Here is a 72089-nt window from a genome sequence, read left to right on the forward strand (position 1 = left end):
TGTGACCAGCTCAGTTGAAGAACCAAAGACCTTAGTCTTGCTACATCTGTTTTCACACCATAAAAAGCCAGTGAAGATAATTAATGAGGCTCCTTATCCATTTCAGCAGTGTTCCAAACCCAGGGCAAAGCAGAGGAATACTTTGAAAATGCTCTTTGCAGTGAAGTGGTTAAAACTGGCACTCTACAGACAAACATCTAAAACCACTAGCAGGAACAAACAATATTTATTTCAATTTTCATATATTATCATCATCTTGTGGTTATTTCTGCAGATCAGGCATCAATGTGTCCTCCTCCGCTGTTTTAGATCAGTAAAGTTTCATGGAAGCCTCAAACAAGCCTGACAGTTCTTCTGTGGAATGCGGTCGCGGTGACAGCTTGGTTACGCGCTCCTAAAACGGAAAGCAAAAGTGCAAGTTTGTAATTGCAAGATTTTGGTTCTACGTACAAAACATTTCAAAGGGATATTTTTCCTACAATATTTCTATTTTTTTTTTTTTTTTTTTTACAAATTGCCTTTATATTTCAGAGTTGTGTCAGAGAAAGGAAACAGCAGAAGGATATGTATCATGATAGATGCAATAACACAGAGGACGATACACTTATTCCATAAGACACCAGTCGGTGACGGAAGACATCTTACCGCCCATTTATTTGAATATGCCATAAAGTGTTTTCTGGCACCAGACCCCAGGTACCGAGTGTTTAGGGAAAAGCAAGAAACTACAAAGCAAAATAATGTTATAGCCATATTAGTTCAATCAAGTCTAAGGAAGGAAATGTATCAACACTTCTGTTTGCAAAAACCCTTTTAATGGACTAACAACATTTGATATTGACACGTTTTCGTGAGCTACCTGTCTCACTTGAGCAGGTCCAGATGAAGGGAGAAGTTTTGCTTCTGAAAGCCATGAAAAGGTATAGATAGAAGTGTTAATACCTACCCTTCTACATATTGTAATTATGAAAGTGTTAGTTACACTATATTGCTGGGATACATATTTTTTTTAACATATGTCATTATTTTAAGTTGGATAATAAATTAAGTTTTCGTAGTTAACAGCTCAGGAAACTTTCTCCCTTCAAAAACATCAGGTTTCTTTGGCCGCAGGAATGTAAACAGCTTGCCCGTCCAGCGCTGCAGACAAACAAGCAAAAGTCTACGGCGATGGGGACCGTACCTGCTGCGATTGCGCTGTGGTGGGGGGTGAGGGGTTCATGCTTCTCAATGGGACACCTGCAGCATTAATCTTTCGGTGTCGCGACCATCGCAGTCACATGACCGCGAGTGGCCACGGCACCGAAGACGTCAAGTCTTGGTACATCTGTAAACCGGTCCAGTATTTTCACCCTAGCAAATTGGCTACAGGGATGCAAAGAAAATGAATGTGCTAAAATAATCTCTCAGCATCCATTTCATGGCAATAGCTTCCATTTTGAGAGCTTGATATACAGTCCCTCAACTATATTACAGCAAACTTTAGCACGGAAATAACATTTACTTTTAAACAAGGCTTCTTGCATGTTTAACAACCGTAGATAGTCTATGACAAATAACCGCGACTGCTGCAAAAAAATGGCGAAATAGCCACGAATAATTTTTGGTGATATGCATATGTAACAGGTTTTCCCCCCCCACCCATTCGCATATAGTGTGTGTGTGCGGGGAACCTAATGTTACCTGGTGTGGTGCATTATACCTGTCAGGCTCACAGGAGGCCTGAGCCTCTGCTAGTGAGAGCCTGGGGTGAATCTCTGGAACGTTCTCTTCGGTCAGCGCCTCCACCTATGTAGGATTCTATAGGAATGTAGAATGGCCCTAGCATAGGAACACACCCAGAAACCACATAGACCAGGGTTATGGCTAAAAGGTTTACTGAACGAGCAAATAACACAATAACATCACATCATATTGTATAGCAACACAACACAGAGTATCATACTTTAACAGTGCAACATCATCAGTATGCACAACGATATATATGCCACCCTCTGCCACTAGCGAGCAGCTATAACCTTGCCCCTAACTGGGCTATAACCTCCTTACACAGTATTCCCAAAGTCCTTGTACCCAAAGTCCCACAACCCCACCCACGTGTGGGACAGCGCTGCCCACTAAGATGAAGTGTATAGGTGGTGCACTTGGTGACTTGGATAATACCTGCCCAGTGCTCCTGCTACCGGGTGCGCAGATGACCTTTACTTGGAATCCCTTGCTCCAGGAGATGATCCAAGATCCCTCCGTCTCAACGGTGGGTGGCTCCCGCATGGAGTGATCCACCTTTATAATGTCTCTTATCCTTGCTAACGCAGAGGATGTTATACCTTCACGCAATTCACCTTCACAGCAAATCACCTTCACAGCAATTGCCAGGATAGTCACGGTTCCTGGCTGGACCCTCACTTGTCTAGGTTCTACAGGACCCTGTCCCTAGTCTAAGGGGAGTCCCTGTAGAAACCACAAGCTGAGGTGAGTAGGGCCTAGCTGGGGGCTAAGGGGAGACTTCTGGCCTAGTGCAGGAGGCTACTTTCCTCCTTGCACAAACACACCCTCCCCTCTCTGTGTCCCAGCTCCTAACTGACAATCCCTGTCTTCACACAACATTGTTGCAACTTGGCAGCATGAGAATCTATCAGCCTTATTGGCTGTCAGGCTGCCTGTGACCAGGGTGAAAGTGCAGTTCCCAGAGGCTGCTGGGAACTGTAGTCCTTGATGGCTCTCTTTAACATTGGGGCCTCGTGCGCACTGTGTAATGGCCGCCACCGCTGCTAACTGCGCATGTGCGAACTGGGGGATGTCCCTGACTATGGAGCGCCTCTTCTCACTCCCTGTAATGGCTGCTGTATCGCATCTGGGGCTATACTGCGAGTGTGTGAGCTTCCGCGTATGCGCAAACGCACACAAGATGGCGGCACCCTGTAGCTGATGTCGCTGGAAGCCCCCGGTGACGCGATCACCCCTGCAACTGCCCTCACGCTGTCGCAGCTAAGAGAGAGAGAACCGAATGTCTGGGGAGCCAGAGGGGACCTGGCTACACATATACTATGTAATCAGGCACCAGCCCACTTTTCCTGCCACACAGCCGGCAACACAGTGCAGCCTAATCTGGCCACATAAAGATTGAGTGAAAGAAAGAAAAGAGTAATATATTTTCATATCTTACCTGAGGCAACGTTCCTTTCACCAAGGCAGGAATATCTGCTGTAGTATATCCAATAGCCGCCAAACCATCATCAACATTCAGGTCAAATAAGAATTTCCGTAATGTGTCTGCCAAGATAAGCCCAGCATCTTTGATTTTGGCAGGGCGGATGTCAGCTCCTAAATGAGCACATAAAGCTTTGATTGTAGGCTAGAGAGGTGAGGAGGAAGCCTGTTATGGATTTAATTTAGTCATAATACAGTCTGAATGCCTAACAGCGGCCTCTCTTTTGCTGAAAGGAAGTTTGAATCTTCTCTTTCCAGATTTAAAAAAAAATAAGGTATTATGATGAGTAAACGGTCATGAATATATCAGACAGAATTACGTTAAATAAAACACATGTAGAAGACTGCTTCCTTTTAGGAAACTGAGATGTATTACCTTTCAGAAGATGTATTTAGCATATTGTTGACAGACTCAATTCTTTAATGCTAAGAACACAAGAGGCTCTTATATGTCAGTGAATGCAAAAAGCTTACATAGACTTTAGCAGCAAAATTGAGTGTCTGCTGCTATCTAGTGGCAAAGCAATGCATAGGATGTCAGATAAAGGTGATTAAAGCAGGCGAAGGGAAGACCAAACTCTCTAGGATAGATAGTTCAAAGCAAACAAAATGGTGCTTTGGTGCCAATCTATATTTCTCTCTTGCATCATATGTACAGAAGGAGATTTGTGCCAGGAGTCACTCCATAGAAGGAGAGTAGGCAGAGAAAGACGTATGCTGCCAATGTTCGTCATCGACAAAATGAACTCTTATATAAATAAATAAAAGACTTGACTATTCCCGGATATGTTAAGGATAACTAACGTATGCTGTCAATGTATAATGCTAAGGATAATGGCTAGTAAGGAGTCACACAGGCAGGGGCAGTAAAATGTATGTATATGTATATCTTTATTTATATAGCACCATTAATGTGCATAGCGCTACACAACAGTAATACATGTGACCGTCATATAAATAACAAATAATACGAATAACACATTATGGGAAGAAGTGCTTTAAGACATAAAAGTGACATTTAGGAAAAGGAGCCCCTGTCCCGAAGAGCTCACAATCTAATTGTAAATGCGCATTACTGGGACCCCTGGAGCGCCACAACAAAAAATTACTGCGGTGGTTGCCCCTCTGTGATTATAGACGTACGTTTCTCCAATTTTTGTCCCATCTGCCCTAGTTTGCACCTTGGGGAGTGTGAGTAGGAGGAGCTGAGGTGTGAGTAGGAGGAGCTGGGGAGTGTCAGTAGGAGGAGCTGGGGTGTGTGAGTAGGAGGAGCTGGGGTGTGTGAGTAGGAGGAGCTGGGGAGTGTGAGTAGGAGGAGCTGGGGAGTGTGAGTAGGAGGAGCTGGGGAGTGTGAGTAGGAGGAGCTGGGGAGTGTGAGTAGGAGGAGTTGGGGAGTGTCAGTAGGAGGAGCTGGGGAGTGTCAGTAGGAGGAGCTGGGGGGTGTCAGTAGGAGGAGCTGGGGAGTGTCAGTAGGAGGAGTTGGAGTGTCAGTAGGAGGAGCTGGGGAGTGTCAGTAGGAGGAGTTGGCGAGTGTCAGTAGGGGGAGCTGGGGAGTATCAGTAGGAGGAGTTGGGGGTGTCAGTAGGAGGAGCTGGGGAGTATCAGTAGGAGGAGCGGGGAGTGTCAGTAGGAGGAGTTGGGGAGTATCAGTAGGAGGAGTTGGGGGTGTCAGTAGGAGGAGCTGGGGAGTGTCAGTAGGAGGAGCTGGGGAGTATCAGTAGGAGGAGTTGGGGAGTATCAGTAGGAGGAGTTGGGGGTGTCAGTAGGAGGAGCTGGGGAGTGTCAGTAGGAGGAGCTGGGGAGTATCAGTAGGAGGAGTTCGGGGTGTCAGTAGGAGGAGCTGGGGAGTATCAGTAGGAGGAGCGGGGAGTGTCAGTAGGAGGCGTTGGGGGTGTCAGTACGAGGAGCTGGGGAGTGTGAGTAGGAGGAGCTGGGGAGTATCAGTAGGAGTAGTTGCAGTTACATGGAGCACAGGTTATGATGAGATGTCATATTCTGCGTCTCACTGCACCATCCTATTTCCTTTTTATTTGCCCTCAAAATCCTCCATATGTGAAGTTGCACAAGTCTTAAATTCTGCATCAGATGTAAGAAACGATTCTTACATGCCGCAGCTCTGCTCTGAAAAGAGCAGCCGTGCGTCAACGCACATTTTTCTCTTCGTTGATACATAGACCCTATGTCGTCGCACAGGGAATACAGAACTATCGACCCTGAAATGTCTTTTCCCGGAGTCGATGTCATCAATTAGCAACATTTTTACTTACCACAGAAAGAACAAATCCAGTGTTTTGTATTTCTTTTTCGCAGTAAAGTAATTAGGGAATATAGCTTTACCGTAAATATTTGTATTGCTTAATCCTAAACGATCAAGTTTGGTCACTCGTGTAAATAAATGGTACTGCCCGGCAGACCATAAATAATAATGATCGTGAATATACATTGCAGTTCACACACATAGTTTAACTCCTTGAATGTGATTGTAGCCAGTAGTGTACAGGCATACCCCGGTTTAAGGACACTCACTTTAAGTACACTCGCGAGTAAGTACATCTCGCTCAATAGGCAAACAGCAGCTCACGCATGCGCCTGTCAGCACGTCCTGAACAGCAATACTGGCTCCCTACCTCTACCGAAGCTGTGCACAAGCGGGGAGGCTATAGAGCCTGTTACAAATGCGTTATTTACATCAGTTATGCACGTATATGATGATTGCAGTACAGTACATGCATCGATAAGTGGGGAAAAGGTAGTGCTTCACTTTAAGTACATTTTCACTTTACATACATGCTCCGGTCCCATTGCGTATGTTAAAGCGGGGTATGCCTGTAAGCAGAGTTAACATGGCAGTGTACATAGGCATATCTGCCAACTATCTACAGATCAACAGTGTGCACAATGTTCCAGTCCTGGGATTGTATTCCTTTCATTATCAGACCATTGACCTTGATTTACCATAGTTGGCTGGTATGACATTGGCTAGTGGTTCTCAAAGCCCTGAGCTAGACATGGTTTTTGTGTGAAACAACCAATGTCCGATTCACATACTGTACACATTAGAAAACCGGTCCGTGAGGTCCAAGAGCGGAGCACAGCTGCAGTGAAGAAAGGGGGGCTACAAACCAGCAGAAACCGCTAAAAAAGCCTTTATTTCATGGTAGTCAGGGGTCGGAAAATACTCTGACGCGTTTCGGGAAGAATCCCTTTGTCAAATACATTTTCCGACCCCTCACTACCATGAAATAAAGGCTTTTTTAACGGTTTCTGCTGGTTTGTAACCCCCCCCCCCCTTTCTTCACTGCAGCTGTGCTCCGCTCTTGGACCTCACGGACCGGTTTTCTTCTTGCTTCTGGCGTGATGCACGCATACAACGGGGGCTGAACTGCTACATTTGTGAGTACTCTGCCTGTTCATTATTCATGATTTTATAAGTTGCTTGTACAGTTTGTCTCATTGATTTAGTTGATCTGACCATTATGATATATACAGTATATAGGTCAGTCAGCTTCTCATAGAGACATTCATACTGTCCAATTTCATGTATACGGGCCCTATAGGAGACTCACGTAGCTTTCATTAACTGGTTATTCCCCAGTACCAGTGAATATTATGCTTTATTGTTTACAACAGTCCACTTGTTACTGAGCCCTGTTCATTGGGACCAGTGCCCTACGATTTTGCTTACTGTACAAATTAGATGCATTCGCCTCTGTGAAAAAGCATGGGTGATAACTAAAACCTGGTGTGGCTAATGGCCCTTGAGGAGAGATCTGAAAACCACTTGCACATGTAACGTGTTTTGTTTTATTGGATTTTGAAAATCTGTTTTTTCACAGTTCAATTTTACATTTCTTTTTGGGGGGGTTCACAGTCCATTCATTGCTGATGGATTTGGCAAAGCATTATGAAGCAAAGGGAAAGGAAAATGCCTGGTCCTTAAAAGAACAATAAAAATATAAAGCCACAGATCAATATACATCAATTAATCAAAGTGGGTGCACGGTTTGTGTAAGTGGTCCAAGGCTAAACCACATTCAAAACTGCAAATAAGAACGGCAGGAACTCTAAATCAGTGGTGCGCAAACAGGGGGGGGGGGGGCGTAAGATTGTTTAGGGGGGGAGCAAGCGGCGGGGGCGATTTTGCCAGAAGCAGAGAAAAGCAGTCGGTAGCTGCAATTTCTCCTTCAGTCATTAGGTGGTGCTGTGCTGCACAGCTCATGCAGCACAGGCTTTGCCTTGCTGAACGCAGCATGATAAGGTGTGTGTGAGAGTGTGTGTCATGGAGAGGGGGTCAAAGAGAGTCATGGAGAGGTGGGAGGGGGGTCAAAGAGAGTCATGGAGAGGTGGGAGGGGGTCAAAGAGAGACGGAGACGTGGGTCAAAGAGAGACCTGGAGAGGTGGGAGGGGGCTCAAAGAGAGACATGGAGAGGTGGGAGGGGGGTCAAAGAGAGACATGGAGAGGTGAGAGGGGGCTCAAAGGTAGAGGTGGGAGGGGGCTCAAAGGGAGAGGTGGGAGTGGGGTCAAAGGGAGAGGTGGGAGGGGGGTCAAAGAGAGAGATGGGGATGGGGTGGGGGATCAAAGAGGGACATGGGAAGGGGGGTGAAAGAGACATGGAGAGGTGGGAGGGGGTGAAAGAGAGACATGGAGAGGTGGGTGAAAGAGACATGGAGAGGTGGGAGGTGGGTGAAAGAGAGACATGGAGAAGTAGGAGGTGAGTGAAAGAGACATGGAGAGGTGGGAGGCGAGTGAAGGAGAGACATGGAGAGGTGGGAGGTGAGTGAACGAGAGACATGGAGAGGTGGGAGGTGAGTGAAAGAGAGACATGGAGAGGTGGGTGAAAGAGAGACATGGAGAGGTGGGAGGGGAGTGAAAGTGCGATATGGGGGTGAGACATATTGAGGGGAGGGGGAGAGAAAGGCACTGGGGGGAAGGTGAGACACCCTGGGGGAAGGTGAGAGAGACACTGGTGGGAGGAAGAGACACACAATGGCTGGAGGGAGAGAGAGACACTGGGGGAGGGAGGGAGAGAGACTGGGGGAGGGAGTGAGAGAGAGACACTAGGGGGATGGAGAAAGAGAGACACACTGGGAGAGGGAGAGTATGGGGGAGGGAGAGGCACTTGATGGTAGGGATAGAGAGACACTGGAGAGAGAGTGAGAAACACAGGGAGAAGGAAAGACTGCGGGGAGAGGAGAGTGAGACTGTGGAAGAGGGGAGAGAGGTCCTGATGTGGCGGGGAGAGAGAGAGATTAATAATGCAGCATAAATGAGGACGCTATTAGACAAATATCATAATATTTATTTTTAAGTGATGTAATTTGTGTTATACTGAGGATACTCTTTGAGGAAGCGCTATCTCAGCATGAAACATGTCGCGCCACCATGCTGTGCACCCCCAATAAATAATACTTTTAATTCATTCGCTTCGCCCCGGATTGTTTTCTTCTTGGACCGGCTCTGCTTCACTTTTTCCACGAGGATTCCGGTCTACTTTGTGTTATCAATACTTTTTATGTTGTGTCCCGGTTTTTACTTTTGAAAGTCTGGTCACCCTAGCTGGCGGCATCATGGTGCGCGCGGGGGCTGCGGAGGTACGGCGGCTGAAGAGAAATGGCTCCAAGGAAGCCAGGGGAGGAGCACGCCCCAGCGCAGTGACATCAAACGCGCTGCAGGTCTGTCCGGCACCGGCGAGTGATTGATGTTCCAGCTGCAGCTGCACGCTTTGCTGTGTCTGCTGCTGCTGGGGGAGAGGGGAGGGAAATTCTGGCGGGGGAGGAGGTGGTTCCCCTTTCAGACCAATGAGCTGCACACCCACTGGTATCAGGGCCTTCCAGCACCTGGAGGAGCCGGAGCAGGCCCCTGCCTCATGATCAACTATCCCCAGGGAGCTCTAGCAGGACCAGGAAGAGATCAACGGAGCGCCAAACCCCCCCTTACCTCCCCCCCCCAGCTAAACGGAGGGATGAAGGTCAGGCAGAATAGAGGGGCTTGGGAGGATGGTGAGTTTTGGGGGGCCACTTGGGAGTATTAATCAGCAGGGGAGATCCATCAGTACCCCCCTTGGTTATGGGGGTACCTGATCCCTGGGCAACATTTAAAAAGGGAATAAATAAATAATACATAATACTGGTAGGTAGGAGTGGATGACACTGCGGAAAGCAAATGTGAGAAGGAAAAAAGGGAGGGGAAGGGATAAAAGGGGGGGGGGGGGAGAGGGAAGGGAGGTAGCAAAGAGGTGGATGAATGCCCCCTCAAATGGATTGCCTTTGTGCACCAGAAAAAAACATATTACCAGATGCCAGCAAACAATAAAATAAACAGTGATCCAATAATACTATACTGCCTGCGCGCACGCCTGCAGCCCAAGCGATGTGTGAACTTGGCTGCAGGAGATTGTAGACGCGTCACAAAGCTGGTTTGCCTTCATTGGCTGAACCAACTCACGTGCGCTGACGTCATGTGATTTTGATTACATCAGGCAGGGGGGGCCCCCAAGAAATTTTATGGATGAAAAGGGGGACTCACCCCTGCTCTAGATGCAAAATGAGTATTAAACTTAAATATTGCGTTCTTTATTTTTTAATGTGGAGAGTTGTTGCCTTTATTTCTTAATTTTAAAACAGTATTGCATGATATGAACCGTCATTCATGTCAATTTTACCATGAGAAATAGTGGTACTAAACACGACAAATAACTGTGTATGTGCGCACACACACACTTGCTATGAAAGAGCAAAGAGGGAAAGAAAGAAAGGGAGAGAAGGGGAGAAAGGAATGAGAGAGAAAGGAATGAGAGAGAAAGGAAAGAGAGAAAGGAAAGAGAGAGAGAGAGAGAGGTGAGAAAGGGGTTGGGAGATAAAGAGATAGGACGGAAGAAGAAAGAAAGAGACGTCCTACCAAGAATCTCTGCCGCCTCCAGGTGTCGCTCTGGACACATCGATGCTGTGAAAGAGAACACTGCAGGGGAAGTGAGCACGACGGAAAGACCATGAGGCTGGAAGTAAAAACAAAACAACACATCACCATACTGCCTGTTAGTACAGAACTAGCATTTAGTATTAAGCAGAGATAACGTAGCCAAGAACATAAGGCCAGTGGTATCCATACCATACAGTTTAAACACATTCAGTTTTAAGAATAATATTACAGCTTTACAGAGTACACCTGCACGTTCCTGTATTTAACACTTTGGCTGCCAGAGGGCACTGCAGCGCATTGACCACATTTCACAGGGAAAGGGTTAATCGTTCTGGATGCAATTCAAAACATGTAACAGATTGTACACATAAAGAGAAAGGGTTACATGTCCGAATGCAGATTAAATAACCCACAGTCAGATTTATGAGCAGCCTCAGGTTGCACACGTAATAGAAATAAATAACTGACATTCATTCTATGTAGCTATATTATCATTAAGAGGTGTTCTAGAAAATAGCAATAGCAACGGGAATACATTAGTATAATATGAGCAAGGAAGTAAGAGGAGGGCACGACAGAGTTTCATTGCCAAAATCTGACTTTTCTGTTGATCCACGCAGCCTTTATCAAGGTGAGGAAATACAATAAGAAAAACAAACATATTTATGCAGCCCCCTTTCCCTATGTCTAAAGGGACTACGCGAGCTGCTGATACCTGTATGCTCACAGCAGGCCTGAACCTCCACTTCTGGGAGCCTGGGGTGAGCTCTATCTCTGTGCATGCAGCGCCTCCACCTATAAGGGATCCCAGCGTTGGCGGGATAACCCCTCACAGGAACCAGTACACACTAGTAAACAATAACACTACACAATGTATATTGCTGATCTTTACTGTACACAATATATATGGGTATAACACACACTACTATGAAAAAAACCATATAGTGCAGTGACCCCAAACACGGAGTGGTTTTTCCCCAATGTACTGAGGATGCCGGGGCACCAATAACCCCAGGTGTCCGGGCCTGCAATCCAACCCAAATGTGAGGTAGCGCTACCCCCGGTGTTATGTTGGTGCACGTTGGGTACCTGCCTGGGTACTCCAGTACCCAGGTGCTGCTTGCAGCCGCGTGCTGAATCGGTCCCACGCTGCGGGGCCTCCAACAATCCCCTCACGCCTTAGAGTCCAGTCCTCCACGTGGGGTGAGCTCAGCCGGAGTGTCTCATACAAATGTGTCTGAACCTGCAGTCTGGTTCCAGGCCGCAGGTCACCGGGTGGACGTCCATAAACTGCTCAGCCATACTACTATGCTCTAAGGGGAAGGGTCTCTATCTGGGGCCTTCCCTACAATACTCCTCTAGGTATGACTGTGGCTATCTGGGGCCTAAGGGGCAAGGTCTGGCCTAGCCAGGAAGCTGCTGCTCCCTGGACACTACCTTCCAGCTTGCTGCCTCTCTCAGCTCTGCCTCGCGGGCTCTCCGCTCACGGAGGATATCCTGCTCCTTCAGGCGGCATAAATCCCATTGGCTGGAACAGTCCTTGTGGTATTCCCCCCCTCCACCCCCCCCCCCACGAGGATTCTGGGACTCGTAGTTCTGTTACAGTCCATGCAGAGCCAATCCAACATGGCCACCAGGCTCTTTTTCCCGCAATACCTCATGGGGCTTGTAGTTCCTAAAGCCTTTTGCAGGCATTTAAAGATGGCCGCCACTCCTGCTGCAACTACGCATGCGGAACAAGTTTGCAGCAGCAGCCGCTACCTTCCTCACTCGCGCGGAGCTCCGGCGTATCACTGATCAGTCAGGCAGTTCCCCTCACCGGAGGTAATGAGGGGGACTCGGCTACATTTACATACCTTAGAAATGTCTCCCATGACCCCCCGTATACCTCCCAGCAACTTCCGCCCTACGCAATGCATTAGTATAAAGCAGATCTAATTTCCAGTTGCAAGCTGTTTTGCAATGCAACCACCCATTGCATTTCTCGATTGTAACTTATCATACGAAGAAACGCGAAGCTGTGAATGATCACATCAGGGAGATTTGAGAGGAAAACGGTAGGCCATTAGTTGGCCATAGGCATGAAGGAACTTTTATCAGGGAGAAAGTGGGATTTCCCCTCCTTTTTTTTTTATCCAATTTTCATGAAGTCTGCTAATTAAATGTATACTTGTTAGTGAGGCTGCTGTACTGACGACACTGGAACTACTTATAGAAACACTGAAATTATATGATCTCAATAAACCCACATTCTCTTATGTAGCAATCACAAAGGCCCTGAAGATATATCATGTTTTAGAAGTCTAAAATTCACTAAGTTTACAAGTGATTGGTACTAGGGTTACCAGGTGGCTTCTCCAAAAATACTGGACACAATGATGAAAGGTGCAACGCGCTCGAGACACGCACACATCTCAATGCTCCATGCTGTTTCCTCCTCTCCTTGGCCCCACCCTCTGGCTCCGGACACCTCCTCCTGATTGGCTGCATTACACAGCATCAGCAGCCAATCCGGATGGAGGAAGTTGCCTAGCCCCCTGGCAACATCCCTGCTCTGTCCCTGTTCGGGGAAATAAGCTCCCCCCCCTCCCCAACTGGTCGGGTCACTAGATACAGAGAGGTAATACCAGACACATACATGTCCAGTATTACCTCTCATTTATTACTGGACAGTGTGCCCAAATACAGGACAGTCCAGTTCAATACTGCACACCTGGCAATCTTATTTGGTACAGATATGGCAATATAGTAAACGGACCCAGAATTTCCCCCCTGTACCAATTATTTCATATGATCTTTTTTTTCCATGCAGGTAATTGAGATTTCGCTTTCAGTTACAGGATGTGTGTTGGAAATCACATGTCAAGATGTGCTCTTCATGCTTCTCAACAGTGAAAGCTTTCATGCTCAGCCTCTCTGCAACTACCTCGCTAATAGAGAGGTGTAAACTGTTCTCAGCACTACGCAATCTCTGCTAAATGTAAATTTTCTCTATGAAAAAAAGTTGTCGTTCACAAAGAAAAATGTGCTGGGTCATATCATCACAACACCTATGTGCAGGTCATTGGGCACACAAATTAGCTTTCTTAGGCGCCAATCCTAAGAAAAGACATTATGGAACTAGAGAGAGTGCAGAGAACAGCCACCAAATTAATAAAGGGTATGGACATTCTAACTTATGAGGAGAGGTAGCTAAATTAGATTTATTTACATTAGAAAAGAGGCGTCTAAGAGGGGATATGATAACTATATACAAATATATACGGAGACAATACAAGGAGCTTTCAAAAGAACTATTCATCCCACGGGCAGTACAAAGGACTCGGGGCCATCCCTTAAGGTTGGAGGAAAGGAAATTTCACCAGCAACAAAGGAAAGGGTTCTTTACAGTAAGGGCAGTTAAAATGTGCAATTCATTACCCATGGAGACTGTGATGGCAGATACAATAGATTTGTTCAAAAAAAGGTTGGACATCTTTTTAGATGGGAAAGTTATACAGGGATATACCAAATAAGTATACATGGGAAGGATGTTGATCCAGGGATTAATCCGATTGCCAATTCTTGGAGTCAGGAAGGAATTAATTTTTGCCCTTAATGGGGTTTTTTGTTTGCCTTCCTCTGGATCAATAAGTATAGATATAGGATAAAGTATCTGTTGTCTAAATTTAGCATATGTTGAACTTGATGGACGGAAGTCTTTTTTCAACCTCATCTACTATGTAATATAAAATCAAGGGGAAAAATGGTCAAATATCACAATGTTTGTCGAATTTGGAGAAAAAGTGACATTTTGCATCTCCTTTCATTAAAATTCCTCGGCAAAACTGTCATGAAATGATGAAATAGAAAAAAAAATGTTTATTATGCAGGAGAATAATTTCTTCCTATGAATAAAGAAGTGCTTCTTCTATATTCCTGCCTCAGACGCACAGTATGATAACAATAATATAAATACACAAGGCAGCAATAGTGCTGCCTGATACATTGGTGTTATTGCTATCTCTGTAGGATGTACAGCATTATACCTGCCCCATTGGGAGTTTGGACACTTCAGCCAAGACACTGATGTTCTTCAAAAGATGGAAGGAAGAGTGTCATACTATGATGCTAGTACAGTACCATCTCTGTTGAATATATATATTCACATCACCCACATCACCTTGAGAAAGGTCCCGCACGAGGACTGAAACGTTGGATAAGATGTCTTGTTAATACAAATTTCTTTTGACCACTTACCTGGAGTGCTGCCTCTGATATTCGTCTTCAAACGGTAACGTATTGCCTAATTATATATATATATATATATATATATATATATATATATATATATAATTAGGCAATACGTTACCGTTTGAAGACGAATATATATATATATCTCAAAGACCAACACAAAATTAAGTAGCGCTCAGGTGGATAATAGTAACAATATATATAGAATAATGATAATAAATTATATGAATCAATAAAATCCTAATAAAAATCAACACACTTTTAACTACATATAACTTCAAACTATAAAGTGATAGTGAAAAAAACAAAGTCAAAAATAACGAAGTTGCCTTTGTGTGACGTAACGCGTAGGGTTGGTGATGACATCGCGCTGTGGGTGTGTCTACACTGAGTCCTGGGCGTCCCTGAGATCTTACTAGCTGCAATTTGAAGCGCTGCCAATTATCCTATGCAGGAGCAGAGGACGTGGAGGCACTGATTGACTCAGTCTCCTGGCGCCAACTTGTGACAGGAGTTGGTGGTGGCTACAAGCTGTGCAGATGAACCTTACCTACCTGGGACCCTCTCACCCCCACAGATGACTACACACAGAGATTTCTCTCCCACGTATGGTTGCTTTTTTTAATCCTGTAAGTGCATTTCCTTTGGGCTGCAGTTTTTTAATAAATGTACTCTTTTGTTTAAACAGTTACATGCTATGGAGCTTGCGCTTCTGTTTGTTTTTTGTTCATATACATATGTAGCCCCCTGTAAACAGCACAGGCTATACCTATCTCCCTTCTACTGTGGTAAGTCCTGTTAAGATCAGGCACCAGTAATCATCATGGGTTTTCCCCCTTCATAGCCCTGCCCTGAGTGGTAGATGCAGGCCTGGACTCTGCTGCAGGCGTGAGCAAGAGGGGAGGTTCTGCTGACATCACGTGAGGTGGGGCTAGCTCTATATTTAGCAGCCAACTCCTGTGAGTTAGATAGTTGCCAGTAGTATGCAGAGAGTCTGCAGTGGGACATGTCTGAGTAGTGAGCCCTGCGGATCGGTGCAAGGAGATGGAGGAGACCGCGGTCTCACCTGCACAGCCGTGCAGGAGCAGAGAGAGGAGTGGAGAGACTCAGCCCCTTTAGTAGAGCTGATAGCGTTATAGACCTGGTGGACCAATGCCCCTCACCCCTCTGCCTGGGGTGATGGGGAGAATCCAAGCCCCACCGCGAGGATAATCTCGGGGGTGGGCCGCGGGGTATTGAAGCCTCAGCCCAGACCATCCTGTCGGAGGAGATATCTGTGTGTGAGGAGAGCGGAGTAATAAGTACAGCTTGGCTGTTGTTGCGGCTGCTGGACACCACTACCGTTGGGAGTTGCTGATCTCCCAATAAAAGAGACTATCCTTTGTTACCAAAGACTGTGTGTGAATTGGAAGCAATTACCCTGGGACCCAAGGGGTTCTTCTATACAGGTCATGTCCCATATTCCTGGGAGTATAGATGGAGGCTCTGCACCACTAAGAGATCATGGAGGCTACCACCCTAGAAGCCCGGTCCTGGCTCCCCAATAACATCGCGGGAAGCTCAGGCCCTCCTGTTCCTCACAGGTATGCACCACACCGCATGTAATCTGCCCTCATGCACCCTAGACACCACCGTAGAGTCTGGGGGAAGGGGGGAAGCAGGGTTACATTTGGAGGCGCTGCTGAGATATATGTCAGAACAGGACCGGCTTATAGCAGGCGGAACGGGCAGAGTGAGATGCACTCTCCGTGCAAGTGTTGGAGAAGGATGGGTGCAATTGCATATGCCGAGGGTAGTCAGGAGAGTGCAGACTCTCGCACAGTACGCCTTGGGCGCCCATAGGAGGTGGCGTAGGAAGGGTGAATAGTTAGAGCTGACCGAGTCCCTTGAGGCAGGTAGCGTGAGGCAACTGGGGGGGTCAGCCTGTTAACCAGTCCAGTGACCATGGCCCAGGGCACGCGCTATGAGTGGCCAAAAGTAGGAGACGCCCGTACCTAGAAAAGAGGTACCTTAGCTATCACCCACACACACGCACCACAGAACACTTGCATGGTAGACATCGAGTACAGTGCATGGAGGAGAGGAGTTCCGCTGAGCCTGGGGTAGAAGCCACCTCAAGTTAGTGAGAAACAGAATGCAGAGCACACAGTTGTCAGTCAGTCAGTGTTTAGGTACGAGATACCCGTTAGACACTGAGGATAGGGCACATGGGTGTTTGGAGGACTCATCCAAGATGGCGTCCATCCCTACATGTGCTCCGCGGAGCAAGAACAGTGATCTAAAATGGCGGTTCCCGCCAAGCCTGGAGCAAGCACGTGCGTCGTGCACAGAGACTATTAGGAGAATGTGGCGGGACATGTGTAATAATCTGGTGCCAAACCCGGATTCTTTGCAAGGGGAGCGAAAGCCCACCTGTGCCGTGAATGGTCAGAAAGCCAGGCCACGTCACGCTGAAGAAGAAAAGATCCGCCTCTGGATTCCACCAGAGGGAGGGGGCACAAGGAGAGCCAATCAGGAAAGTCCTCCCCAGCGAAGGGAGGGACCGGAAGCCTGAGCGAAGAGCTTCACTTTTGTCTGGCATTCGAGGAGTAAGGATCTGAAACACTGAGCTGTTCCAACCCTGAGCGAACCATGTCCGAGATGAGTACTTCCATCTACCAATTACCAGGAGGCCTACTGGTAGTGGAGGTAGCTGAGCACGAATACATTCAGTGTTTGTGCGTCCACTGCGGGATACCGGGCGCGGTACCAAGCACCAGGGCCCGATGCCCTCAATGTGGCGCGTTTTACCTTTGGCCGAATGAGCCGGGGCCTTTGTTTGGAACCCCGCGGGGTGCCTCTCCGGGAACATTGACGGAGGTGGCGGAAGGTAAAGAAAAGACTGCCCTGGTTCCCCGTTATACCAAATCGGGAGGAACCAAGGCTCAGCCCGCTATTGAACTGAGCGAGCTGGCAACAGAGAAGAGCGTGACCGCAGTGGAGGTACCAGAGCGAGACCACTTTGTACCTATACCCACTGGTTAGGAAAAAAGAGTATACCGGCGCCACAGATAATAAAGTGAAAAGTCCAAACCAAATAGTGTAAAGTCCAAATGGAGTCCTAATACAACTGGTGATGAAGGATTCTCACATCAACGAAGTGTAATATGTGGAAAAAGAAAAAGAAACAAATTATGGTGCAGTATGTGTTTCACTGAGGCTAATAATATGGACAGACTAACAACACAAGACAAACAGGACAAACAGACGAAAACACACTAGCAAGGCTTGATAATAATGAAACGTCTGCGGTGGGACTATTGTGTGGCGTGACGTCACATCCGCCCGGAAATCTCGTCATTCGTGTGACTCACCTTCCATCCCTGTCACGTGAGGACGTCAGTGAGAGTGCTCCGGTCGCCATCTTGGAAGCCCACCAGCATGATTCCAGCTTGTTGCCTGTATTTGTCTAGCGTCTTGTGAGTAGGGTTCCACTTTTACCCCTCCGGATGCGTGTTATTTTTAACCCTCCACACCCAGTAATAAATTAGCTTTGTTTCATTATTATCAAGCCTTGCTAGTGTGTTTTCGTCTGTTTGTCCTGTTTGTCTTGTGTTGTTAGTCTGTCCATATTTTTAGCCTCAGTGACTGACATACTGCACCATAATTTGTTTCTTTTTCCTTTTTCACATATTGCACTTCGTTGATGTGAGAATCCTTCATCACCAGTTGTATTAGGACTCCATTTGGACTTTACACTATTTGGTTTGGACTTTTCACTTTATTATCTGTGGCGCCGGTATACTCTTTTTTCCTATGCTGTCTGACTGACTGTACTGTCAGTTTTTACCTGGCTGCCAGTGTTGTTTTTTATTTTCACTATTTCAAGTGTATTATTTAGTATTTATAGCGCTGTTTCACACCGTCTTTTTTTGTAATATACCCACTGGTTGTATCGCCGAAGAACCAGGTGACTCCCCAGCGAAGGAACCGATTGTGATTTCCTCCGAAGATGAGATTGGCGTGACATCGGTGGCGATGCGCCTACCGGCGAACCACCCCAAAGGCATCAAGAGAGAGCAGACAAGTCCGGAAACCATCCGACGGCGAGCGCTGGTGCAGCCGGAGGCCCGTAAGAGTCCCACCGCAGTGGTGACTCCCAGTGCGGCGGAGACGGAGACCGAGACGATCCTAGAGGAGCCCGATGTCATCAAAAAGCAGCGGAGCGGTAAGGAGACTGCACCACCCACTTACTCCCGCCAGGCGCAGACCACAATCCCGGCGAACGAGAAAGAGAGGCTTGAGGCCTACTTGTTCGACCGTGTACCGGATGCTCCGCCATCGCCCCTGTAGGTCCTCGACGCACTTCCGGTGCATGACCACAGAGCGGGTGGAGATTCTGCAGGCGATCCTGATGACGTCGTTTCCGGTTCCACCGGAAAGAGAAGGCCTGGAGGAGTGTTCTCCTCTCGAAGCATAGACTCAGCCATTGCCCTGGCTACCCTACAGAGTCGAGGCCCCTCCCGAGAAGCCATAAGTATGGCGGGGAGTGCCTCTAAGAAAATGTTCATTGGGCGTGGTGTCACCCGCTTGCTGGACAATGCCCTGGACGTTCCCCCAGCCCCGGTCTATAGCTCCACTGCCCCGGCCACTGTCCCATCACGAGTGATGCCACCGGGACCTACCATGGATAAGTTATGTAAATACCCCAAATACTCGAAGGACTTGCGGGATTGGGAGTTGAGTGATGAAGGGTCTGATGGGGAGATACCGTATTCAAGTGTTGTACCTGTGCCTAACCCTGTGCCATTTTCTCCTGCAGCTAGAGGGAGGGCCCGTGGGTCTCGCACTCCAGTAGAGGCTGGGTCTACCAGCAAAGTGGTGCACAAAATGAACTCCACTACGTATTATAATGCCAAGGGAAGGAGAAATTGCTCGCGATCTACTGATGCGGGTACGTCCGGTGTATCATCACAGGTAGAGTCTGATGTAGAACGCACTAGTCATTCCGCAGAGTAAGAACACCGCGACAAATGGTGGGCGCCTTTGTTCACCGGATACCACGAGGGGATGGACCGTACACGGTTCGTATTAATTAAGAATGATGTAGTAGACCATTGGTGGGCGGCTGGTTCTTTCACTCCGCGGGAGGTGGAGGATGAGTTAGATCACCGGTTTAGGGAAATAGAACAGAAACTGATTGTACCTCGAGGCCCCAGTATCTTGTATGATGAGGTAGCTCCAGAGGAGCCTGTATTTTGGGTACTGCCGAGCAGGGCAGGGCACCGCAAACTCACCAAACTAAGTCGAGCTGACCGGGCCATAGTCGTTAGATACCAAACTAAATGCTAATACCAAACTAGATGCTAAAACTAGGTCCAAGTGGGGACCATTGGATTCCACCATAGGGAGAGTGTAGCCCCCTGTAAACAGCACAGGCTATACCTATCTCCCTTCTACTGTGGTAAGTCCTGTTAAGATCAGGCACCAGTAATCATCATGGGTTTTCCCCCTTCATAGCCCTGCCCTGAGTGGTAGATGCAGGCCTGGAGGCTGGAGGCTGCAGGCGTGAGCAAGAGGTGAGGTTCTGCTGACATCACGAGAGGTGGGGCTAGCTCTATATTTAGCAGCCAACTCCTGTGAGTTAGGTAGTTGCCAGTAGTATGCAGAGAGTCTGCAGTGGGACATCTCTGAGTAGTGAGCCCTGCAGATCGGTCCAAGGAGTTGGAGGAGACCGCGGTCTCACCTGCACAGCCGTGCAGGAGCAGAGAGAGGAGTGGAGAGACTCAGCCCCTTTAGTAGAGCTGATAGCGTTATAGACCTGGTGGACCAATGCCCCTCACCCCTCTGCCTGGGGTGATGGGGAGAAACCAAGCCCCATCGCGAGGATAACCTCGGGGGTGGGCCGCGGGGTATTGAAGCCTCAGCACAGACCATCCTGTTGGAGGAGATATCTGTGTGTGAGGAGAGCGGAGTAATAAGTACAGCTTGGCTGTTGTTGTTGCGGCTGCTGGACGCCACTACCGTTGGGAGTTGCTGATCTCCCAATAAAAGAGACTATCCTTTGTTACCAAAGACTGTGTGTGAATTGGAAGCTATTACCCTGGGACCCAAGGGGTTCTTCTATACAGGTCCTGTCCCATATTCCTGGGAGTATAGAAGATGGGGGCGCTGCACCACTAAGAGAGATCATGGAGGCTACCACCCCAGATGCCCGGTCCTGGCTCCCCAATAACATCGCGGGAAGCTCAGGCCCTCCTGTTCCTCACAGGTATGCACCACACCGCATGTAATCTGCCCTCATGCACCCTAGACACCACCGTAGAGACTGGGGGAAGGGGGGAAGCAGGGTTACATATATATATATATATATATATATATACACACACACACACACACACATAATTGTTAAGCTGCTTGAATTGCCTCTTTAATCATAAGAGGGACAGAGTTACACTGTAGCTCTTTAGCAAATGAATAAGAATAGGTTATAGTTTTACCACTAGTGGATGCTCCACAATATAATCCTTGGCTCTGTAGGTCTTCACCAGGCCGGAGATAGGGTAAGACATCCCATGACTGGAAAAGAAAGCAATGCAATATTTTATTGCAACTGTATTGTATTAACATCATACACCTTACATTGTATTACAGAAGGAAAACTATCCAGGGGAACAGAAGACACCTTAAATAGGAAAAAGATCAACACGGGCAAAAGGTGGTGTACAGGGGAAACAGGAAGGATTAGCAAAAGCAATAACAAAGCAGATGGAAATCCTTTGGGGAAGACCTACGCCAGAAGATCGTCCCAGTTCTTCCACATTTCAGGTGGACTGCTACTTAAAAGGTATCATTTCCATACTTACAGAACATTTAGTATATGAATAAATGTAGTTATACATACAGAAAAGGGTATACTTGGCTTACCATAGATGTACCCCAGCATTTCCAAAGCCAATGCCAGCAAATGAGCTCGCTAAATGCATCGAGAATCGAGCTTCACGATCATCAGGATTTCTTACGGCTCTGTGAACAAAAGCCTTTTTGAGTGAAGAAAGATATAGGGTCCATCAAGCTTAGCCTGTGTGGTTTTACAAGCTTCTATTCTGATAATCCTCAGGAAGCAAAACATAAAGACCAGTTTAGAAGACAACAGATACACAATCACTGCTTCCTGATCCCAATATATACATCACTAGAAGAACCTTAAGCCAAATTAAAATAGATTTTTATTTTTTTATCAATACAATCTTTTGCTTCTGGAAGTGAATCTTCTTGAGCAAAAAAAACTAAAACTAGCTATGTGCAATATAGCAAAATCAGGTGTATCACAGAGGGAGTCTGCTGTTCAAGAGAGGAATACCCAGTGGTAATGAACATGCTACACTGGGTATCCTTCCAGCCCCTCTGTAACAAAGCAGGAACCTACAGTACTGGTGGGTTCCTTGTGGATCATATGCTGAAATATTGTTTTTTTGTTCTGAATACATGGAACAGGACAAGGAAAGATGATCATTTTTACTATGTGTTAGAAGTTATTTTCAGAGATTTAGGCCCATATTAATTATGCTGTGAAGCCAGTTCCCTGTTTCCCAGAAGATTTTTCAGCCCACCTAGCACAGGATTGCGGCTTTGCAGACTATTGCATAGAGGCCTTTGCTGTGAACTTTAAAGGTGCAGTCAATCCAAGGACCAAAATAAACTAATGTCAGTGGCCTATTTAATGGATTAAATATAGTTGATGCAGTGGGAGATTTTGCTATTTCAACCCCAAAAAAAATTTTCTCCATAAAACGGGTATATACAAATATTGTGGATTATGGCCAAAAAATCTCAGTTAATAAATGAGGTTCTGGGACGTACTGCGGAAATTGATACTTTGTCAGTGCTACTTAACAAGCCGCTCCAGAATGTATCATACGGAGAACGCAAGCGGATTCTATATATATTGGTGGCCACCAAGTGCAATATAGTGGCCACGTGCAAAGGTCCGATACCAGATATCTGAAAAATAAACAAAAGCTGGCTGCTGCTTCATTATGAAAAAATAATAGCTTAAATCAATGATTCCCTAACCAAATGTAGCAATATATGGGAACCATTGTTAAATGTAGCAATATATGGGAACAGCACCAGAACCTTCTCACATTATAGAAGATTCCCTTTTAGGTATAGACACACAAATAGATCTGAGTTCCTCGACACTGAAATAAACAAAGAGTCTAAGACCAACCATATAGAAGGGCGATAATTGACTTAAACCATACTACACCGTGGCTAAATATAATAATGTTCCATCCAATGGTATAATTACTGTGTATTTGTATGGCTTAAAATGTGCTCTACAACGCCCACCCTCCTCAAGTCATATTTGTTTCTGTTCCCACACCATCCCCTTCTTTTTTTACATTTTTAACCCTCATCCCTCTTTACAGTGGGAAAAAATCAATAAAATATAACGTAAAAAAAATAAATAGTTGAATAATACAATTTAAAACAAATGCAGTAAGTATTATCTAATACTGCAGAACTGATTTCTTATCATTAAAAAAAAAAACCACACGTGTAGAATATTGATTGGATTGCTCCTTTAAAAGGTACAATTCCAACGAATTGTTTTTTCTTTTAATTTTAAAGTTCCAAAGCGGTTGTTACATAGTTACATAAAGTTATCTTTATCATAAACAAACCTTGCTCTTTGCGCTGGCTCCCGGAAGTAACTTGAGCTATCACAAAGTGACTACATTTATGAAGTTTCATTTGAACGAAAAAAACTGGAGCAGATGGGTCTTCAACTGTAAAAAAAAGTCTGACTTACGCGTGAAGGAGAAAGACGGTCTGCCACATTTCTGCCAACAATGGACCCAATCACTTCCGCTAAACAGCCAATGAACCAACCATACCACAAGGCCCCTCCAGCACAAAAAGGCGCTTTGTGGATTCTTTAATATCTATAGGAACCGTCTCCACTGTTATGTAAACCTATCACATGAACTCCCAGGCTAACACAACCATAGCTACTTTGAAAAGCAGAGTAAACGTACCTCTTTAAAAACTTGGCCACAATCCTCAAGGCATGTTTAGCCCAGACATCACTGATGGGGTTGCTTCCCTGATAAGCTGGACGGTCGATTGGGTTGGTAGGACAAGGGCTGCGCATGTGATAAGGGAGGGCCGTGTATGACTCCAGTGCATGGCTGTCAGAGACAAATGGCAAGAAAGCATGGAGGTTTGTTACTTTATTAACCCCTTTAGTTAGTTACGTCGCACAGCAATGTCCATGCACACTGATAAGACACAAGTGGACATGACCTTTGAATTTGTATATGCATAAGACGTTGTAAAACAATGCAGTTACAATTCCGCAGATTACCTGTGTATGAGGATCTGCACACATTCTGCGGGGTGTTATTCACTAAACTGGGATGTCCATTCAAGTGATTGGCCATTGGGGGAGGGGTTGCCAACAGCTATTAGTTTAGTGAAAAACACCAATTTTCTGTTTTCCATAGGATTTTTTTTAAAGCTGATTTTATATTTTGAGCATTTGCTAACCATTTCAGGTTACCTTGTGAGAAATTCAATGATGAATTTCACACATTTTATTAAATGTCAATTTACGAGATATGTTTATTTGAACACGCCACGTATCAATAGTAAATAAATATGAGAGAACAATTGGATAAAAAGAAGAAAAAAAAGCCTATATTATTGGATAAGATTATTAGTACAGTTATTGAGTATCTAACACTACAAAAATAGCATCAAAGTGTATATAACAGTAAAATATATACATATAGAATAGCAAAAATGGCAAACCGTACAGATCTAAAAATCAGTACTTACAAAGGCTTATACACCTGCAAATGAGAGGTTCAACATTTTGGGCGCCAAACCCTTTCACAAGAGCCTAAGTGACACATCAAACATACCCTTTGACTTCATGTGTAACCATGGAAACCACCTAACAATATCTAAAGTTAATCTGAAGAAATAAAACTGAAGGACTTTTGTACATGAGTATTGTCTGCAGGCGGATGCCTCTGTGGGGCCAAAAATTGCATTTCAGCGGAAAAGCAGTATCGGCCTATTGATGTGAATAGTATATTTCCTTTCGTTTTCTCAATTTTATGGACTGGTTATACTTACCAAAGTACATCAAAGCCACTGTTAGCAACAACTCTCTCAGGCATATGAAGTGTGTGAACAGGGTCAATCAAGCCTAAAGTTGGCTTAATAGCTCTAGATGCAATACCTGAAATATGCAAAAGATCGTTTATTGTACAATGTTAGAAAGTATGTTTTAAAGTAAAATATAATTCAAGCTGACAGAAGGGATGATTATAAATACAGTATGTATTTCTGTGGTTCAACAATTGAAACAGAATGACAAAATAAGCATTCAAGCCCTTTTGTGTACGTACCAATCTATCCAGGTACCCTGCATTTTTTTTTTTGCCTACATAAGTTGGCTGCAGTTATGAGTAGTGGCTCAAGGATGCAACAGGAGAAGTTGAAGTAAGAGTTATTTAAAACATTTGCCAGGTGGGGACTGGTGATTGGTTTATGGTGTTGGTTGGACTAGAACCCACCCCTCGCGAGGGTGGTGGTGGAGTCGCACGTAGAAGAGATAATAAGATAGAGAGAGTGAGGTGTGATACAAACCATACAAATATAAGACAGAAGCGGAGACGATCCCTACCACCCCCCTCCCCACCCCCTCCTTTCTCTCTGGTTGTGTTTCCCTTTTTTTTCTTACTATGCCTCTTAAGTCACGTTTACGTTTACTACCTTGTCTATTTGAACACTATGGACATTATGCATTGCCTCATAGATGAAGTTCAGAGCAAGGTTCATGTTGTGTAAACTGTATTCTGAAAACTGAAAACAAAAAAATTTAAGTTGGAAAAATAAACATTTGCCAAAGGTCAATTAACAAAAAGCTGGTGTAAACCTACTCTTCGTAAAAACCTACATCAAAAGTACTAAAAATAAATACATGTACAGTATTGTGCCTTATATTTGAAGCATAGAGGCCAAGCAGACCCTGGTCCAATTTGGTAATGGTTTTGAAATTGTTACTACCATTTCACTTGTGCTATGCTCTCCCTGCTTCTAAATGCCCTTCCATGGATTGTCTCTCCTGTGCAAAGTTTTGATATATATCTAGCCCCAGTAAGTGGAAGGCTCTATATGTCCCATTTCTGAGTAAATGGCGCTACTACCTTTCACGCAGTTTGGTAAACTTACCACTGAACTTGAATCACTAGCTCTCTGAATCAGTGTTATCATATACTGTTGATTAATTGTGTTTCACCTTTAGATTGTGTGTTATTCATTTGAAATCATTGGATTTACAGTAGGGGGAAAGAAACAATTTCGTTTTTACATATTGTGGATTTAAACTTTTGAATTTTTTTTACAAATTTGAGAGCAAAAGCAAAGTTAGTTACGGAGGATTGCTGCTTTAACATGAAATCGTTTTAATAGGCAACATAAAAACCTACCAGTTTTGGCTTTTAGTTCTTCATAGTCAAATATGGCGATCCCGGTGGTTTCACTTCCAGTTCCAGAAGTAGTGGGGACTGTTGGATAACATTCACATTCCATTGTAAAAAGGACCATAATTATATTTTAGTATCAGTAAATAAAACAAGCTCATATTGGTAATTTTCCCACTAGTATTTAGTACTCATGAATCTTTTCTACAACACCCCTGTCCCCACCCTCCCAAGCCTAATTTTGTTATTTAGTTTTTCTCTTTCCTCTTCTTGTAAAATGAATGAGTACTTTAATAGCAAGTGGTACCTTTTTATTATAAATTACAGTATATATTTCAAAGATGACTTTTCAAGAGTAATGTTCTCTTTGGGTGGTGCTGATCTATACATTACTTGCACCAAGTAACAACAATACAGTACGGAGGAAGTTAAGAAATGTCATAAATGATATTCACCCATTCATGACAGACTGAGGATCGGGCGCAGGCTCCGCTCCAGAGTTTGATTCAGACTTGCTGCAGTTATACCTCATCAGCACCTGCTGTGTGCACAATGCACAGCAACGAATCAGGGCTCTGGTTTCACTTTCTGCTTCTGTCATGTAGCCGTTTTTCTATTGGCTGTTCATCCTTTATAAGCCCAGCCTTTGCCTCTACAAATTGGCTGAGCATAACAGTTTGTTACCTGTGATGTTGTGCTGGTCGCAAGCACTCTGTTGTACCTTGTCCTGCCTTGCTTTGCTGTGCCTGTCTTGCAGTTTCACCTGAACCTTGATCCCGGATATTTACCAACTATTCTACAGTCTCCATCCCTCAACCTCGGCTTAGACATCTACTACCCTACATTCTTCTACCCTCAACCTCAGCTACGTGACCTCTACTACCCTCCAGTCTCCTACCCTCGACCACAGTGACTATACCTACTACCCGACTTCTCCTACCCTGACCCGGCTACATGACTATGAACCTGCAAACCGGACGTGGCCTCCCGGCTCCAGGTCGGTGTTTACAAATCCCTACCTCGGCCTCATGGTCCTGTCCTGTTTGTGGCAAGCACTCGTTACACAGACGAAAGATTGAAATACATTTTCCACAACCCTCAATCCCACAAACTCAAACACCACCATGTACAATTAAAAAGCTCCCATATTAACTTCAGGCAGGGCTGCCGACAAGGGGGGAGATCTGGGACAAATGTCCTGGGCCTGGAGGCTGTGGGGGGCAAGGCTATCCGGTGCTGGAAGTCAAGCCTGGCCAGTGGCTGGGCTCAACTTCTGCGTCCAGCTGCCGGGCCTCCGGTTGCCGCCACCGGGCCCCGGCTCCCCCCAGCTGCTGCCTCCCTCTTCCCACGCCATCCTCTCTCTCTTGCCGGTACACGCCGGAAGCTGGGTGCACCAAGAAGTCCGGCCCAGCTTCTGGCGTGTATCAAAATTCCCAGTGCTACATCCAATATGACAAAAAAAATTTAGTCAAATACTTAACTGTTTCTCTTCTCATAAGTAAGTGTCATTTAGTTAAACGCTTTGGCCAAAGTATTATAAGCTTGCCATGGCGGGCCTACTTCTAAGGTGAATGTAAGCCGTTGTTATGCGTTTTCCTTAATCCACTTTCTTTTTTCCCCAGTCACTCGTAACAGATTGGCGCTGCCTGACTAGTAACCAAAACTAATATTCATCTGCGTATAATTAAGATACTGGGCAGATGGTCTTCATTCTGTTTTGAATCATATATATCTAACTCTGTGAAATAAATGCTCCAGGATTGACAAGCCTTTCCTGTCATTACAGCTGGGGGGTATTTCCACAGAGCTTTCCTTAGTGACTTAATGAGATGTTAACTTCAGTTAACATCTCGTTAAGTGCTAACATGAATCTTCAAAGCTCACTAATGATGAGTTAAGTGCTGTTTCCAGCCGTAACAAGCCCTTGCGTTACTATAATGCACGTTAGTACTAATGATATACAAACGAGGTTTTCCCTCTAACAAGGCTTATCCACAGAGCTCTGTTACAGCTAACACAGGGATTTAACAGGACGTTAGTTAGGTCATAGCTAAAGGTGACGTTCCTCACATTCGGACCCTGAAATAGGTCTTTTACAGGCTCCGGATAAGTGTAAGACCACAGTTAGGTATGATTTAACCATCATATTGACATTTCCAGGGTTCATTTCCTTTTCCTGACTTCTCTTTTATTACCTTGATCTTAGTCTTGATGGTAACACCACCTTTGGGTAATACAGGCTTAGCCCCATGTTATTTGAAGATAACGCAAGGCAGCGCTAACTTAAGATGGCGTTAAGCTTATGCTAATGAGATCACTGACGGCCATTATTTTTGCATATATTTCACTTTGGGGATATCCGTTAAACTGAGGAGAACTAACAGACGATGCCTATTCAGGTAATGTTCACTTTGTAGCCCAGATTTAACAGAGCTCTATGGATCTATCCCCTGGAGTGAGGGTGCATTACAGTTATAGATCCCCAGCCCCTTTCTTCCAGAAGCAGGTGTTTCCTCTACAGGTCATACACAGTGAGTTAGAGGATCTTCTTTTTTTCAGTCATTTTTAGAGAGCAATAAAGTTGAAGCTTCAATTAATACATTATCTTAATGTTTATGCCCATAACTTGTGCTGTGCTTGTGCACATAATTATGAGGCTATATCCCTGAATTTTTGCAACGTCCAAAGAGTCCTCCCCTTTGCTATAAAAATCTTCCCATTTCCCCCCTTTTCGGCTTGACTTGTTAGTTGTGACTATCACCCTCCCTTTAATATTCCCCAATTTTCTATCCCGATGTTGATCCCACCTATAGTAAGGCACACATCAGCCGAAGATTTTATTGGAACCGATGTCCATCATTTGTCCTTTTCGACGTGCAAACGGCATCAAATATATGTACAGATGTTGAGATTTGGAAATAGTATGTCTCTACCAGCAAGCTCATGTCTTTCTACAGTCACACAAACCAGTTTCCACTGTCACAGATATCACTACATAAGTATAATCCTGAAGATTAGCCCAATATGTACTATCACAAAACAGTGGGGCCCATATAAAGATAGAGATGAATAAAGAAAATACCCTAAGGTAGATCTATAAATCACAGGCACGGGTGAAACTTTTCAGTGAACTAAATGATGTGTCTTTACCTGCAATGAAGGGTTTCAGAGGCACAGTTACTGCTTTGCCCAATCCAATTGGAGCATTGACAAAGTCTAGGAAATCAGACTCGGGACTAGATGCATACAAGTTGGCAGCTTTACAGGTGTCCAGAACAGATCCTCCACCAACAGCAACATAGGCATCAAACTTTCCTTTTCTAGCAAACTGTATCGCATCCATAAAGCTGTGGAGAGAAGATAAAACTGACAGAATTTGCTAGAACGCGTGGTACAATGTTGCAATGAGATACATATGAAGTGCTTGGAATTTCAGAGAAGGTAAGTGGCAGGGTACCGGCACCTGTTATATTACAAAAAAAAGCATTGCATACAAGTAAGGACAGATACAAAAAGGTAACGAGGGCCCTGCTCGTGAGGGGTTACAACCTAGAGGGAATAAGGGGCAATGTTGAAAGAAAAGGTAAAGTGGCTGCTCATTGTGGGACGGGGTGTGCCTCAGGGTGGGGTATGGTCCAGCTGCACAGCAGATCCTCCCATTAAGGTTTGGGGGTGCGGATGTTATTGTGGCGTTTGGTCCAACTGCACAGCAGGTTCCAATAGAGTGGGAGGGGAAGGAGGGGGGGGGGGAAGATGGGCTTCCTTGAAAAGGTGAGTTTCCAGGGAGATTTATATCTCTGATAGTTGGGAGAGAGTCTGATGGTGCGTGGTAGGGAATTCCAGAGAGAGGGGGCAGCACGGGAGAAGTCTGATAGGTTGAAGTGAAAGGAGGAAAGGCGGATATCGTGGGCAGAGCGTAGGGGGCGTTTAGGGATGAATTGTTACTTGCATAAATAGTGTAAAGTGTATATGTTCCCTGGTCTATCTATCCTATTCCCCCAAAACCAATGCCAAGCTGGAGCTAAAACGGGCTTATTCATAATCTTCTGTGTCCAGTTAAAAATATATTGAAAATACGCTACACGATTTAGAGTCACAAAACTTAAACACACCTGTGCAAATTGGGTTGCTAATGTAAAGATACAAAACCCCTACATGTTATAAGTCTTTGGTTAATGGGTTTTCTGAATTTTGTAAGAATGCAGGTTTACGAGAGACTAAACTCTATAAGAACAATAAAGATATATAGGAAATCCATTTTACACATAAGGTGGAAAAGTTATATAGGAGTAAACTGTGTGCTCATTTGCATGTAATTACCCAGAATCCCTGACTGCAGTGGAAGCATTGTATGCTAATAGATAATGGGGAAAGGCAGGGTTGCAGGCCAGTCTGAGACATCTGAATGTGCACACAAGTGGTATTTTTATTTGCTGAAATATATTACAAGTATAGTAGGGTTGAATACTATAGTTCACCTTGGGTTGGTGGTCATCTGAATCATAATTTGCCCACATTTTGACAACTATAACCTCATTCTCTATGTGAGGAAAAGAACAGGCCCACTACTTCCGTAAATCCAAGGACAGGAAACCCCCAATGCTACTGCACATCTGTATCCGTTCTTACCAAGGCACCTTTCACGCCACAGCAGGTATCTCTTAAGGGTAAATGTGATTTGACATGTTTACAGGCCAGGAAGAGGTAGTGAAACAGATAGTTTTGCGCTCATAAGTGACCTGTGGTATATATATATATGTGATGATAATAAAGGTATTCAATACAACCTGATATAGTGTGGTTTTATGCTGCTGGTCTGATGGGATTGGCTCAAACACCAGGCTATATGGAAACAAAGAAAAGACAGCGCAAAAAAACCATAGTGTAGTAAATTCAATTAATATTTATAAAGTGAAGGTGAGTATTGCACGTACATCAAAATAAAGGGTTAATAGCATGACATGTTTAGGGACATGTTACCACTCAGCAGGAACAGCCAGACACCAATGCAGAAATCTTTACACGTTCACCCTCTTTGCTGCCAGCATCCAGGGAGACTCGGTGCTGCTCTGTGGTGGCGAGTCGTGTTGAAGGAGCTCCAAACAGTGGATTGGCAGAGATGATCTCAGCTCACTTCCGTGTTACTCCACGCTGGTGTGTGACGTCATCCGGCGGCGTCTCTCAGCCTCTCGCGTCTCACACGTGTGGATCAGGAGAGATGGTCTGATGTGTTGCAGACTGGATTTTTTTTTTAGGTTGTCCTGCTGGTGGCTGCTTGTGTGTTCTGCTTCTCTCCAGTTCCTCCCAATGCCAATGACCCCTTCAGTGAGTCATTTGAAGCTCTTCAAAACACGTAGATGCCTTTCAATGGAGAAAGTGGCCCAGGACAACGAAAGATAAGGGACATGATAACCAGGAAGCAAGCTGCCAACTAAAGAGAGCAAAGTAAAATACTTCAAATGACTCACTGAAGGGGTCATTGGCATTGGGAGGAACTGGAGAGAAGCAGAACACACAAGCAGCCACCAGCAGGACAACCTAAAAAAAAAATCCAGTCTGCAACACATCAGACCATCTCTCCTGATCCACACGTGTGAGACGCGAGAGGCTGAGAGACGCCGCCGGATGACGTCACACACCAGCGTGGAGTAACACGGAAGTGAGCTGAGATCATCTCTGCCAATCCACTGTTTGGAGCTCCTTCAACACGACTCGCCACCACAGAGCAGCACAGAGTCTCCCTGGATGCTGGCAGCAAAGAGGGTGAACGTGTAAAGATTTCTGCATTGGTGTCTGGCTGTTCCTGCTGAGTGGTAACATGTCCCTAAACATGTCATGCTATTAACCCTTTATTTTGATGTACGTGCAATACTCACCTTCACTTTATAAATATTAATTGAATTTACTACACTATGGTTTTTTTGCTCTGTCTTTTCTTTGTTTCCAGGAAGAGGTAGTGTCTGCATGGCAGCTTGTGCTCTTCTAAAACAGATAGATCACGAGAGAATTCTATGTTACGATAAGTCTAAGGCAAACCCGGTATTATTCTGAGGCAAAAACATTACTTCCTGATGTATCAAAAGGCAAAAAATCCTGTTGATCTCACTCAGTGGGATTCCTTTATACATCTGTTTTCCATACGTTAGCACTACTTTTGCCTTGGTATATATGGGCCTTTCAATTCATACGTTTGTGACATCCTGCGTGCGGCTTGAAGCATCTCCTACTGTGCTTGCTCAGAGGTGGTTCAGAAGGAATGGTACATGCACTGTTACCTTTTATCAGTGGGTTCCACCCTGACATTGTCGTACAATCTGAAGTTAATTTCATTCTTTGCTAGTGAATTTATTACTGCCTGCACAGGAGAAAGCTGAACAAGGTTCTTGTCGGTCATCACACAGACATTTCGCACACCCAGATTCTGCAAGTCCTACAGAAGTGAGAAAAATAAACCTTTTTATTAGCTCCAGCCTCTGTATTATATGTGTAACGGGTACTCCCTTCTAGTCTGACCCACCCAATCTCATATTGGGCCATGTGGTCTAACCAGCGCCCATTACATGGTCGTGTTTGGTGGTGCACCTGTAGGCAACAGGACTCCTGAGTCTCCCGCATGATGGTATTCGGGGATTGTCAATCCAGACAGGCAGCTGAGGTAGTGTGTGCGAGTCCTACCTATATCACGTGCAGCGCCTCCACCTCATCAGGATCTCTGCGTCCGCATGTAGCCACTCCCACCCATACATAGGGCACCTCACCAGGGTGTGAGGGCAAACCTCCATGATTACTGCTGGCATCCCTGTAACTTACCAGGTTTACTGCCAGCAGGGGAGACAACTACAGACCATTTTACATGCATGGCTACATATGGATTTGAATATTACGTTGAAATGCTTACAGTACTTGTGTATTTGTGCAAATGTATTGTTGTAACTGGAAGAAAACTTATCAAAGCACTTCCATGATTGACCTTTGCATAAAATATAGGCGATCGCTGTGCTTTATTTAAAGAGGATACAAGAAGAATATAAACAGCATGGTATGTCAACAAGAGAATCTATTTCCTCTTTGTCACTACGACCTGTGTACGTGTATAACTGATCTTACCATGCCCACTTCTTTGGTAACATTTTCCCCATATCTGATGTTTGAAACAGCCATCTAGAAAAGAGAAAGTATGCACTGAGAAATGTACCCTTATTACTAACATGAAATCTATGCTGCGAATTCTATAGGACCTTGGATGGGAACAAGAATGGGGGAAATTATACTGGGCACTAAACTTCATAAAACTATTTTCAAAACCACAGTCTATTTATTAAGTCTGTTGAACATCCCCTCATTATCTTATTTTTCATACTATATATAAAAAAAATCATAATGCAAATCCACATTAAAATTATGCCAAATAAATATTACGAGTCTCCCTTAATTATGATTAGTTTAGACATGAAGAATTTGGGGTATCTTAACTACAACCCTGCCTTGGGTTTATCATGAGACCACAAATGTATGAATTAAACAATTTACTAATTTTGAATTCACAGGCTTAAAATTAGAAATCAATGGTTATGTTATAAGAAAGAATTCCAGAGTAGGATTGTTACATAGTTATATGGTAGATGAGGTTGGTGGAAAAACACATATCCATCAAGTTCAACCTATGATAAATTTAGACGACACATCCTATATTTGTATTTACAGTACCGTATTTTGATCCAGAGAGAGGCAAACAAAAAACTCCAGTGACACATCATCTAGTGATATCTCATAAGGAGAAATATACATTCCTTCCTAACTCCGAATATTGGCAATCAGACTTCTCCCTGGATCAACATCCTTCCCATGTTTACTTATTAGTAGATCCCTGTATAGCTTCCCTTTTCTAAAAAAAATGTCCAATAATTTTTTGAAGATTTCTATTGAATCTGCCATCACAGTCTCCATGGGTAATGCATTCCACATTTTAACTGCCCTTACTGTAAATAACCCTTTCCTTTGTTGCTGGTGAAATCTCCTTTCCTAGAACTTTAACGGATGACCCCGTGTCGTTAGTTCTGCCCTTGGGATGAATTATTCTTTTGAAAGCTCCTTGTACTGTCCCTGAATATATTTGAATATAGTTATGTAACGGGTTTTCCCCCACCCAATCGCATATAGAGTGCATGTGAGGGGGAACCTATATGTTACCAGGTGTGGTGCCATATACCCGTTAGGCTTACAGGAGGTTTGAGCCTCCGCTAGTGACAGCCTGGGGTGTATCCTCTGGAACGATCTTACTTCCAGCGCCTCCACCTGTGTAGGATTCTAGGAGTGTAGAATGTACCCCACACAGGACCCACATATAGTAACCACATACACAGGAGTATATATAAACAGTTTACTATATACAGAATCAAACATAAAACATTACACATACATCAGCAATAATAACAATATATAGAGGCCACCTTCTGTCTCAAGCTGGCAGCTATAACCTTAGCCCCTAACTGGGCTATGACCTTCTTAGCCCCTAACTGGGCTATACCTTTACACCCCCTTCCCAACCCCGTGTCCATAGAGTCCAAGCCCACCCGTGTGTGAACAGGCCTGTCACATGTGAGGAGCGAGGTAAAGTTGGTGCACGTGTGGAAGGTTGTAAATACCTGCCCAGGTGCCCCTGCATGTCTTCGCAAAGAGTATACTGGATTTGCTTGGTCCAGCGCTTATCTGTACCTCCGCGTGGGATGGGGTCCAGCCGGACGTCCCACCGTAAGGACAGTCTCTGGATCAGCAGCACAGCTTACAGGAACATGAAGCAACACTATCACTGGGTCCCTGCACTAAAGAACTGCAGAAGGGCCTATCAATAGGTCCTTTTCCTATCTGCGTCTGCGCAAGACTAATGGCCGCCGCCGCCACTTTCCTGCGCATACGCAACCTCTACAGTCCCTTCCTCTACGCACTTTCCTGCGCTATGTGTAATGGCCACCGCGACTACAAACGGTCACCGCGCATGTGCGAACCTCGCGCCAACCTCAACATGGCCGCCGGACACCTTTCCGCGCTTGCGCGAACAAGATGGCGACGCCCTGTCACTGATGTCACCGGGAGCCCCCGCAGCAGCACACACGTCAGGGGGAAAGAAACCGGGAGACAGGGGGACCGGAGTGACCCTGGCTACAGTTATCATATCCCCTCTTAGACGCTTCTTTTGTAATGTAAACAAATCTAAATTAGCTAGCCTTTCCTCCTAAATCAGATTTTCCATCCCCTTTATTAATTTGGTTGCTCTTTTCTGCTCTTTTTCTAATTGTATTGTGTCTTTATTTATATAGCGCCATTAATGTACATAGCGCTTCACAGTAGTAATACTCGACAATCATGGAATAAGTGCTTCAGACATAAAAGTAACATTTAGGAAGAGGAGTCCCTGCTCACAATCTAATTGGTAGGTAGGAAGAACGTACAGAGATAGTGGGAGGGCATTCTGGTAAGTGCATCTGCAGGGGGCCAAGCTTGATGTATCATGCGTATAGTATTAGCCACGGTGCTACTCATATGCTTCTTTAAGCAAGTGTGTCTTAAGGTGGGTCTTAAAGGTGGATAGAGAGGGTACTAGTCGGGTATTGAGGGGAAGGGCTTTCCAGAGGTGCGGGGTAGTCAGTGAGAGGTTTCCATAATGTCTTCTTTATGGAGTGGTGCCCAAAACTGTACTCCATATTCAAGGTGTGGTCTTACTAATGCATTATACAATTGCATAATTATGCTTACTTCCCTTCCATCGATTCCCGTTTAATGCAAGATAAGATCTTATTTGCCTTTGCAGCTACTGCATGACATTGAGAACTATTGCTAAGCCTGCTCTCTACAAACTCTCCTAAATCCTTCTCCATCAAGGATTGGCTTAATTTATCCCAATTTAATGTATAAATTGCCTGTTTATTCTTGTCTCCCAAATGCATAACCTTACATGTATCTGTATTAAACCTCGTCTGCCATTTACCTGCCCACGTTTGCAGTCTCTTCAAGTCCTTCTGAAGAGAAATTACATCCTGCTCTGATTTGACTACCTTACACAATTTAGTGTCATCAGCAAAGATGGAGACTTTGCTCTCTATGCCAACCTCAAGGTCATTAATAAACATGTTAAAAAGCAGGGGTCACAATACTGATCCTTGAGGTACTCCACTTACAACTTTAGCCCAACCTGAAAAGGTTCCAATTATGACAACTCTCTATTGTCTATCCTATCCTGTCCAACCAGTTTTCAATCCAGGTGCAAATATTTTTTACAGTCTAATTTCTTTAACACCTCATACATAAACCTTGGCCCCTTGCAGACGCACCTACCAGAACACCCTCCTACTGTCTCTGTACGTTCTTCCTACCAACCAATTTGATTGTAATCTTTGGAGCAGGGACTCATTTTCCTAAATTTTACTTTTGTCTGAATCACTTCTTCTCTTTGTGTTATTTATATTATTTGCTATTTATATGATTGTCACGTGTATTACTGCTGTGAAGCGCTATGTACATTAAAGGCACTATATAAATAAAGACATACATACATACAGACTAAATACCCTCTTTTTCATCTACCTGTAGTGCTGTGTCTCCTTCCCTGGTCATTTGATTTTGGTGAAATAAATAAATAAATAAATTCCCTTTGATAAAGTTGCATTTGTTGCGATGAAACGCGTCAGGGACGTACCTTACGACATTACGTCATCACGTTGTGTGCATCCTTTACGGCCGGGGAGCACATGGAGCTATAGTGAGGCTTACTCTGCTACCTTTGATTTGGAGGATTTCAAGTGGTACCGGAGAGAAAGCGCTGTTTGGGAGCTTGATTCCAGCTGATCTTGGACTCTCTACCTGTTGTGGATTGTACCTGCCTTGGTGGTGATTATAAAGATTTTCATTCAATTCCAGGTAATCTTCCCTCTTTAGTTAAAGGATTTGTGAACTGTCTTACCACACATGTAGTGTACCTCCTCACTTGTGGTTGTGGCCTACATTATGTAGGTAGGACCACAAGGCCATTAAGCACCCGATTCCTGGAGCATAGGATAAATATATTGAATGGGGTTACAAACCACTATGTGTCCAAACACTTTCTTCATGTCCATAATAAATCCCCTGACAGTTTGAGAATTATGGGGTTCAGTATTAGCTGGAGATCGGTTTAGACTCCTTTCTAGAAGGGAGAGCTTCTGGATTTTCAAGTTGAATTCTTTGGTTCCTTATGGGTTAAATGAGAACCTAGACATCAGCAACATTGTGTAATGTACAGGTTCTCAGTTTCAGTATATCATCCTTTCTATTTAATTTATAATTTTAATTTCATATTGTATTTTTATGTAGTTATTGCATGTTATTTATTTTAATATAATCTTACACTTTTTGAACTGTAGTGCTGTTAATGCTCTAAAATATATTCAATGAATTAATGTTTTTCTTTCCCTTTATGTGCCCCTTTAAAATCGTATGTATTCTCATTTACATCAGCTGTTCCTTTAAGAGCTGTGACCAATGAAAATTTATTGTGAGAGTGTGTATATATATATCCTAGTAGTTCCTCATACGTCATTATTCCCTGACGAAGTCGGCTTAGACCGACGTAACGCGTAGGACTGACGTCACCACGTTGATCACGTGGTGTCTTGAGATCATTGTGGACACTAAATATCGGATGTTTACTGAGGTGGTACGCTGTGGTGTATAAATCTGTTGGACCCTACACTACTTTGAAAGATCCTGACATCGTTTCTTATCGGCACAGTCTGCTATTGCTACCTACAGTGTCCTGGCGGTGCTCTACGGGTCTGCAGAAGTGTGAGTATTGGCGGATGCCTCTCCTCCCTGTCACCCGGCTAATCACACAATATACCAAAGAAACCTTTATGTGAATTTATTCTTTATCCATCTTGTAGATGTAGCCGTGACCCCTGATTCACCCCTAGAAATGGGAGGTTGCGCTTGCAAAGAGTAGTTGCAGAGCCCGCGAAGGAGGAGAGTACAATTTGGCGGGAGAGGAGCAGTCCCTTGACCCAGCAGCCCTACGGGGAGGGTCAGGTGAGAGCGGTTAGCCTATGGGAGGAGGAGTTGCCAGACATATAGGCAGGGGTTGCGCGCACGTGGAGAGAGAGCTTCGTGGAGAGACGAGGAGACGGAGATACTGCGCTGGGAGGTTGTACTCCCAGGCGCAGGCCAGGTGCCCCCGGCCCAGTTAGCCCTGAGTCACCGTAGAGACAAGCTGAGCCAGGGACACCCTTAGTAAGGGTTTTACCCCCTAACTATTAGTATTGTTCGGGACTATTCTGTCCAGAAGGAGATCGGGCTCAGACTTCCGTAGAGTGGCCAGAGTTCGAGAAGAAGCGCCCCAGCTCCTAGCGAGGGCAAGAGCGTGGTACCCTCAGAGACTCTTTTCGAAGAATCGTAGCAGTTCCGAGCACCGGAGTGTTCGGCAGGTATTTCATCAAGTGCACCAACTCTACCTTTCAATCACCTGAGACATAGTGGCTGCGCAGTCACCCATACACATACATAGACCTGTGGGAACGGGAGAACTGGTTAGCGTATTTGGACACGGGGTGGGATCACCCGGTGGCGGGATTGGGGAAAGTGTTGTTGGCGTCCGCCGAGGCGCAAGTTATTGTTGGCGTCCGCCGAGGCGCAAGGATGTTGACGTCCTCCGTGGCGTGTTAAATGATGTGTACCAGCATACCGGAATGTCCTGGCATGTAATGTATCGTAAGGTTGATCTATCAGTAAACGAGATTGGTTTTAGAACATGGCCGTGTAAGAGTAATTCTTGTATAAACGTCCTGCGAAGATTAACTCCCCCTTTGGCGGGATCTGTCGCAGGTGGAGGCGCTGCACCGAACCTATATATTGTATGGACCCCAGGCTCTCCGTGGCAGAGGCTAAGGCCCTGTGAGCCAGCAGGTAACACAGCACAGAGTAACAGCTTGCCAAGTGATAGGAAGCAGGGTTACATAAGTGTGCACTTTTATCACACATCTATTTTATTAAATAATTGTATTCTATGTCCTGGAGGTTATTGCACTAGGGGTGCACTTTTTGTCCTTTTTTCTTTTTTACATAGTTACCTGGGAGTGATTCTCCTTTGGATCCAGCAGCCCCCCTCATCAATTACTCAACTGGCTTTTGATTCCACACTCCCTCTAAAAAGGATTTTGATGACATTTTGTGTCTGAACACTTCGGATTGGACTCTGTTCATTTTGTGGTATATTTTATATCATTCATCATCAGATATTTGTGTTAGCGCTGTTTTCTTTCTCTTGTTATATATATATAACTTTATACACACTTTATATAAAAACAAACATCACAGCTTGCACTCAATGTACTGGTTCATATAGACAGGTGCTAGTCTCAAATAACAGAAAAACAACATTACCATTCTCTCGTCCGGTAAAGAAAGACTGCACTCGGTTCAGTAATCATGAAAAACTGTATTGGGCATCTGAATAGAAAAGATAAGTCACCCAATCCATATATATATATGTAACGGTATTTCTGGCCAGGCCTGACCCACCCAATCTCACATTGGCCCCTGTGGTCTAACCGGACCCCATTACAGTGTGAATATGCCTGATGGTGCACCTGCTGGCTACAGGACTCCTGAGTCTCCCGCATGATGGTGTGTGGGGAGAACCCGTCAGACAGGCAGCTGAGGTAGTGTGCTGAGTCTCACCTAGTTCCAGTGCAGCGCCTCCACCTCACCAGGGTCCCTGCGTCCGCAAGGGGATGATCCTGGCGAGGAACTCCTCCGTGGTGCTCCTCTCTGTACACTCATTCCAGATAGATACACGAGAGGGTTTCTGGCTGAACTCATCTTTATTGACACGGCAGGGCAACTGCCCTCCACAAGGAGTATCTTCAGCCGCTCATCTCGCCAGTGCTCCCTTTTGATAGGTATATCACCTAGATCAGGGATTCACTATTCCCGCAGGAATCACTGTCCTGTGCCAGGTCCCTGGACACAGCCTCCCATGGAGTTACTATAACATAACTGACACTCTGATAGAACTTGAACTCCTTCCTCAGCTCTGACAAGAGCTGGAACTCCTTTCTCAGCAGAACCACTAGCAACCAACTTTGCAGCAACTCAGCAACTAACTTTGCAACACAGTGCTGTGCCTTATGTAAGCTTCTGAGGCTGACACACCTCTGACATCACTAACCATGGAGTCAGAGCATGTGACCAGTCCCAGCCATACACAGAGCACCCCACCAGGGTGTGAGGGAAAACCTCCATGATTACTACTGGCATGCCCATACTTACCAGGCCTTACTGCCAGCAGGGAGAGATGACTGTAGGCATTTTACATGACCGCTACATTCTCCCCCTGGTGAATCCCATCGTCCTCGCTGGGACCTAAATTTGCATACCTCTTTCCAGGAAGCACTGCAACACAAAACATAATTAACATCACACAAATTTTCTCATAATGCAGTACAAATGAATACAGTACATATCTCCATCATAAACATTACAGATACATCCTAACATAGATGTATAACAACCAGGGTTACTCCCTTATGGAGTATCCATTAGTGGTACTACCATACCCTCTTACGGTGGCTTGCGCACAGCATGGTCCACGGGGCTTAAAGCAGCAATGCTGTAACCCTCTGTGCGACACTTCTCATGTAACCCGCCAGGATCCCAATCTTCTTCCCCTGATCCTTCCTCCTCATCAGTGCCATATCCCCTATCCTCACCAGTGGAACCCATCTTAAACTCAATTTCTCCCTCCATAAGGGGTTCAGGGACATACGGGTACTCCAACCCGTGGGACGCCTTGTATTTGGCAATAATGGCCCTCTCGGCCCGGCTACATCGGATTAGCTCAGCATTCCCTGCCCGTCCGGGCAACACCCATGATAGGGGCTCATCAGGGTCTACTGGATCGGACAGAATGTCAGGATCCATGGGCTCTATTTCCCTGCGCTCAATTTTGAACCACCGTTCCTGTAGCTCTCTCTCCCTTTGCACAGGTGTAAACTGTCCTACTGCCCACCATCGGGTCTCCTTACGTTCCTCAGACCCCCACTCTAGTGAGTCCCCCTCCTCTGTATCCCCCCAAGAAGATACCCCAGAGGTCCTTGATGAAAGAGGCGTAGACCACCTCTCTTGTTTGGAGCTATCCTGAGACTTAACTACGGCCACACTAGGTACCCATCGGGACTCAGATACTTTTCCCAACTGCCCTCCACCCCTCGATACACCATCAGAGGCATAGCTGTTCAGTCTCTCCCCAGTCCGTTCCTCACCGGTTCCCTGGGACCCTCCCGACATTCCCAAACTGGACGTGGACCCACGGGAAAAGGTGACTGGGACAGGGGCATTAGCTAGGGCGTGGGGTTGGGCATAGGGACAGGGAATGGGCACCCGCGGGGTTCCGACCCGCTCTCTGCCTTCGGATAGTCCCGTATCATTGTGCGGACGTGCCGCTGGTTGGGCCTCACCCGTCTCAGCTCTCCTCGCAGCCTGCCAGCTCTGTGTTGACACAGGTGATCGGGAAGCACTGCCCGATCGCCGAGGCGTTGTGGTTCTCTCTCTGGTCGTTCCGCTACCTCCGCCGGAAGTGACGTCATCACCGGAACCGGATACTCCGCCATCTTGCGATGGATCCCCAAGCGGGATCTCTTCCTCCACAACGACATCCGCCGCCGGAAGTGATGGTTCTGCTCTCCGCTCCGCTCGGGCCTGGGCTAGGCCTTCCTCCGCCGTTGCCACCACCGGCGCCTGGGGAGGGTAAGGATGTATCTCACCGCTCCGTCGGCTCGGGATGGAATCTTCTCCTTTTTCCGCGCTGTAAGTCACCACGGCCGTGGGACTCCGCCTCTCTGGTTGGTTCTGCACTGGCGACACGAGACTCCGCTCCGCCGCGACACAGGTAAGTGCCGGTTCTTTTCCAGCACCGCTGTAGTGGTCCGCCGGTAGGCGCATCACCACCGTCGTTAGGGTCGCTTGTTCCTCTTTCGAGGGGCCGAACTCCGACTCGGGGAGTGGCACTCCTGCAGGGGACCGACGGTGAGGTTCCGGGTTCTCACCGCGGTTGTAGACCCCTTTCTCTTCAGGCTCCGTTCTGCTCGTTAGGAGCGATCCCCATTCTCCGGGATCAACTGGTTCGGTGCAGGCCGCACGCGGGGCTTCAGCCGTCAGCATGGCTGTGTCCGCCCCCGCCTTGACTACCAGGGAGCATCCTGGCAATGAGTAGGGATATACCCCAATGTCCATCTCGCTCTTTGTTGTGCTGGTTACGGGAGACACTTTGCACAGTGGTCTCTCCTGTTCCACAGATAACGGGGCAGGTGATTCCTTATCTCCAGCTTCACTGGTGTGGTCCGCCGGCTGGGGCATCACCACAGCTGGGTGTTGGTCATGGGAGGCACTAAGTAACTTCTCCCTGAAGACAGCCTGAACTTCAGCAGTACTCATATTGATATAGAGTCCCGGCTCCTCCTCCTGGTGAACAGAAATGGCTGATGACTGCTCAAAACTCTCGCTCCCCCTGGTGGAATTTAAAGGAGGGACGGCACACTCTTTCACGTTATGGCCCCTAATTGGCTCTAAGTCCGTCACAGTCTCTGAGGGCGCGGCTACAGCTTTCGCGCCATACCTCCCCGCAGGGTGTGGTTTCCTCTTTGGCGCCAATCCCGGCCAACTTTCTGCAATTTTAGCATTTGCAGAATTTTCTGCAACTGGCCCACGCGGTCTCCCAGGGAAGCGGGAACCGCCATTTTGGGTCGCTCTGCTATCCATATATTAGCAGCAGCTGTAACTTCGTGTTTCCCTATCTTCTCCACTAGCCACTTCCAGGAAAGGGGGTCACCCCGCATCCAAGAGCACCTCATCATGACCACAACAGGATGGTCAGGCATCGCTCCTCTCAGAAATTGATCACAACAGTACATATCCACTTCGGTGGCCGTGATACGATCCCTTCTCCGCATCTCCCACAAGACTGCACCAATCCGCAGGAGGAACTCAGATAGCTCCTCTCCGTCTTTCTGGCGAAGACTGTAGTACCGCCTCATCAATTGTTCCATGTCCTCTTTACCCGCACACACACCATGTGCGCTCTCTCTATTAGCCTCCGTCCGCCATTTTGGACTATCCGCACCGCGCGGATCCTCCATTCTTGCGGTCGCCATTTTCTCGCTGCTGTTACTGTACATGGGGCTCCGTTCTGCGGGGCAGCCACCACACCGGTACAATAAAGATTAGCTTCAGATGCACCACCACATGTGTACCTTATCTAGGTGTGACCCAGTATTGCACTACCTCAGGCTAGGCTCACTCTCTCAGTGTCTGCTGTGACTCCTTCCTCCCAGTCTGTGCTCCCTACGGTGAGAGTCTGGAATGGCTAGGTACTCTGGCTGGCTCTGCCATGCAGTACTTGGGGCGTCTACCTGTCTTGGTCAGCCTAGCGCAGACCCTCTCCAGGACTCCTGACCAAGTTAACAGGCTGTCCCTTCTGGCATCCTACCAACTAGCACTGCCTCAAGGTGACTCGGTCAGCTATAGCCCGCTCCAGACCCCTCACTCCCTTCAGGCCCCTAGGTTGTCCCTGCGAACTGACAATATCCCGTCAGCCCCCTGACCACCCTAGGTCCGTCCCTACTCAGCACAAAGTGGCAGCAGACACTCTCCCTGTTTCCCAGTGACCTAGCTAAAAGCCTGTCCTGTTGACGGATCTGATCTCAGCAGCTCGCCTCCAAATGTAACGGTATTTCTGGCCCGGCCTGACCCACCCAATCTCACATTGGCCCCTGTGGTCTAACCGGACCCCATTACAGTGTGAATATGCCTGATGGTGCACCTGCTGGCTACAGGACTCCTGAGTCTCCCGCATGATGGTGTGTGGGGAGAACCCGTCAGACAGGCAGCTGAGGTAGTGTGCTGAGTTTCACCTAGTTCCAGTGCAGCGCCTCCACCTCACCAGGGTCCCTGCGTCCGCAAGGGGATGATCCTGGCGAGGAACTCCTCCGTGGTGCTCCTCTCTGTACACTCATTCCAGATAGATACACGAGAGGGTTTCTGGCTGAACTCATCTTTATTGACACGGCAGGGCAACTGCCCTCCACAAGGAGTATCTTCAGCCGCTCATCTCGCCAGTGCTCCCTTTTGATAGGTATATCACCTAGATCAGGGATTCACTATTCCCGCAGGAATCACTGTCCTGTGCCAGGTCCCTGGACACAGCCTCCCATGGAGTTACTATAACATAACTGACACTCTGATAGAACTTGAACTCCTTCCTCAGCTCTGACAAGAGCTGGAACTCCTTTCTCAGCAGAACCACTAGCAACCAACTTTGCAGCAACTCAGCAACTAACTTTGCAACACAGTGCTGTGCCTTATGTAAGCTTCTGAGGCTGACACACCTCTGACATCACTAACCATGGAGTCAGAGCATGTGACCAGTCCCAGCCATACACAGAGCACCCCACCAGGGTGTGAGGGAAAACCTCCATGATTACTACTGGCATGCCCATACTTACCAGGCCTTACTGCCAGCAGGGAGAGATGACTGTAGGCATTTTACATGACCGCTACATATATATATGGATTGGGTGACTTATCTTTTCTATTCAGATGCCCAATACAGTTTTTCATGATTACTGAACCGAGTGCAGTCTTTCTTTACCGGACGAGAGAATGGTAATGTTGTTTTTCTGTTATTTGAGACTAGCACCTGTCTATATGAACCAGTACATTGACTGCAAGCTGTGATGTTTGTTTTTATATAAAGTGTGAGGAAGGTCACACTTTGATGACCGAAACGTTGGATGCAATGCCATGTATTTGTTTTGAATACAACATCTTTGGATTTCCCTGGCTGTGTGCTGTCTCGTTTTTCCCGGACCCCCATCTGGTAAATTGTGTGTGTGTGTGTGTGTGTGTGTGCGTGCGTGCGTGCGTGCGTGTGTGTATATATATACACACATATACACACACACAAAATTATATAATATTTTCACTACATAAAACATAATACAGTACATGCTCCATACACAGCCCCTATATGCACTAGCCACATACAGTATATGGACATAAATATAGTACATCTAAATGTATCATCTAATATATCTCTAATATATCTCTTTAATCAAGTAGTTTAAAGCGACTTGGACTTTTGCTTGCAGGTTTAAAGGCAGTTTCTGTATTGTTTCATGAAACAAAAGCCACTGATCATAATTGTTTTAAATCTAAAAGCATGAGACATTTAAAATTGCCAAATTCTGCTTATTCTGAAAGGAATAAAATATGTCGCCAGGATTCTAAATGAAATGTAAAGGTAATCTGTAAAAAGGAAATACAGGCATACCCTGCATTAACATACGCAATGGGACCGGAGCATGTATGTAAAGTGAAAATGTACTTAAAGTGAAACACTCCCTTTTTTTTCACTTATTGATGCATGTACTGTACTGCAATCATTATATACGTGCATAACTGATGTAAATAACGCATTTGTAACAGGTTCTATAGTCTCCCCGCTTGCGCACAGCTTCGGTACAGGTAGGGAGCCGGTATTGCTGTTCAGGACGTGCTGACAGGCGCATGCGTGAGCTGCCGTTTGACTATTGGGCGATATGTACTTACTCGCGAGTGTACTTAAAGTGAGTGCCCGTAAAGCGGGATATGCACTGTACTGATTTGTGTTTACTATGGGGGATTGCACTTTGAACTTGAATTTGTTTCTAATTAAAATATTGTGCCGTATATACTGTACTAAGCATTGCTGCTCCATAAGACACGTTCTGGCCCATGCAAGTGAAGTAGCACCACTTAGCTAATATTGGCCATTATGTGATGTTAATTTATTACAGATGTAGAGAGAAAATTGTAATATTTTAACTTTTTTTAAATAACCAAACTGCTTGTAATAGGATTTTTATTTTTACCTCAAATGCATATTCTGTTGTTTTTCCATAAACTGGAGCTGGAAATGAAATAAAATAATAATAATAATAATAATAATGTGTAGTCTGATATATATTAACAATTTGAAACAAATATTCACATATGAAACATTTCCCACCGCATGTGATTTTAAAGAAAGGGGTATTCCCACCTACCTAATGCAAAAAAAAAAAGGTGTTCAACTACCAATTTACTAATGCCTTCTCCAAACAAATGCACTTATCGTAAAAGTGAAAATGTCGCCTTTTACAAACGGATACGCTTTCCTTTTTGTGGGGTCTTTCAGTCCAGCTAACTGAACCTGGTACTCTATGGTGTTAGGCCTAAATCCACAATGCTCCATTTCTTCAGGGCTTATACTGGAACGCAGGGACGGCTGGGAGTATGGTAGGGCCCAGTGCACACTGCCGGCATCTCCTCCTGCTACCTTGAGATGATGCGTCGCCTTGACGACACGCCATCACATCACGTGAGGTGGCACGCGGGGAACTTTTGCCTAATCTCACGTCACAACCTCATGTGACGTTGCATCGTCGCGTGGTAGCAGCAGGAGATGCCGGCACTTACAGAGGCCCCCGTCACAACATTTAAACTGTGATTCCGGAAGTTGGGCCAGGGAAGAGCGCGGGGGCCTCTGTAAGGTGTGATGGGACGCTTGCTAAAAGAGGAATGGCATCCTCAAAGCTAATTATATACAAAAACATCCCACAAGCATTTTTTAGGGTAGGCTTAACATCACATAAATTGGAGCATCATGTAGTAATCTTAGTGTTACCCGATCCAGACCCTGAAATAGGTCTTTAGCTCGAGTTGGGAAAGAAGGGGGAGGAAAATAGCACTATGCTAGTAATATCCTAACTTAAATCCTATTGAACTACAGTATGTTAGGTAAACGCCTAACTGGGGTGTAACACCCATATAGACCCTGTAAAAGCCCTATCACAGGGTATGGATGAGATTTATGCCACATTTAACTATGACTTAACTTCATGTTAGTTAAGTCCCTGAGCTAACCTTAGGCCTCGGGCATGGTGCCTCGGGCCGCGCTGAGCCGTGCTCCTGCTCTGCCTCGCCTGCTTAATCTGGTGCTTTTTTGTGTCCTGGCAGGTGAGGCAGTGAGCGCGCTTTGGGGCGGGCGGAGGCGTGACGGAGGCGGGGCTAGTCCCTCGCTCCCATTGGATGTTTGTGGTCACGTGACCACTCCTCCGCTCCCCTCAGCACGAAAAGTTAAACCTGCCTGTCTGCTGAAATTTTCTGAGCCTCCGCACGCATGCGGAAGCGGCTCCTAAAGCCGCTCTGATTGCAGATGCATGGGGTAAATGCATCTGCTCAGCCCGGCTCAGCACGGTCTGCTTTACCATGTCCCAGGCCTTAGGCGTTGCTATTACAACACGTCATTTGCATATAATGTGCATGTCCTTATAGTTACCGCTATGCTCTTTCCGTCTCTTTACATAGCTCAACATTACGGTATTGTGCTTTGAAAATGCGCTGTTAATCCTAACGTGATGTTAAATTAGGTTAGTGGCCACATCAAGTGACTTAACTGAGCTTTCTGAATCTGGGCCTTAGAATTACATAGAAAAAGGAACAAACCAAGGTAACAATCATTGAGTACTAAATAAAAAGTCATGGTTATCTGTTGAAAACAGCATACAAACACAAATGGTAGCAACAAAAATATGACTATTTTCCTTATGGGATGTGATCCATACTGTATCTTATTTGTTACCTTGAGAGTAGGTGTGAGAATGTGCTGGACACTTGCATCTAAAAAACAGAAACAAACACAAAGTAATGCTAATCAAAATTCCCCACTGCAAATAAACCACATTATCTCCTCTGCCAGAGGCACCTCGAATGCATTGCAAAGTGTTGTAACACACAGCGCTGAGTCCATGCAAAAGTCAGTGAGGCAGCAATAATACCATCTGTCATGATAATATCATTAGATATTATGTATTTGAATGAAAGTGGCACTTCGGGAAGTTAACGTTGGTTACAAATTATCTAAAAAAAATAAATACATGGATTATTTTTTTATGGCAGGTAGAACCGCTATCCATTCCAAGTTTTATGTGGGGGGTTGACATATGGCTGTTTTGACACTAGATTAATCATCAAACTTTTTAATGTACCTTGAAAGGCATTATTCGGATGATCTGTGAAATATCAGGGGTGTGGTTAGCATGACAGTTCCAAAAGTGTGTACATTTATTAAATGTGACATATCCTCGGCCTGACAGCAATTCACAAGAATAACAAATAGATATTTGTAACGGTTGTGATTATATGAATCAAATGATATAAAGAAAACAGGGCTTTCTATGTATAATCTCTGTTTCTCATGCAAAAATAGAAGTTATACTGTCATATTTCATATCCAGGTGCCCATATTAAGTACACAGACATAATAGTGAAGATAGTATTATAGAAACAAAGTTATTGTTGTAGCCAGGCTCCCTTAGGCTACTAATGTTCTGGCCCCTCTAGCACTGTAAGTCCCAGTAACGAGTAGGCAGTGTTGGGAGCAAATCCTGCAGGGCCTGGTTATGTTGTTATGTGTGTTATTTTAAAAAGTTCAGGAGTAGCCTGGTATTACAAGGGGGCCTATGACTGATAGGAGGCCGGCTTAAAAGCCACTCCCCTGGGAAGGAGGGGGTTTCCTCTATGGGTTAGAGTAAGGGTTTCTGGGGTTAGTTCTGTGCTGCCCTCCATGCTATGAGGATGCAGCCGTGAGCCTCCCCTAGTAAGGAGGAGACCTTGCCCTGTTTGGGGGTAAGGTGTGCTGAGGAGGGGTATTCAAGGCCTCAAGCCTGGGTACTACCTTCGGGGACTGTATCCTGTATTGCTGTGATGTGATCAATAAATCCCAGTTATATCATCTCTGGTGTGATGCTTAGTGAGGGAACAACCTAAGAGGAGTGCCCCTGAGGTCCATCCTGGCTTCACCAGGAACCTCTTGGGCTGGAGGCGCTGCCACTGACTGACAAACCATCCATGATAGCCTGTCCTGATGTCTCTCTACAACATCGCGGAGATCTTAGGCCTCCTGCTGCACCTCACAGGTATGCCCCAGCACTAAAATACACTGGTTGCGACACAATCTCCCTTAGAGTGGGGAAAAGGTGCTACATAGTCTAAGTACTATAAAAACATAGGGGCCGATTCACAAAGATAAGTGGTTTAAAGTGCGATAAATGCCTTTATAGCACGATACTGCCGCCTCGGCTATTCACAAAGCAGTGATAACAGTGCAGTATCGCGCTATAATGGCTTTTTATCACCCATAAACAGTCAGTGGAAAAAAAAAGTCGTATGATAGGCCCAAAAATGTCAAATCCGCCGTTTTTTGCCAGTAACGGTTATTCACAAAGCAGTGATCACTTTATCGTACTATAAAAGCTCACCATTTCTTTTCACCAGCTAAAGCATTGATTCCCAACCTTTTTTGTTTGGAGGAACCCTTTAAGTATTTCGTAACATTTCGGGGAACCCCTAATTGGATGACACATGTCTAAAGCAGTAGGGGTAATAAATAATAATGAACTCATACTTTTGAATAAACAATGTGTATATATTTTGTAATGATTTTGGTTTAAACATCACCCCCCCTTCATCTCACATCCCCTCCCCCCCTGCATCTCTCTCTCCCCTACCTCTCCTTCTCTCTCCCCTACCTCTCCTTCTCTCTCCCCTACCTCCCCTTCTCTCTCCTTCTCCTCTCTCCTTCTCTCTCCTTCTCCTCTCTCCTTCTCCTCTCTCCTTCTCCTCTCTCCTTCTCCTCTCTCCTTCCCCTCTCTCCTTCCCCTCTCTCTTCCCCTCTCTCTTCCCCTCTCTCTTCCCCTCTCCCACACAGTGACACACACACACACAGTCACACACACACACACACACACACACACACACACACACACACACACACACACACACACACACACACACACACACACACACTTTGCAGCAAAAGCAGCCTCTGTCCCTCCCTCAGCTCACATGTAAGGAGAAGCAGCAGCCTCCTCTTCCCCCCTCCCCCCCAAGTGCAGGGCTGCTTGAGCGCGCTCCGAGGAGAGCAGAGGGCTGTTGCTGTGAACCCACAACATGCGGTCAAAGGAGCTCTCAATGCAAGTCAAACAGGGCATCCTTAGGCTGCAAAAAAAAAAAGAAAATCCATCAGAGAGATAGCAGGAACATTAGGAGTGGCCAAATCAATAGTTTGGTACATTCTGCGAAAAAAAGAATGCACTGGTGAGCTCTGCAACACAAAAAGGCCTGGACGTCCACGGAAGACAACAGTGGTGGATGATCGTAGGATCCTTTCCATGGTAAAGAAAAACCCCTTCACAACATCCAGCCAAGTGAAGAACACTCTCCAGGAGGTAGGCATATCATTATCCAAGTCTACCATAGAGAGAAGACTTCACGAGAGCAAAAACAAAGGGTTCACCACAAGGTGCAAACCATTCATAAGCCTCAAGACTAGAAAGGCCAGATTAGACTTTGCCAAACAATATCTAAAAAAGCCAGCCCAGTTCTGGAACAGCATTCTTTGGACAGATGAAACTAAGATCAACCTGTACCAGAATGATGGTAAGAAAAAAGCATGAAGAAGGCTTGGAACGGCTCATGATCCGAAACATACCACATGATCCGAAACATACCACATCATCTGTAAAACACGGTGGAGGCAGTGTGATGGCATGGGCATGCATGGCTTACAGTAATACATTGGGCTCTGATTGAACTGTTGCACGCTTTGTAGAGTAATTTACATTTTCAGCTATATTTTGCTACAACATAATTTTGTGTGTTAAGTGCATAGTTTTCATAATAAGCAAAGACCAAAGGCTCTGTATGTACATCTTTTAATCCTTTGGAGGTGGCAGCGACTTAAAGTCATATAGTGACGTATTGAGGGTATATATTATTCATTTGAGGGACCTTTGCGGAAAGTGAAAAGTGGCTCAGCTAATTAGCTGTGTGTATTAACCCTTGTTACAAATATGTCACATGCTCACAGGTATGCCGTTCGTGACACATGGTATATTGGGACGGATTGAGGGGAGATATTATTCATTTGAGGGACCTCTGTGGAAGATGAAAAGTGAATCAGCTAAATACAGTAGCTGTGTATTAAATACTGTTTCATATACAAGTCACATGGTCCTAGGTGTGCAGTATGTCTGGGTGCGCAAAAAAGTGGGGGGCGCGATGGCTACAGAGGTTCTGTGCTGTCCCCAAGACACTTAAATTAAGTGCCGGGGGGCCGCGGGAGGCCTCTGCAGCTTCTCGTACCCAATCTTCGGCAACGCGTCGCCATGATAACTGGCGTCAAATGACACCGCGGGGTCATGTGATGTCACATGACCTTGCTACGTCACTTGACGCCGGAGCCTTGAAGGAGGGGGGGCGTGAGCCGGGAGGGGAGAAGGCAGGGGGGCGCAGGGTCAAAACTTTGCGCACCCCTGCCGTACGTAACACCATCTATGACATTGCCATTAAATAGTAGCAGTAATGTGTATAATTTCAAGAGATCCTACACCTGATGACTCCTTCAGCACTGCACGAGGATCTTCAATGCACTGCTTGTTATGCTATTTGTATGCAGAAACCTTTCAAAAGTGTGACATTGTCAAGACCGTAAGGTACATGTAATGTAAAAAAAAAAAAGAACTGGATTTCGCCTAGAAATACATAGAGAAGGAAACCAATCCAAGGTTCACTAAGTAAAATACATTGATAACTTTGTATTAGAGAGTAACTGAGCTATGTTTTCTATGTTTTTCTTGTTCCCACTTGCCGTCAAATGCATTTTTACATTCAGTATCATAGTTACATATTAGACATGGTTGAAAAAAAGACATGTCAATCAAATGCAACCTATGTTAAATTTAGACAGATACTTATCCTATATTTGTATTTACAGTACTTTGGTCCAGAGGAAGCAAAACTAAAAAAAAAAAACAGATTACAATGGGCTGCTACTTAGGAGATTCTTCTCCACAATGTTTTAAAGAATATATCTATGTGAGGGCGCATTCTTAAAGTGTTCAGATAAAGTGTATTTGTTTTACTGTCTGCACCATTGCGTTTTCTCCGTCTTTCCCGAGATCGATCACAGTCTACCGATAGACCAGATTTAACGTTTGCCACGGTATGGGAATTAACTGAATACTACACACAGAATGTGAGTAAACACTCCAGAAGACCCCATAGATATCTGACCTTCTGTTGCTATATTGCACCATTAGTTTTCCTGTGTTTTCTTCACTCCCACATATTGGACATCGTCCACTGGTCCCCTATTTTGAGAGCACTATTGCTAAGTCTGCTGTATCCAAGCACTCATAAATCTTTCAAGGATTCACCTAATTTTTCCCCATTTAATGTGTAAGTGACCTGTTTATTCTTGTTTCCCAAATGCATAAGGTAAGTACAACAAGGTATTGAGAAAAAGTTCCCGCTGCGGCGCACCAAAGTACATGTAGGTAAGTAATGGTTAATTAGATAAAACTTAGCTTTAATTTGACTTTACTCTAAAATAAATGGCATCATAATACAAAAAAATTCCAAATGCATAACCTTAACTGTATCTGTATTAAACCTCATCTGCCATTTACCTGCCCAAGTTTCCAGTCTCTCCAATTCCTTTTGGAGAGAAATTACATCCTGCTCTGATTCTATTACCTTACACGATTTAGTGTCATCAGCAAAGATGGAGACTTTGCTCTCGATGCCAACCTCAAGGTCATTAATAAACAAGTTAAAAAGCAGGGGTCCCAGTACCGTTCCCTGAGGTACTCCACTCACGACTTTAGCCCAACCTGAAAAAGTTCCATTTACGACAACTCTCTGTGGTCTGTCCATCAACCAGTTTTCAATTCAGGTGCATATATTTTTACGGAGTCCAATTTGCTTTATTTTGTGCACTAACCTCGTGTGGAACCGTATCAAAAGCCTTTGCAAAATCTACATCAACATCAACTGCATTACCCGGGTCTAAATTCCTACATGCTGCCTCAAAACAACTTATTAGGTTAGTTTGGCATGATCTATCCTTCATAAATCCATGCTGCTTATTACTAATTTTGGATCACATTGTTTCTTTTATGTGTCTACACTTAGTAGCCAAAAACACGGTTAAAGTGAAGTTGTACATACCCTTCAAACAAGAATGAAAGAGAATTTCATTAGTAGGTGACACTTATTAAAGCAGCACTCCTAACGACACTTTTTTTGTTGTTGTGTTTTTTTCGTAAAAAAATAAAATTGAAGCGGGGTCTCCGGAGCTGAACCGCGTTATTTACAGAACCGGGGACCCCTGCTTCCAGAGATACTTACCTCGGAATGGGGTGCTGGTATCTCTGCGCAGTTTAAAGGTCATGCATCACGTGGGCCAATCGGAAGTCACAAGGGATGATGTCATGGCTTCCTATTGGGCCGCAGGCCACCATATTGATAGCTCCGACTAGCTTCATCTGGGCGCTACCGGCACACCCTTCCGAGGTAAGCAGGGGATCGCCAGAGCTGAAATGAATGCGGTTCAGCTCCAGAGACCCCATGCTTAAAATCTACAAAAAAAGGTGTTGCGTGGACCAACAATGTATTTATAAGGAAAGCATGAGGACAGTGCATGCCAAGATATACTGGCCTAATGCGGAGGAGAACATTGGTCTCGAAAGCTTGACTTAAATAAATGATGTTAGTCCAAATAAAAAAAGGTATCCCCATCTATTGAAGTACTTGCTCATTCTTCCACAATTGCAACTGCACTAATGTGCTTTTCATAGCCTACTTAAAACAAGGAAACATTGGTAAAGGAAAAGTTATGACTCAGTGTCCCTCTACTCTGCCCATCTATTGTTTTGGTATTACCTTATAAAAATCATTTGTATCTTTTTAAAAACAAAACAATGTTTTTATATGAAATGCGCACGTTTTTAATTTTATATTTACTGTTTGACAGGATTTAACAAAAAGTGCAATTTTTTTTAGCAACATGGTGATGCAACTCTATCTTGCTTAATGTTCATAAACATCTCACCTGCAAAGCTTCACTCCCTAGCTGACACATTTCAGCCTGATTCTATTCCTGGATCAAACGTTCCATATTTCAGCTAAGAGGTTTTATAGCTAAGTAAGTGGGACCACTGTCAGTGTGCACTCTGTAACTGTAAGGAGAGCCTGTCCTATTACAACCATGTTGTAGAGGAGCCATACGTAAAGCCAGTACAGACAGCAACATTATTTAACAATACTACCATTTCTAAATTGCAAGCAATCAATACTGTGGGAAGAAACCAAAACTAATTGGAGTCCCAAGAATGTGACCCTAAACCCCACTCAGAAACCACAGGTACAAGAAACACAAGCTGCAATGGGACATGCCAATTGCAGCCCCTTCTTCTATGAAATGCACTGCAGGCATCTTCAACGCTGGAGTGATTAATATGCAAATATTACAAGGGACATTTGAACATTTCAATAGAAAAGAAAGATATAAACCTATATTCTATATGGTGAGATGCAGCGTAACAACAGTACAGATAAATAGAAATCAATGCATTGTTAACTGTGCATTATTCCGGCTTTTTACTATATTGAATAGGGTCCATGGAAGCAAACGTGTGGACAATTCTGTTTCTAGTACCTTTTTAAAGGCACAAAATTCTGCATTGATACGTTTTTGAGAGTGAACCTTCTCTCATTAGGCCAGTTATACAAAGGCTAATAAACGCTTGTCCTTGCAATGTTTTATTAATCCATCGGCAGTAAAAGGTATTAAAAAAACAAAAAAAAAACAGATGTGTTGATACATTTCATTCTGAACATTTGGTTGCAGAAAGGGTAGAGCACGGGAGCACAGCACAAAATCCATCCATGAAGAGGAAATAAGTTCAGGGCAACTCCATAAAAAAAGTTAAAGGTAATTTAATGCGTACAAAAATGAGAAGAGAGCTAACGCACCAACGCGTTTCATCCCAAAGGGACTTTATCAAGGTGTAATTAGACATACACTTTTGCACTTTTTATACCTGTACAATTCGCGCCAAAACCGTCCGGTGTAGCGTCGTACCTGTGCGTCTGGGGTCCGTCGTGCCCCAGACGCACAGGTATGATGCTACACCGGCTGGTTTTGGCGCGAATTGTACAGGTATAAAAAGTGCAAAAGGGTATGTCTAATTACACCTTGATAAAGTCCCTTTGGGATGAAACACGTTGGTGCGTTAGCTCTCTCCTCATTTTTGTACACTCATTAAATTACCTTTAACTTTTTATAGGGATGTAACCCTCTTTCCCCCCCACCCTAAGTGAGATTGAGGTGGGTAGGTGTATCTGACTACTTATCAGGGTGATGCTGTACCTGTTTGACAACCAGGAGGGCTGAGCTTCCGCCATGGGGAACCTGGGGTATATACTTCTTACACTCGGTGCAGCGCCTCCACTGATGAGGGATCCCAACGTGGTGGGAGTGTGCCCTCACCAGAACAACCATACAGTAAATACACACAGTGTGAATAAACAGTATTTACTGAGCATGAACGATACCTTCAAGGAAACTCTCTTTGCATAACATCAATACATCATAGGAATAACATTGCATCACCCTGAATGCATACCATCCCCTCACCCACATGTCCATCATCACATCTCCTCAGTCCCTTTGATAATACTGTGCTTGGACACAAAATCCCTTGAGTGTCCACAACAATAAAGAGAGTGTGAGTGTGAGGGATAGCGCTTCCCTGTGTTGGGGCCCGGTGGTGCACTTAATATATACTACCTCCCTGATCAGTCCTGCGCTGCTCTCTGCAGGAATGGATGCACACGCTGACTCCACAGGGGAGGGATCCCAGTCGGAATGATCCTTTATCACAGTCTCTGCTAACACGCTGTACTGACAGTCAGGCCCTGTCATGCAGCATTCCTCTTTCTCTCTGAGTATGGTTAAGGAGTCCCTGTCCTAAGGCAGACCCTTTACCATACAGTATTCCTCTATTGTCTCAGGGGACTAACTGGGCCCTGGGCTATACCTCTACCCTAGCCCCTGCATGCAGAAGATCTCTTGCTGTAGATTCTGTCTGATCCCAGACTCTGGCAGCTCACCACGTGCAACTGGCACTGGTGATATTACACACACTGTATAACTTGGAAAGCAACCTCCATTCTTCCTATGAGGGGCCTTTCACTGACACAAACAAAGCTAACTGCTGTGGCTGCACTTAAAGCCACACTGTCTCTCCTTGTCAGAGCACACAGCACTGCAGCTGTGTCACTGACTAGACTTACATGCACCTAAGGGCAGGGTCCCTACCTAAGGGGCCTTCCCTATGAACTTACCCACTAACCTAGTGGGGAGTGGAGCCTACCTGGGGCCTGGGGGTAACCTGGCCTAGTGTAAGAAGCCACTTGCCCCTTACACACTTCCTCCCCCTTCCTTCTCCCAGCTCCAACTGACTAGCGTGGTCTCTGCAACATTGTATCCTTCTCCAGCAGGAGAAGCTGCAAACCCTTTTTGCTGGCTGGCTGCACGTGATGTGGGTGAAAGGGCAGTCCCCAGAGGCTGCTGGGAATTGTAGTCCACTCAGGACCTATTTTCTATTAGTGCCGCGTGCGCGATCTCTACTGCGCAGGTCTGAAGCTGTAATGGCCACCGCTACTCTTAACTGAACATGCGCAACTTCCAATAGCTCCTGCACACATGTAATGGCCGCCTCTATGCTTGCCAACCTCTGTGCATTGCACTGCACAGGCGCTAACTCCAGCGCCAACCTCAACATGGCCGCCGCAACTGCTCTGCTTACGCGCAAGCCTCCGCACATGCGCGAACACATTAAACATGACGGCGTTCTGCCGCAGCTGCCACCGGGAGCTACCCAGGAACGCGCTCACCCCCGCAGCAGCACACACGCAAGGGGGAAAGAAACCGGCAGACAGGGGGACCTGAGGGACCCTGGCTACATGGAGTTGCCCTGAACTTATTTCCTCTTCATGGATGGATTTTGTGCTGTGCTCCCGTGCTCTACCTTTTCTGTATACTGAACTACCTTATGGATAGCACACCCTGGAACCGAAGGAATCTTGGATCTAATATATATTTCCCTATGGGCAGGTAATGGACCTTGGCCCCTACTATTTACCTTAGACCCTATCCGGGATTATTCTGGGATTTATATACCTAAACCATTGGATGCGGTGGTCAATCGACACTGCTAGGTCTGGGTGCCCCTGAATTATCTATCTTGATGGACTGTTATACACATGAAGGGTTCCGGTTCACCATCTTTATTTGAACTTTTATATACTGCATGATACACATCTGTATTTGAGCACCACCTCCCCATACATTGAACATTTGGTTGTACTAATACAGCTACAGTACTACAATTGTCTTGTTCAATATAAAAGAAACCGTGTGTTGCAAACGTACGATGCTCGCTGCAGTTGTCTCAGTAAGTGGATCACTGTGTCCCGTCCGGCAGCCATCACAGCACAATCCTGTACTGGTATATCCTAGTAACAGAGATGCTGTACACGCAGCAACAGTATGGCAGTGCTGGCCCACAGCCTCCTTAACACTGTATAAGAGAGAGATACATGCACGCTTTCAACAAGATGTATTTGGTTATTATCCCCATGCTTTGTAACACGGGGAAAACACAGCACTAGATAAAAAGGCAAGTGCAAGAAATTAGATTAGATTTTGTATGAACATATGTGATTTCTGAGTCCCCTCTTTCACATGGGGTTTGCAGCAATCCACCCGAATCCGATAATCTGTCTGTACGGGGGCATCAGTATAGTAAAAACAAAAGTATTTTTTATTCTATGCCCGGTTTCATTGCACTTGTATTTTTTTTTTATATTAATCCCCCAAAAATTCCACAGAGCTATGAACTTAGAATCTCGACATGACAAGAAGTGAATCAACGAAAAGGATGTTATCATCCATTACCCATTTTGTAGTTCAACTATTGACAACGAGTCATTTTAGCAACAACAAAAGAATGGACCCTAGGTAGCCCTGATCACCCGAGAAGTGTTGTTGTTCTAGTAGCTGGATAGTTTCCAGAAAAGTGTGGATTTATTGCAGGCTGTGATACATTTGAATGGACCGAGATGAACGTTCTTAATAGATGATCTTTAACTACTTTAGGAGGTCTCTTTTTCAAGTATGCTATCATCTGATGTGAATAAAGCTCTTCTTTGTACTATGAAAGTTCCTGGAGCCCATCATTATTCTATCTGCACATCCATGCCCGCAGCCCGCACCGACCCAGCACCCCGAACAGGTTTGAGAGACTGAGCATTGCCATGTATAGAGTTCAACTCAATGTAAACTCCATTAGAGCCGGGCAAGGAGGGTTACATGGGTGTACATAAACTCCTGGCGGGCAAGTTGAGCACGCTTGAAAGACAATGTTTTTTGTTTACTCAAGCGCCAAGCTTGGGTGAGCGTGGGTGCCCACGCGCGCACCGCGTGAGCGGGGACGGGACAATTTGAATTGCTGAAACTAAACCCGGCAAGCCGCTCAGCACGCTCAGCGCTAGTGTGGCCGCAGCCTTAAGCTCTGTGTCTGATTGCATTTTTAGTGCTGTGAGATTAGCCATCTGTAGTAGTTACGTGCCAGGGCACCCAAGAGGATAATAAGTTGTATCACTACAATTGTACCTGAGAATTATCAACCTTACTCTTTCTAAAATATGCCCGTTCCTTACCTTAGGAAAGATACGAGCACCGGGTAGAAGGAATATCAATATCTTGACGTGTACATTATGTTGTTTTCTCCTTGCTGTAGGTCACAAGCTGGGGTCAGCCACCTGCTTAATGGTGTTTTAGTAAGTAGCTGGCTCCACACTGGAATACAACATCTGCCAGATCTGTCAGTGGAAAGAAGAAACCACATTGTATGGGGCGAGGAATACGGGCGGCGGTATGTTTGCACTGGAGAAAGGATATGGTAAAATCTTGATTAAATCCTCACCCTGTCTTTTCTCTGTAGGACTGGCCAGTGTACTCAATTCCACTCCCAGAATTCATCTGTGTGCTGTGTTATGTTCAGCTGTAATGTGATCTCTTCCACACTGAAGCTCAGTCCCACCCACTACTGACACGGTTCCAATGCAGATTCTTTAACCCAGGAATCGAAGTGGCTTAAAAGTAGTGCTACTGTCCCTAACAACAAAAAAAAAAAGAGAACGTTTTATTTAGACCATATTTTAGAAAGATGTATACAATGTTTGTGTGTAGGATACAGGTACAGATAGATGCTCACTAAAATAAATATACAGTGAAAGTAGGGGTTCACGTTTTCACCAGTGATTTTATCCCCTTTTTTGACCACTAAGTGTGATAGTATGGGGGAACCCCAACTTACTGATCCCCGTAAGGGCTGTTATATAGTGGTCACGTGCGCTACGCCGTGTGCGCGGCACTTATAATTGGCTGAGGTTAGTCAGCCCTTCTATACAAGGGCCGCGCGCGCACGACAGTGAGCGTGCATCCGCCCAACAGTGGGGAAGACGGGGAAAATAATCTTTTCGCCCTGCTACCGGCGCTGAAATGTATGTATGTGTGTGTGTATGCATGTATATGTGTCTGCACAATGTTAATAAATATTTTATTTTTACCAGTGTTTTTTTTTTTTATAAATAAATTACACAAATACATATATACATACACACACATACATACACATACATACATACACATACATACATACACATACATACATACACATACATACATACACACAAACACAGTACCTTCTCACAGCTCAGCATACACACAAAAAGCGTGCGCATGTGCACGCGCATTCGCACAGCCGCACACTATAGAACAGCCCTAAGGCCGCGTCCATAGAACGTCGCTCGCACCTAAAACAAACAGTGGGACTCCAATGCGCAAATGCATAGACCGCACGAGCGCGACAGAGCGACCAATACTTTACGAGACAAACTGGTTTGAATTTGCCACTCTGTCACATGCGCGGTTTAGCCAATAAGGGCGAACCGCTCACGTGCCGTCACGGGCACGCCCTCGTCACACCCATCGCGCCTCCCTGCAGGACATTAATCTCAAGTACAGGTGTGCGTGACATCACAAGCTTGGTCGCGCGCCCACAATAGACCTGGCCTTAAGGAGCAATTCAAGGCAGCAAATTATTTCTTTTTAAATATAGAATTGAAGCAGGGGCTTGTGTCTTGGAAGTAGTTGTGTGGCACACATTGATTTATACAGTTTCTTACCAACTTTTGTCACTGAGATTTTTCATAAATATCCCGCTGTATGACTGCTCGCTCATGGGGTAGTATGTTCCAAATATATATATATATATATATATATATATATATATATATATATGTATATATATATATATATATATATTGCACATAACAATTGTGGTAACAATTTTCAACTCACATGTTCAAAGTATAATACATTCGGTTGAGAGGGCACACTGATCTTCTGGTTTGTTTGCTGACGGTTTTTCCACGATCGTCGCTTCCAAATGACGTCAGCAGTCTTGGCGGATGGAGCGTCTTGCAATGACTATCTGTGCCTATTTCTGAATGTGTGCGTATCTCATACTGTCCAGCTCGGTCAACTGTTAGCTTTAAATGAAGATTGATGCTTTGCATAATGTGGAATACCTGGTTGTTACACATCATTGTTTTAATTTAAATTGTATTTGTTATTTATAATTAGTATTCGTAAATATAAATTATTAGTGCAATATATTTTATAATATTCATACTGTGAAAAAAATATTTAGTTAACCTATATAATGAAAATCTGTGCTGCGTCAAATAAATGCATGGTTCATACATAGCAATGTACTTCTGCCCTAACTAAACAGACTTTTTATGGTTTAAAGCTGCAGTTCAAGCAATATCCTACGTTTTCTTTTTTAAATAAATCAGTTCTGTACTACGAGAAGATACTTGTAGCATTTAAAAAAAAAAAAAAAAAGTTAAGACATTTTTAATGTATTCTAATGTAACAAGCATTTTTGTTTTCATAGAAACCATTTACAAAGTCACACCCCCTTTTTCTGAGACAGGCTCTGGCTCGAGCCCAGCCCTCTCTCTAGCAGTGCCCCAATTGTATCTAGGCCTGCCTGGTCACATGATCTTCCACACATAACTTTGCATCCTGGGTATTCTTGTGCAACCCTAACAGCGATCGATTACAGGAGAACGGATCGATCTGCAACTTTGCTAATCACTTGTCAGTGTGCAGATTGTATTGATGCACATATTGAATGGGAAAAAATATATATATTTTTAAATGGCAGCTTGAAGCCAGGTTTAATTTTTTTTTGGTGTACAGATACCATTAACATTTGTGCACCAACATATTTGACTAAAACCATTTCTGATGCTTACGGCGCATAAAATGCAATGTAAATTGAGGTTTCTGGGCATTAATTTATGGGGAAAAAATGTCATTTATGGCACTTAGTACGTAGGCCCTACTGTCTTTCTTGTGGAAAAGACACAGACGGAGTTGGAGAGAAAGACCACATGAACACATTGGTGTGTCTGCTAAATACCATGTAATGTTTCAAAGATTTATTTTCCTCAAGTATTTTTGTGCTATACAATCAATACGCGGACCAAAAGCCTAAACATTGAGCACAAGTGTCTTGCAAAAGCCAAGAAACAGTGAAAGGTATATTAACAGTACCTTGGATTTATACAATTGTATCATGTGCTGTATTCTTTCCAAATCCTTAATAATCCCTTTTTACCGTTGCTGCATTCAGCAGTTTTCATTCCAATTTTGAAAAGAACCAGTTTTCCATCTCTTCCAAGAAAGAATAACTTAAGTCTAAGGCTCCTATCAATATTGTGGGAAGCAGAGTAATGCTGATTATGCATTTACTTACTTGAATGGACTGTCCATGTAGAATGTACAAGATCAAAAAGTCGAAAATAAATGTATTACCCATCACGTGTAAAAATGTCATCATTTTAATCAAATTTTAAAAAAATGCATTAAAAGTTTACTAAAAATATTCAGATTAGGACTTCACCGTGGATGGCTGAGTATGAAGAGAGCTCCCGGCACCCTCCTATGAAATCCACAAGAAAGAGAAAACCCCTCCACAAAAAAACACCCCAAAAAACTACCAAACCTCCCCCTGACGCAGAGGGAATGGAAGGAAAGCAAAAAAGGGCTCAAAACCAGGTAACAAAGTTCTTCTCGCCCGCGCAGAGACAGACGGAGCTGAGCTCCGATATCCAAGATGGCGGCGACGAGCCCGAGCAAGCTGCGGGGGGCGCACTGCTTGATCAGTTTGATCCCGAGCAGCAAGGGCTGAACAGAGACTTCCTTGAGTCCCTCTTCCTCCGGATGAGGAGAGGCTGCCAGGAGGACCTAGCGACGGCCCTGGAAGGCATTATAACTGACCTAAGCTGCCTCTCTAAAAGGACAGACGATCTAGAGGCCAAAATGGACGGAGCCCCCACAGCTCAATCAAATACGGAGGACGAGATGGCCAGGATTGGCCATGCTGTTAATGAACTAAAAGACGCCCTGGAGGATCAGGAGAACAGGGAGCGAAGACAAAACTTACGCATCAGAAATATAACAGAAGACACGGGTGCCCAATGCTACATCAAATTGACAAAACATATATGGTAATGAGTGTAAAGTTTAAATACTTACATAATAATAGTAATTACTTGGTTATTTAGTTAAACCCTTTGGCCAAAGCGTCGTAAGCCTGCATACCAACGTCAAGGCAAACCAAAAATGCAGGTCCTAACACTAAAACTGTGAACCCTTCCTGTTACCTCTGTATGAGGGGAAGGAACTGCAGTGAGTCCTGTCCATTCAGCAAGTTGCCAGAACCTCCCAAGTTAAAAAGGTGGGGAGGGGCGAGCTTTAGGGGGAGGTGCCACCTAACCTCCATCAGAAATATCCCTGAATCTGTCTCCTGATAACCTCCAGGCCTACATCCGAAAAGTTTTTCTGCAGCTGGTCCCTGATCTTTCAGAACATGATCTCCAAATGGATCGGGCGCACCGGGCCCTTAGACCAAGTCCTCTGATCCAAATCGCCACAGAGACGTTATACTAAAGCTCCACGTGTACTCCACGAAAGAAAAAATTATGGCCGCTAGCAGAGGAGTTGGGGACATCCGGATAGAAGATAATACTATCCAAATCTTTAGCGACCTCTCCAGGGTCACCATCGGAAGGCGCCGTGACATGAAGCCCCACACAAACATCCTCAGTGACCGGGGTGTCAAATATAGGTGGGGCTTCCCCTTTAAATTGGTGGTTCTCAGAAATGGTCGGTATTTCACTATTTCCGACCCAGAAGACTCCCTCAAAGCCCTTGGATTATCCCCTCGGCAAGATGCCGAACGAGCCTCCCGACCCACAAGACCGGAGCATGCAGAGACTCCCCGGGCATCGGAGCGCCTGGCCAACCAGAAGCCCCACTAGCGTCCCGGAGACCCGCTTTCCACTGTTGACCAGGGCCTGACTGCTAAGCGATATGGGAACCCAACCACCTCCCAGGCAATTGCCCCCCCCAGCTGCCCAATTAACTATGCTCCATCTATCCCCCACCTCCCAAACAAGAATCCAGCTTTGCGTTCTACCTCCAGTCCACTGCCTTTTCTATGCTCCCACCTCCAACTTCACTCCTTCCGACCCGCTAAGATATCTGCAAGCAAGATCCCCAACCAAAACAACCCGGTGTCCCGCCCCTCTCCTCCCACCACTCCTTACCTTATACTTAAGACCACAGAACGTGAGTGGGCCCTCTACAAACCTGTGGTCAAAGGGGAAACATGGCCCACATTTGGGGGTCATGTCCGGAGATCCAGAAGTTCTGACCCAGAGTTCAGAAACTTCTCCATGAAACCCTTGGTCTGGAAATCCCCTTAGGCTGGGGCCATAGAGGTAGGAGGGCTGAGGCGCGCTGACGCTGAGGCTCACCTGCTGAAATCTGCGCGATTTCATGCCCATGCAGACGAGCCAGCGGGCGCGATCGGGAGGAGACTGAGGGAGGCGGGGCAGTGACGTTGCTGGGCCAATCGACCGCGACGCACCGACGTCAACGCGCTGTGACGTTGACGCTGCTCCGCGCTGATTGGATGTTTTCAGCCGACAGCGCTCTGAAAAACAGTTTGGCTGTCGGCTGAAAAATCCAGCGCCTCAGCACGCCTGCGGACGCTCGCGTGAGCCCCCTCTAAAGACATCCTCATGGAGGATGCAGGGGCTCAGCGTGGAGCGTCCGCACGGCTCAGCACGGACGTGCCTTCTATGGACTCAGCCTTAGACACTCTGATATATGTGCTGGGAAAACCAATAGGAGACCTCTCCTCCCCATTATCCAGGTTGACCTCCTCTATCCCGACAGCCGCCAGGTGTTCAATCGCAGCGGCTTGGAAACAAATAAAAGCACCCTCCAGAAGAACAGTTGTTAATAGAATAAACACGGTTATGAGCATGGAAAGGCTCACAGCTATGTTAAAGCAGAAGATGCCCCAATTCTACAAAACTTGGGAACTATGGCCAGGCACCGGGGCTCCTCCGCTCCTTCAGATCCTGGCCCTAGCTTTAACCCCAACGGGACAGACAGGAACAGAGTCGACTGAACTACCACCTCCCACCAACTCCCCCGCCCCCTTTGGTCTTTCCCATCTCTAAAACAAAGAAAAAGATTTATTGGATGGACTTGTACAACCCGCAGTCATATGCCTATGACTTCACTGCTAATTATATAATGCCATTATTTTCTGTATTTCTGCTACAAGTCCCCAAGAATGGAAAAAAAAATATTCAGATTAAAAATGATGAGTTATGAATCAGAAACGCATTACTTTTAACTGCCTAAATGCTGCTGGTTTACCAATGTAAATACATAGATAAATATGCCCTTGGAAGGAAATATGGGAAGGATGTAAAGAAGTTTTACATAGAAGGGTTCTCCCAATGTAAATATATGGTAGGAATTGACTAACTGCAATTCTGGTGCTTAACAAGAACAACTGGTGTTACATTGCAGTAAGTGAGCACGTAGGTAGAGTAATTTAAGATTACAAGACCGCAACAGGCATGATTGATTCTCAACATCTGTTCATAAAGCATTTAGTTAAAACGACCAGAATATATTTTGCAGCACTGGCCGACAGATGTGGCAGGCGGTATTGCACACGCCAAGGTGCAACGTGCAAAATCCTGGGATTTTGAAACACAGCCGAATTCAAGCCACATTAAAACTCGCTCCAGCGGTTATGCGTTGCAGTGCGAGAACATCTGCCACATCTCTATGCCTAGCAGTGATGTGCACGTGGTATAAACCTTTGTATTTCTAGACACAAAACAGTGGCTGAATGTACCACAAACAGAATAAAATAACCAGAGTTAGAAGCGACACCACAAATCCAAACAGTACAATATGAAAGGTAACGTTATACAACAAGATGGGAAGCGCTGGGGACCCCGTTTGGAAGATACTTGCCAGGGAAGATGCCTCCAGTGGATGCAAAATGGCGTATAAATCTCATGTGTTACTTGGGCCAAATAGGAAGCTGCAACTTAATCCATCAGGCGAGTCTCCTCCTGGCCTGCTTGACGTAGGAGATTTAAACACCAGGAAGTAACCAGGAACCCCATCTCCAATAACTACCTATGGAACCAAGTCAATTTCCAAAGCTGAAAATACAGTGGAGACCCCCTGCTTACTACATGTATCAGGTGTGGTTAACGCCACCCCTCAGGGGCCACCAACAAGTCAGGTTTTAAGGATATCCCTGGTTGAGGCACCTGTGCTGAAGCAGAGATCTCCTTAAAACCGGACCTGTTGGTGGCCCTTGAGGACAGGCGTTGGCCACCCCGGACCTACTGTATAATAAAAATGGGGGACCAAGCAATTATCGCACCTTTAAGGCAGCAAAATATCACTTAGATGTTTATTGTTTTCAAATCATACTTGAGCCGGGGTGTTCTGAAGATGAACTGCTCAATTGTTAAAGCCAGGAACCAGCAGATTGAGACAATTTGCTGACTAGGGCCGTAAAGAAAACAGCACATTGCTGCCAGTGAGCCAGTAAATTATGGCAATGCCACTAAATTACATTTTCTCATTAACTGGCTATAGTAATTATGCTCTGCAGGAACTACCAGTTCAAGGGAGAAAAATAAATAAATATATATATATATATACACACACACACATGCAAATATAACTGTATGCTCGCCTGCATGTCTAAGGCAGGTCTACAACCCCGCCCTTCACCATTATCACCCAGCACACAGCACTTCCACTGCAGCAAGGGATTCTGGGAAATGACATGCAAATGAGCACGCAGTGCCACTTTTTGAGCATACAGTTATATTTACATATTTGCTTTGCAATGGAGGGTTTATGTCACTTTTTTTACTCACCATAACTTAACTCAGTATTATATATACATACATACATACATACATAGACAAACGGGACTTTTGGCGTGGACCCCTGCAGCTCTCAGGCGATTTTGTATATCTCATACATGCTTTAAATATTACTCTGTTTGTGAGTGCGTTTTGTATATTTTACAGTCCTATAAAAACTTTTTATACTTTATTACAGAGTGCACCCGTTTTTCTTCACACACACACACACACACACACACACACACACACACACACACACACACACTCTTTTAACCCCTTTGCTGCCAGATAAGTGTTGTAGTGCACGCTCACTGACCATAAAGGGATTAAGAATAATGCTCAATAAACCCGCACATTCAAATATGTTGAGGTCCAATCTTTCCTGTCCATCTTGGATTCAGGCAGATAACCGTAATAGCACATTAAAAATTATATATATTTTTTAATCAGTCTTCAAACTGAAACAAAAAATAAACAACCAGATTAAAATGAAAATAAATTATAATTTGCTGTTAACGGGAATTCTTGCGACATGTGGCTGAGATTTGAGCTGTAACCCAGTCCCAGTTTTGCAGCTAGAAGACTAAAATAAATATAGACCCCATTTAGTGGCAACTTCCTATAAGAGTAGAAGGTAATTCCTGTTTAGTAACATATATTGGAGCTGTATTGAAACTCTGCTACGTATAAAGACATACATAACTTCTGATGGTAAAACTCATTGATGTATTAGTTTTTTTAAGATATTGATGGGAAGAAAAAAAATGACCTCAAAGTAGTGTATGGGATAACAATGGTAACACACACACACACACACACACACACACACACACACACACACACACACACACACACACGGAAATGTACCTTTACAGTAAATATCAGCGTATTAACTTTCACATCCCTGAAAGAACTTGGAAGTCAAGTAGGATTTTAGCTTTGCATTACATGTTAAAACAAAAAACACTCAGTGAACACGTTTTATTTCTGTAGGTTATATTAAATTTCAAGTCCATGCGGTATCTTTTTCATGTAAAAGCCATGTGCATTACACCGCTACGGGCCTTATAAAAAAATATACAGTACTATAGGAATCCACATCTGATGACTGCAGCTCATTAGGAGATTCACATCTGCAACAATTTGAAATGTCCCATACATTAGAATAATTCAATGTCCATTCCACCTCTGTAAAATTTTCTTTTTAACGAGTTTAACGCTGCAGGGCAGTTTCAGAGAAAGGGCACAGAAACAGTAGTGGATATAGTGTAGCAGTATGCAGTACCAGTACTATATATGCACTTAACATTAACCTGCACTACTTTGTGGTATGAGATTATATGGAACCCCCACATCTATGTCAACAACCTTTTCTAAAAAGGTCTTAAGAGCTGTCACCATCCCACGAGATTGTGCTTTCCTGTGACCACGCACAGTACCACTACTATATCATGGCACTTGGGTCATTTGTGCGCATAGTATATGGTTCAGCTGCTTATTTCTATTTCTTTTTCCCAACCGAGCCTTTTCCCCTGGGCCCTTTCCCTTTGCTTGGCCCTTTTCCTCCTTTGCTTGGCCCTTTCCCTTTCCCTGGCCCTTTCCCCTTTCTGTTGCCACCTTGCTGTGGCTTATACCCTCTACCCCCTTTCTTAGGGAATTTCCTCCTCTTGGCAGCTGCCTCCGAGTCCTCCTCTCTCATCTGCCTGTTCACAGCCTTGGTGACATCCAGCATGGGTTTCTTACTGCCCATGATCTTCAAGAGCTCCAGCTGTTTGCTCCTCTCCGCCGACAGGTCCCCGATCAGGGGCTGGAACTTCCTCTTCTTGCCCATGTTTTTGGGCTCTCTCTCCCTTGGCAGCTTGTCCTGGAACCTTCCCACCGAGGCGGTAGACCGCTTGGCCACTTGCATGGCCCTGCCCAGGTCTACTTTGGACGGCTGATCGGTCGGTGTGAGCCCTACGCCGGGCACCTTCCCTTTTTGGGATCGGGCGATGTTCCGCAGCCGGTTCAGCTCGTTCTTGGCCACCCTCTCCTTCTTGGCGGTCATCCGCTTGGCGAACTGGTCCTCGTTGGGATCGGCGGTCTCCGGCACCTCGATCAGCCACTCCTTCGTATCATCCTTGGCCCTCTGGTAACCCCACCGCCTCTTCCAGTCATTGTGCACCTCGTCCCACACCAGGTTTGTTTTCTTCTTCTTCTGGATCCCTTTCAGCTTGGCGAACTCTTCCCAGCGGGTGGGTGCCCGGGGCTTGGGCACCGGCTTCTCCCGCGGCAGGCGAGTGGTGGGATCCGGTAGCTTGGCCACGATGGCCTCCTGCAGCTTCTCGGTGGGCAGCGTCCACAGCTTGTTGATGAGGAGCTGCGTGTTGTCCCGGGCCAGCGATCGCAGGAACTCCCCGGAGTTCTGCTGGTGGAACGTCCTGGTGTTCGGGGGGTTCGGATCGAGCGCCAGCAGGTTCCCCACATCGAACTCTAGCTCCAGCTCCTTGTGCACAGTGATATTCAGCAGCCGCTCCGCCTCTGCTTTCTCGGCCCGGGCCAGCACCTCTTCTATAGCCGGGGCTGCCATCTTTACCAGCGGAAGCACGTGTGACCAGCAGCAGAGAACAGCGTGGGGAGGGGGAAGAAAGGGTCAGACGTTTAGTTCCGGGGCAAAGGCAGCCACAGATTGGTAGGTGGGAGGTAGGCTCAGTATTAACTCATTCAAGGCTGGATGAAGCTGTAAATCAGTTGCAGAAGTGGTATTGTCTAAAAGAAATACGATGTACAGTAAGAAGTACGACATATTACAGATTATTCTAAAAGATGTTCAGCGTCCTAATTTTTCATTTGATTTCACTTGGATTTATTAAAAACGTACTAAAATATTTTTTTTTCTCCCATTTTGAGAGTTGGTCGCCATTATGTTCTATCCCCAAATATCCGTTTCAAGCATGGGAAGACGTAGAGAGGTCGGGGATTTGTCTGAACTTTACCCACAGTTTGACATCTCAGGAGATGACAGGAAGGTGTCCCTGTAATAGAAAAGTTTTGATGCAACACCCAAAGTACTCATACAACACTAAGTGGTGATATATTATATACTGTATTAGGCAATAATAAAGACTGTTTTGCAATTGCATTGTTAAGAATCCATTTAAGATGCGCCAATATTTGGCACATGGATATAGGGAGGCTTTACTTTTACTTTACAACATTCAACCTGCCGGCCAAATCTGTACTGCAGTACATCTGTTTTTTTTTCCTCTCCCCCCCCTCTCTCTCCTGGCCATCCCCCCTCTATCCCCCCTTGCTTTCTCTCTCTCCCTTCTCCCCCCTCTCTCTTCTCCCCCCCTCTCTCCCTTCTCCCCCCTCTCTCTATCCCCCTCTCTCCCTTCTCCCCCCCCATTCTCTTTCCCTTCTCCCCACTCTCTCTCTCCCCCCCTATCTCTCTCCCTTCTCCCCCCCTCTCTCTCCCCTCTCCCCCCTCTCTCTCTCCCCCCTCTCTCTCCCTTTTCCTCCCTCTCTCCCTTCTCCCCCCTCTCTCCCCTCTCCCCCCTCTCTCCCCTCTCCCCCCTCTCCCTTCTCTCCCCCCCTCTCCCTTCTCTCCCCCACTCTCCCTTCTCTCCACCCCTCTCCCTTCTCTCCCCCCGCTCCCTTCTCTCCCTTCTCTCCCCCCTCTCTCTCTCCCTCCCTTCTCCCCCCACCACACCACTCAGTTTGCCCCCCACCCACAGCAGTCCGCTTTGCCCCCCACACAACCCCGCACACACCCCAGCAGTCCGGGAGAGATTCACTAAGACCCCATGCGGTATATCGCACCGCAATCGCGCGGTAACTGCCATTCAAGTCAATAAAAGGTCATGTGTTATCCCAGTGAGATCCCCTGCATTAGTGCTTAGTGAATCCTAGTGTATGTATACTGCTTTAATATAATAGTGTTTCAACAAAAAAAGGCACGTATACTATGTTTTAATTGAGTGAAGTTCTTTTTTTTTATTTTTTATAACTTTCTTTTATTGGGTTTTTCAATGATAGTACATGCCAGTATCACAGTAATGTCACTTGTTTTTCATTGTGACATACAACATCAAAACAAACATGGGGGGGGGGAGACTTGAGAGGGGGTGGTAAGGGGGGGTTAGGGGGAAGGGCATAGGGTGACTGGATGGAGTATAGACTTTTCCGCGTATTCCCTTAGGCCTGGCTCTTTTCTGCGTGTTCTTTACTATCTCGTCTAACGTCCCACCTAGTTTAATAATCAGGGAAAGGGGTATTTCTCCTTAATTGATCTTGTCCGTCGGGTTCTCTATTGTTCTGTCTCCCTTGTGTCTGTTCCGCCATCGAAGGAGAACCCACCTGCCACTATCAAAGCCAGATGGTGGCATTGCTCATCCCTGGGATATCGGTCTGTGCCAGCCATAATGACCAGACTTTTTGGAAATTTGGGCCAGTGTCGTTGACTAGACTTGTCAACTTTTCCATCTGGCAAGCGAACCAGATTCTATTCCGAATTTTATCTATTGATGGAATTGCATCCTGATTCCACAATGCTGCAGTCTCGCACCTCATTGCCGTAGCAAAATGTGCTATAAGTTTCTTTCCCGATCTAGACACCTCTTCTGTGGGCTTACCTAGTAGGAAAACCCAAGGATCTAGTTGAATTTTGAGGCCCAAGAAAACCTTTTGTAGCCAATCTCTAATTTGAGTCCAAACGGGAATGATTCGCGGGCAAGACCACAGCATGTGTACCAGATCTCCCCGTTCCCCGCACTTCCTAGGACAGAGCGGGGAAGCGCCCGCAACAAATTTTGCCAGTCTAACTGGGGTGAGGTACCACCGTAATAATACTTTATATGAGTTCTCCTTCAGCGTCGTACAGATCGAACTGCTAGCCGCAGCTTTAAAAATCGCTTCCCAGTCTTTGTCTTCTAGTGGTCCAGTCAGATCAGTCTCCCATTGTGTCATGAAGCTTGGTCTGTGTGCGTCACCGGAGTCTGTGTTGGCCACCACTTTGTACAGAGCAGAGATGAGTCCCCGTGTATCGGTTCCCCGATCACAGAGCTTTTCAAAATTGGTTAGGGGTGGTCTATTTGGGTGTTTGGTATAGAATGCCCGAACCTGGAGGTATCTAAGAAATTCTGTATTAGGTAAGTCTGTTTCTGACTGTAGATTATCGAATGTTTTGATTGTGTCTCTACCCTCCAGGTCCTTTAGTCTGCTTATTCCCCCTTTTTGCCAGAGTGTGAAATTTCTGTCGGTTAACCCCGGAGCAAAGTCCGGGTTTCCATAAAGGGGAGTCATTAGAGTGTGTTTTGAGGTTAGTGAGTGACTATGTTTAACCGTCTCCCAGACCGAGAGAGAGCTCAGCACCGAGGGAAGCGGGTTCTTGAGATCTTTTAGCCTGGATTTAGGGTACCATATAAGGTCTTTCAGCTCCAGCGGGGCGCAAGCCTCTCTCTCCAGTGCCACCCATTGCCTTTGCTCCGGATCCCCATGCCACTGTGTAATTTGGCATAGTTGGGCCGCTTTGTAGTAAGCCAACAAGCACGGCACTGCCAGCCCCCCAGTTTCCTTAGGCCTTTGCATGATTGACCTTTTTACCCGTGGTTTTTTGTTTTTCCAAATGAAGTTTGTGACTGCTTTCTGCAGTTCTATAATATCGGGTCTTACTACGGGTATCGGAAGAGTTTGGAACAAGTATAGTATCCTGGGGAGGAGGTTCATTTTTACGCAAAAGATTTTACCAATCCAGGATATCCCATATGCAGACCAGTCTTTGAGTTCCTTTATGAGGGTTTTTATAAGTCTCGGGTAATTCTCCTGGTAGAGATTATGGCTATGTTTGGTTAGAAAAATTCCCAAGTATTGTATAGCTCTGGTCTGCCATTTAAACTGAAAATTTATCTCGATTA

At 45.4% G+C, this 72089-nt stretch overlaps 2 protein-coding genes across 3 annotated transcripts; both read right to left on the reverse strand.

Annotated features, from left to right (window-relative positions):
• Nucleotides 1-209: 209 nt before the first annotated feature.
• ADHFE1 (alcohol dehydrogenase iron containing 1) lies at nucleotides 210-58919 on the reverse strand. Of its 2 annotated transcripts, XM_075584008.1 has the most exons (16): nucleotides 58779-58919; nucleotides 58513-58674; nucleotides 57224-57371; nucleotides 47525-47562; nucleotides 45774-45811; nucleotides 32950-33003; nucleotides 32118-32272; nucleotides 28993-29189; nucleotides 25849-25926; nucleotides 24491-24596; nucleotides 23386-23538; nucleotides 21269-21367; nucleotides 20842-20920; nucleotides 10109-10205; nucleotides 3167-3324; nucleotides 210-394 (listed from the first exon to the last, which is right to left on the reverse strand). In XM_075584008.1, the coding sequence occupies exons 3-16, from the start codon at nucleotides 57277-57279 to the stop codon at nucleotides 311-313; spliced, it is 1392 nt and encodes a 463-aa protein (XP_075440123.1). In that variant the 5' UTR covers nucleotides 57280-57371; nucleotides 58513-58674; nucleotides 58779-58919; the 3' UTR covers nucleotides 210-310. The 2 variants fall into 2 exon arrangements, with proteins under 2 accessions (XP_075440123.1, XP_075440124.1); XM_075584009.1 differs by lacking the exon at nucleotides 57224-57371.
• Nucleotides 58920-67161: 8242 nt separating this feature from the next.
• RRS1 (regulator of ribosome synthesis 1) lies at nucleotides 67162-68808 on the reverse strand. Its single transcript, XM_075584010.1, has one exon. The coding sequence runs from the start codon at nucleotides 68762-68764 to the stop codon at nucleotides 67697-67699; it is 1068 nt and encodes a 355-aa protein (XP_075440125.1). The 5' UTR covers nucleotides 68765-68808; the 3' UTR covers nucleotides 67162-67696.
• Nucleotides 68809-72089: the final 3281 nt, after the last annotated feature.

This window comes from Ascaphus truei, chromosome 2 (assembly GCF_040206685.1).
Source record: "Ascaphus truei isolate aAscTru1 chromosome 2, aAscTru1.hap1, whole genome shotgun sequence".
NCBI lineage: Eukaryota > Metazoa > Chordata > Amphibia > Anura > Ascaphidae > Ascaphus > Ascaphus truei.

Bases quoted from the DNA above. Each gene is read 5' to 3' on its own strand.
- ADHFE1 (XM_075584008.1), bottom strand. From the start codon at position 57,279: ATGGCTGCCGGACGGGACACAGTGATCCACTTACTGAGACAACTGCAG. The intron at 3,325-10,108 runs GTAGGACGTCTC...GTGCTCATTTAG, and splicing joins GGAGGCGGCAGAGATTCTTG to GAGCTGACATCCGCCCTGCC. The intron at 395-3,166 runs GTAAGATATGAA...TTTCCGTTTTAG, and splicing joins TGAAAGGAACGTTGCCTCAG to GAGCGCGTAACCAAGCTGTC.
- RRS1 (XM_075584010.1), bottom strand. From the start codon at position 68,764: ATGGCAGCCCCGGCTATAGAAGAGGTGCTGGCCCGGGCCGAGAAAGCA.